Below are 72,089 nucleotides of genomic sequence, written 5' to 3'. Positions count from 1 at the left end.
ACAGATGCACCACTGACTGAACACAACCTAGACAGACATCAACTAGTCAGACGCTCATTGGTATCTTGGCAGCGGAACACACAGGTGCACCACTGACTGAACACAACCTATACCGACAACAACCAGTCAGACGTTCATTGCTATTTTGGCAGCAGAAAACACAGGTGCACCACTGACTGAACACAACCTAGACAGACATCAACTAGTCAGACGTTCATTGCTATCTTGGCAGCGGAACACACAGGTGCACTACTGACTGAACACAATCTAGACAGACGTCAACTAGTCAGACGTTCATTGCTATCTTGGCAGCGGAAAACACAGGTGCACTACTGACTGAACACAACCTAGACAGACGTCAACTAGTCAGACGTTCATTGCTATCTTGGCAGCGGAAAACACAGGTGCACCACTGACTGAACACAACCTATACCGACAACAACCAGTCAGACGTTCATTGCTATCTTGGCAGCAGAAAACACAGGTGCACCACTGACTGAACACAACCAAGACAGACATCAACTAGTCAGACGCTCATTGGTATCTTGGCAGCGGAACACACAGGTGCACCACTGACTGAACACAACCTATACCGACAACAACCAGTCAGACGTTCATTGCTATCTTGGCAGCGGAAAACACAGGTGCACCACTGACTGAACACAACCTAGACAGACATCAACTAGTCAGACGCTCATTGGTATCTTGGCAGCGGAACACACAGGTGCACCACTGACTGAACACAATCAATACCGACAACAACTAGTCAGACGTTCATTGCTATCTTGGCAGCAGAAAACACAGGTGCACCACTGACTGAACACAACCTATACCGACATCAACTAGTCAGACGTTCATTGCTATCTTGGCAGCGGAACACACAGGTGCACTACTGACTGAACACAATCTAGACAGACGTCAACTAGTCAGACGTTCATTGCTATCTTGGCAGCGGAAAACACAGGTGCACCACTGACTGAACACAACCTAGATAAAATGATGTTATTATACATCAACGCAAAATATAAGTCATTGACATATTACTTTTGTTAGTGTTAAATGACCTGCTCATGAATCTGCTGAGAAGTATTGGACATATTCAGGTAGCTGCACTGTTAAAATAGGAATACGCCAAAGTTAGAGAGTACACCTGGCTCTTTAAAAAGTTACATGTTATTAAAAAAAATAGAATGTCTTTTGAACGTTTTGAGCCATGTAAGGTGTACTTTTCCCGTTATTAAGATAGCAAAGACACACTGAACTGTCTCAAATCAAGCTGCACGGTGCACAGTTGATGGCTCTCCTATAAATCTATAAAAAGTATATAAAATATAAAAAGTAATAATTAATGAATACATGTTTGTTTTTAAATCTTTGCATGCGTCTTTTCAGTTTGTAAAACTGGATGCAGTGTGAAATGGCCAGAGGTGGAAAAAGTACAGAAAAATTGTAATTAAGTAAAAATACCTTTACTTTGCTAAAATTCTACTCGAGTAAAAGTAAAAAAGTACTCAATTTAAAATGTCCTTTGAGTAAAAGTTACATAGTTACTTTTAATTATTTGATGTAAAAAAAGTAAAAACAAATCATAAATTAAATTGCATTTAATGAACTATTAATCCACATAATAATTTGGAACTTTCAGGCAGTATTTGTTGTTTAGACCAAACCATAAAACATGTTCAAGAACAAGTGGTATAGGTTTCTATGATCCATTTTTTTCTTTACTGTTAAAAAGTTATGGTCATATATGTGACTATAAACTGTATTTTTATAGTTGTACAGTTCATTATTATTTTTGAACTTGCCATTGCTGTGATTTAACTGCTATTTACAGGTTTTTTTAACATTTAAGCAGATTGTTTAATGATAAAAGTACTAACACCACATGCTTTCTCAGGTTTGATGTGGAAGTTTTGAAAGTTGACAGCTCTGTCCGGCGGGGCTCATTTTGTATTGCATGAGGACATTATGGCCTCCTTATTCCACGTGCGAGCATCCGTGCGCCGGTGCATCCTCGCCAATAATTATTATTTTTATTTTTAATTCAGACAATTGTTTTTTTTCCCAGCATTTTATTTTTTACTCAGTAATGAGGAGTTTTCCAATGTAGTGAAGTAAATTACTTGCATCAAAATGTACTTGAGTAAAAGTAAAATTACCTATTTTAAAAACTACTTTAAAAATTACTCATATATTACTCATAAAATCTACTCAATTACAGTAACTTTAGTAAATGTAATTCATTACTTTCCACTTCTGAAAATGGCCTACATCCTGCTTTGTGCAAATGCTCTGTATGTTAAAGATTGATAAATTTGCGCTGGATGGAGAGAAATCTCAGCTCATCCGTTCAGAGAAGAGATGAGGACGTAAGACTGGAGCAGTTTACTCTGCCCTGACTTCAGCCGAGCCGTAATGAATTTCACTCTGCAGCGAGTTTCCCAGTCCTCCTCCAAGCCAACATACATTATGAAAGACCCTTAATTGCAAACATAGTCTTTTGGCCCACACTGATACACTCAAAGCACACTAGCCCACACTGCCAGCTTCCCAGCCTACAAACAGGCTCTTCCCATAAACCAAGCTTATGAAATATAAATGCTCCGTCCCTAAAGATTTAAACGAGTGAGCCAAGCTATTAAACAATCATTAACTATTCAGCACAAGCAGCAGCAGCAGCGTCAGTATCACCAACACCGGAAGCCATAACACCTACTGTACACTTCCTGCACCTCCCCTCAGCAGCTACAATTACAAAATACAGTATAAAAATATACAACCTGGTCTGGAGCTGTTATACTGTTTAAAAATGTGAGTGATGCTTTTAATCTGTGGTTTGCTTTTAAACTGTGAAACAAACAAGAAAAAATGCACTGTAAAATGTGTTGCTGTTAATTTTACAGTAAATGTACTTGTTGGATTGTAAAAAAAAAAAAGACATTAATTCACAGTGGAGAAAAAAATACATCCATGTAGCTTTTGTGTAGGATGCTAAGAAATGCCAGATTTTTAGTGGGTCTTAGCTGTTCAATTAAGGTTATATTCACTAAGAGGTATCTCACTTCTGTCAACAACTGGCAAAGTCCTCGTCCGTATTCTCGCAAACCGACTGTTACAACTGTCTGAGGAAATACTCCCAGAGTCTCAGTGTGGTTTTCGTCCATCCAGAGGCACAGTTGACATGATTTTTGCAGCACGGCAACTGCAAGAAAAATGTAAAGAGCAAGGGAAACCATTATATACGGCTTTCATAGATCTGACAAAGGCCTTTGATTCTGTAAACCGCCAGGCTCTGTGGAGTATATTATCAAGGTATGGATGCCATGACAAATTCATCAGAATCCTTAGGCTTCTACATGACGGAATGTCTGCCACAGTGATCAGCAACAGCGACACCAAATCTGAGCCCTTCACTGTGGAAATGGGGGTTCAACAGGGATGCATTATTGCACCTACCCTGTTTGCCATATTCATTGCTGCCATACTCCACCTTATTGGCAAAGAACTGCCACAGGGGATTCAAATTATGTGTAGGACTGATGGTGGGCTCTTCAACCTCAACAAGGTTGAGGCCAAAAGCAAGGTTGGTAACACTTCCATCATTGAACTTCAGTATGCTGATGACAACGCCATTCTGCACACACTGCTGAGGACCTCCAGGGCATCTTGAATGCCTTTGTTGAGGCATACAGAGCCCTAGGTTTGGCTTTAAATATCAAGAAGACCCAGGTCCTTTATTAGCCCTCACCTAACCAGTTCTCCATCCGGCCAGTCATTAAAGTGGGAAATACTTCCCTGGAAAACGTGGACCAATTTCCTTACCTTGGCAGTTGTCTCTCCTCCACTGCTGACATTGACTGTGAGGTTAATCATTGCCTGAGCTGTGCAAGTGGAGGATATGCCAAACTTGCCAAACAAGGAAAAGAGTTTTTGAAGATCATGATTTAAAGGCCCAAACCAAGCTCCATGCCTACAGAGCCATTGTCCTCCCCACCCTGCTTTATGGTGCAGAGTCATGGACCATCTACAGCAGACACCTGCGAGTCCTGGAACGATACGACCAAAGATCCCTACGGAAGATACTGAGAATCAATTAGAAGGAGAGACGCACAAACATCAGTGTTCTGGAGGAGGCCAAAAGTAACAGCATCAGCACTTTAATAAGGCAGCACCAACTCAGATGGACTGGCCACGTCATCCGTATGCCCAGTACACGTCTGCCCAAGCAGATCCTCTACTCCCAGCTGAAGGAAGGTCATCGAGCCCCTGGTGGGCAAAAGAAACGTTACAAAGCAACATCAAGACCAACCTAAAAAAGTTCCACATACCACTGGATAACTGGGAGCATAAAGGCTCCTCTACCATGTAATACCTCCACCAACTTCCCCTGTCCACACTGCACTAAAATATGTGGGTCCCGGATTGGCCTCTACAGCCACTTTAGGATCCACAAATAAAAATAAATAAAAGCCCTATGGAGGACCGTCATACTCGTATCGAGTGACTGCCGAAGAAGGAGAAGATTTACTAAGAATATGGAGTAGACTGCACTCAAATAAAGGGAGAGCACACTGAAGAAAAAGATGAGTAAAATTTACTTATTTACTTACTTACTTATTTTAAGAGTAAATAAATGAACTGAACTTTAGTCAATCCTTTCTTTTATTAAACTTTACTTCATTTATTTTACTGAATCAATCCTTTCTTTTATTAAACTTTACTTCATTTATTTTACTGAATCAATCCTTTCTTTTATTAAACGTTACTTCATTTATTTTTACTGATTCAATCCTTTCTTTTATTAAACTTTACTTCATTTATTTTACTGAATCAATCCTTTCTTTTATTAAACTTTACTTCATTTATTTTTACTGAATCAATCCTTTCTATTATTAAACTTTACTTCATTTATTTTACTGAATCAATCCTTTCTTTTATTAAACGTTACTTCATTTATTTTTACTGATTCAATCCTTTCTTTTATTAAACTTTACTTCATTTATTTTTACTGAATCAATCCTTTCTTTTAGTAAACTTTACTTAATTTCTGCATAAAATATTTCCCAATTACAATCACTTAATTTATACAATATTATTATATATATTTTTAGTTAAAAATATTTACATAATCTCAAAGATTTATTTTGTAAGCACACAACACATGGATGGCATTTAACACATGCTGTATTTTCTCAGGATGCTAAGTTGAAAGACATTTTCTTATTAGAATTGGGTATTTATTTCATAATTACAACGCAACATCTCGTAATAATGACACACAAAAATGCAATGCTAAAATACTGCAAATAATAATGCTGCACTAATGCTGCCAAACAGTAATACTTTATTTATTGATGCACTAATAACATTTTTTGGAACTACTTTAAAATAAGACTACCTTTATAAAGGGTTTTTAAATGGTTTACAATTAGATTATTAAATCAGTTATAACACATACGTAGAAAGGGCAACAATATAGATGGCTGTGGGTTCACTATTTGGTAAACAACAGGTCATTGTTGTCCTTTCTATGTATGTGCTATAACTGATTATTAATGATTTATAAGACATTTACAACCTAACTAGTAACCATTAATACTGTAAAACTGTAAACCATTTATAAACCCTTTATAAAGGTAGTCTTATTTTAAAGTGGTCCCCATTTTTTTGTATTCTAAAATGTCTAGACAGAGAAAGGGTTAAAAATGGGTTGGGAAATCAGGTTAAATGTATCATTAGTAATGGAAGGAGAGAGCCAATCATTTTAGTGATTTTTTTTGTCCTTTTTAAAAGAACTTCTGTTTAATGTAGAGTTATAGTTTGAATACTCAGATTTAAAAGGCAACACTGACTCCCAGTGATCAATCTCAGTAGTGCCAGCATTCATACAGTACCAGTCAAAAGTTTGCACACACCTCTTCTTCTCATTCAATGTGTTTTATTTCTTGTTATGATTTTTTTTTTACATTTTACATTTAATATTAAAGACTTTATTGCAGCTATACAGAAACACATCCAGAATTATTTAAGAAATTAAAATATGTTTTATACTTTAGATTCTTCTAAATAAGTATCATATTTATCTTTGAGGACAGATCTGCAGACTCTCTGTATTTTGGTATTTTAATATCAGTGTCTTCATTAAAAGAGAGTCTCCTGGAATAGTTTTCTCAGCGTCTTCAAGGAAGGAGTTTCTGTAGGTGCTGAACAATAGCTGCTGCTTTTCCTTCATGCTGTGAAGCTCCAGCTCATCCCAATTAAATCACCTCAAATCACCATCTCAGTTCATCAGCTTTAGATCAGGGGATTCATGTGGAGGATAAAAATGTTATTACTGTTTACTACATGCAGTAATTCCGTATGTGTCCCTTAAAGCAGCACTAGGTAGGATTTTCTTGATTTTTGATCTTTTTAAAAAAGTGAAATAACAGCTTGAAACTTGCATTGAGGTGTAATAGGAGGAATAGCGGAGCTCTCGTGTCTGTGCCGGAGCTCCTCTGAGCTCAAACCAGACTCTGTAGGTTTTCCGAGGCGGCCGCGACCAACGCTCGCGAGAACTGCGACCTGCTTTCCGACCTTTAGTTCTAACAGTTCTACAAGGACTACTGGTTCATTCTTTACAAACTAACATACAGACACTCTGGCAGAAGCTGGAAAGAGACGGAATATGTCTGTGAAAGCCAGAAAACGAGAAAGAGAGAAACTAATCCGCCTGAAACATTTATTACACTCTACAACTGTAGGGGGAGCCCACGAGCACAAAATGTCAATCCTACCTAGTGGAGCTTTAAGTGTTTTGATGTATTTAATACTAATCTACAATGTAAAAAATACATTAAATAAAGAAAATAAATTAAATGAAAAGGTGTGTCCAAGATTGCAACATTATGAAACTAATTATACTATAGTAAATCCATTATTATAAACACAAGAAGTTGAATGTGTTTATATTCAGCTAATTAGAGCTTGCACCAATACTTCCTTAATTATTTTTAATCAATCAACCTTTATTTCCACTCTGTAAATACATTGAGGGTAACCCTCTTTTTCAGTAAAGCCGAGCTTACACAAAAATAAAAGGATTGAAAATTAAGTTTTAATTATAAAAACAAGCAAACAATGTAAGATTTAATTAAGAAAAAATAAAAGAATTCAAAATAAAAGGATATGCAAACAGGCTAAAATGTAGAGCAATAAACCAAAGAGATAAATATGCAGAATAATAAAATATAAACATAGTTAAATAAATAAAGGACTAAAATAACCACAGTAAAAAAGTAAATGATGGAACTAAAATAAATAAATAATAATACAAATAGTAATAATGATAATTTAAACATTTATTTTACTTATAATAATAATTTATATATATATATATATATATATATATATATATATATATATATATATAGTAATGGTGTTATATATATTTAAAGGAAGAAATTAATAAAAAGTATTAAATAAGTAAAATAAATAAAATAAAAGATGCTAAAAGGTTAAACATAAAATTAGATAAATAAAAAGACAAAATAATTAAAATAAATAACAAGGTAAAAGAAAAACTCGACTAAAACAGTGTCAATTTAAAATAATTGAGTGACACCAGTGATCTGAGCTGTAGAGTTTCCTGTAGTGAACTGCAGCTCGCTTCTGCTCTGTAGCTAAAAGCTGATTTTCTCAGTTCAGTAAAAACTATAGCTACAAATAATGACATGCACGTGGTGTCTGCACCCGTCCCTCTTTATCAGTAGATGTAAATATCTATACCAGAGCTTCATTCAAAGCACACCAGTCAAATCTCATCACATTTGCACGTTTGCACACAGATTTCCATATTAAAATGTGTATTAAACACAACACTGCCCATTCGCTTCACACATTAAATAAACTTTAGGAAGCAAATCTGATCTTCAGGATCTTCCTTCCCACCCAGAGCAGCTCCAAACACTGTCTGCTGCTGTTCTGTGAGCAATGAACCAATCAATAAATCACATTTTCTTTCATAAAGAACCAGATTTGTAATAGAAACGTGTGAATATGAAGGAATTCTGGTTTTACTGAAGTTAATAATATGCTCACACATCTCTATTAAAAACATTATGGATGCAAAAGTGATTCTTGGTTCAGATAATTCAGATGAATAGACCCTTATAACTTGCCCAAAAATAATATTATAGGTGTTTTTAAATATTCTATCTATTTATCATATTTATAAGACTTTAGAATAAACAGAAAGAAGTAGTCTATTTGTTTTAAAAAGAAAGAAAGAATATCTCATGTCTCAGAAACAACAGATTGGAAGAGCTTAAATAAACACCAACAGTATTTTAACACCAATCTCCAACTTAATGTTGGTAAATTAAACTCTGATTCTAGTAAATCAACAATTTACTAGAACAATTTACTGATTTTTGGGTGAAAAGCAGTGTTGATTTAACCGGATTAAAGCTGGAGATTGGTGTAAACATAATGGTGCTGGTGTCTACTGTCACGTCCTGGTCCTGTTTCCTGTTTGTTCTCATGTCTCTGTGTTGTTATCCCCACGTGACTCGTGCTCCTCCGTGTCTCTTCCCCATTAATTTTCCATCATGTGTGTCCCATTTGTTCTCACATTTATAGCCTTAGTTTATTTCTCCTAGTTTTTCTCTGTTTAGTTCTTGTTTGTCTTTTGTTATTTCTAGTTTCTGGTTTATTATCTAGCTTTAGTTATTCGTTTGTTGCCTAGTTCATAACTCAGTGTTCTTTTTCTTGTTTATCCTAGTTTATTTTCCCTTGTTTGTATCTTGTTTATTCCTTTGTTTTCCTTTGTTTTCCTTGTTTCCTTGTTCAGTTTAGTTTATTTTAGTCTTGTTTCAGTTACTCGTTTGTTTCTTTGTTTAGCCTCCCTGTTGTATTTTATCGTTACCCCCTTGTTTGTTTTTGGTTGTTCTTTGTTTCCTGTTTACTTGTCTCTTTTGTTTATTTGTTATTTATTTATTAAATCTCCCTTACCTGCTTTTACGCAGTCTCCTCGTCTTCCTGCCTGGCTATCCTTGACATCTACATTGGTGAAATCCACTGTACCAGGCATTATTACTGAACATTTAAACATCAACACTTTAGACCAACTGAGCACCACATTCATCATATTCATTATATTAATTCACTGTGCACTGCCACTTTGTTTATACTCTGTAAGATCGGACATTTATTAAGCTATAAATACTCTATTTTGTTCAGATTGCAGATTATTAATAATACTATACTTCTACATAACATATATATATATATATATATATATTTATAAACATATTGCTACTCTACTGTTCTTTAGAGTATTTTGTTGTTCTTTATTGTGATTAGGTGCTGCAAAGTCTATCTGTCTGTCTATCTATTTGCCTGACAAAAAAGCAAACACAAAATAAATCGTTTTTATGTCACCCTAGTTCTGTATTGAGGATATAAGTACATATTGCTCCATATGAACCCCTTCATTTTGTTCTCACTTTCTACTCACTCTCTAGTGATTATCTAGCACGGCACTGCTAGTTCTTGTGTGTTTAGTTCTGGTGAATTCTCCTGATAAAACTTGTTTTTGGAGAGCAGCCTGGTGAGTCAGAGATTCCCATAGTGAAATCTTTTTTGACCCGTGTCGCCAACAGTGTTGGGAGTAACGGCGTTAAAACTATTACTTTTTTTCAGTAACGAGTAATCTAACTAATTACTCTGACTGTAACTATAACTCCGTTACCATTTCCCCATTACACCCCGTTACTGCACCTTACTTTAGCCGCTCAATGAACTTTTTTTTTGTTTTAACTTCGCTTTGCCCTGGTTAACCCCTCCTCTTTCCGGTGAACTTGAGTTTCTGGCCGCTGTGCCTGTAGGTTTACGTGGTTTGGCATGATGAAGTGAGGTAAAGCGGTGAAGTGAGGCACAATTGTGACGATTTGCTGCTCTAATCAATTCAGTGATTGCCGTGGACAGGCCAAGTTCCGATTAAGGACGTTAAGCTCTTTTTAGCTGCTGCGGTTTTTGTGGTGCTGCTGCTGCTTTCTCTTTTGGTGAAGCTGTTATATTAATACCATTTTAACGAACATTAGATTGTTGTTTTTGGCCATTATTTTGTTTTGTTTATATATACATATTTCCTTTGAGTGTGGCTTGGTTTGTTTAATTTCATCCCCAGATGCTTTTTTCCGTTTTTTTCAGTATTACAAGTTTTAGTAATTTTCTTTGGTTGTGTGGAGAATTTCGTTTTTTTTTTTTTTTAATTCGTTAGATTATATTTTTGTCAACATTTTAGGCTTATTTTCATTTGTTATTTTTCTAATAATAATAGTAATTACATCATTTATTTTCTTTTGTATTTTTTTTTTTACGGGGCAAGTAACACCATAGTTACTTTTACTGGTAACTAGTTACTTTTATAGTGGAGTAACTCCGTTAGTAACTCAGTTACTTTTTTGGAGAAGTAACTAGTAACTATAACTAATTACTTTTTCAAAGTAACGTGCCCAATACTGGTCGCCAATCAGTAATATAATGTAAAATCCAAAACAACTGAAGGACTTGTGATTACAGCACATCTAGTCGTGCAGTGTGAACAGCACAATGACCTGGACACTCACAAAGTTGTGTAAAAGCAGTGTGAACCTGTCATAACAGATTAAAGAGAAAAAGAAGAGATACATTTTAGCACTGTCCTCTCTGTCCTTTGGTGGCGTCATAAAGTGGCTCCATCAGACATCAGGTGGAAGTGAGTTCAAGGACTCTTCATCAGTCTTCAGTGCAGCTGTTCCAGCAGAGTCTCTGTCCTGTTCACACCTCTAACCTCCAGAACCATTCCCTGATACTCAGGGTTCCACCTAAGAAAGCCATAGGAGATCACTCAAACAAATGCCCTGCAGATCAGTGCAGGAGAGTATCAGACAAAGATAGCCTGAATAAATATCAAAAAAATGTTTTCATTTATTAAGGAGAAACTCCATTCAAACCATTCTAGCCCTGTGTAAAAAGGTGTTTTCCCCTAAATCTAATAACTTGGCTATGCCACCCTCAAGCTTTACTGATAACTGGTAATAAGTCTTTAACATCTCTGTGGATGAATTTTATTTTAATAAAAAAATATATATATTTTAATTCAGACACATTGGAGGATTTTCCAGCATGAACATCCTGTTTAAGATCATCCACATCATCTCAATCAGACTTTAACTAGACCCTCTAAATCCTTCATTTAGTTTTTTTTTTTCTTTATTTAAGTCATTCAGAGGTGAACTTGTTTGTGTGATTTGGGTCATTGTCCTGCTGCAGAACCCAAGTACACCTGAGCTTGAGGTCATGAACAGATGGACGGACATTCTCCTTCAGGATTTGCTGGTAAAGATCGGAATTCCTGCTTCCATCTATTACAGCAATTTATCCAGCAGCACCAGACCATCACACTAATAACACTACCACCACCATGTTTTACTACGTTCAGTATGATGATTATGTGTTTTAGTTTTACACCAGAGGTAATGTAGCACACCCCTTCCAAAAAGTTCCACGTTTGTCTAGTCAGTCTAAGGAATATTTACTCAAAGTCCTGAACATCATTAAGATGTTTGTCGGTTAATGTGCTCTCCCATGGAGCTCTCCCATGAAGAACATTTTCACCCAGTCTCTCTTTCTTATTATTGAATCATTAACACTGATCTTAACTGAGGCGAGTGAGATCCTGCAGTTCTTTAAATGTTGTTCTGGGGTCTTTTGGGACCTCCTGGATGAGTTGTTCATGCCCTTTTGGAGTAATTGTGGTCGGCCGGCCAATCCTGGGAAGGTTCACCAGTGTTCCATGTTTTCTCCATTAGTGAATAATTGTGAATCACTGTGGTTTACTGGAGTCTCAAAGCTTTAGAAATGACTTTATAATTTTGGCTAATAGATAATCAAAGATTTTGTTTTCTCATCTGTTCTTGAATTTATTCATATTGGGGTATAATAATAATGTGTTGCGTTTTTGAGATCTTTTATCTGCTTCATGTTGTCAGACAGGTTCTATTATATAAGTGTTTTCTTGATTCTACAGGTCTGGCAGTAATAAGGCCTGATTGTGGATTTGTGATTGAGTGAGAAGTAAAAACATAGCCTAAACCATTCCAACACCCTATGGTTTTAGCACAAACTTCGAGTCTATTATTGCGATTATACCACAGTATCATTATCACTGTTTATTAAAAGATTGCTTTACCTGCACTTTAAGCTCTGCATTATCGGCCATTTCAGTAAAAATTGTGGAAATCTAATCTTACTGTTAATAATCAGAAGTTCTTACTTAAATAAACATTTTTCAGGAGAGAAATCTGTGTAGATTAAACTCCAGTGCTTGTTTGACTTTAAAATATATATATATTTTTTTTAAGAATTAAAGTTTTGTTTATTCGGCGCCCCTCAGCGGCAAGACCTGCTGAATTACAAGCGTCACCTATTTTACATTCAGCTTAAAATACTCTATATTAACTTGAAAAATACATAAACTTAAGCTTTTATTTTAATAATAACAACTCTGATAATGTGTGTAATAATGTGTATTTTTGAATCGCTGGGCTTATTTATTTGTGGGACCACATCATGCCTCCCCTATTGGAGCAGTTGCCAGTGGGGTATAATGACATCGCATTTCGTTTGTATTTGGTTTGTAAGTGCTGCATCGTTGCTGTGGCGGAGTAATACATGGAGAGCTTTGCTTACAGTGCATTACCGGCTATATGATAATGTCACTCATGAAACGCTTCTCGGCCAATCACATTGCAGGGTCGAAACTAACTGTGGTATAATTATACTTTTATACTAGTTTTGAAAGCAGCATTTTTACACTTTTATCACTGTTAGCTTTATGCCATTAACATATTGTTCCAATATTTGACTAGGGTTCTCAAGGGGTCTCCCTGCATCTGTTTTTTTTAGCTCTCTGTTTTGGTCACCTTTTCCTGCGATCCCAGGTGGAGACACTGGGCTGGAATGGTCACGCTGGTTTAAATCAATAGAGTAGTATAGGAATAGGAGAGCAGGCTGTATCCAGGGCAGCAGGATGAAAGCTTTCTCACACAGTGAAAGGTTGCACCACGGTGGTGCAGTTCTCCAGCCTGTCACTGTGCAGATCCTCCAGCCTCCGTAAGTCAAAGGGCAAGAGAAAGAGGAGGATGAACAGAGCAGGTACAGAGGAGAGGTGGTTCAGGGTCTGTACTAGTTGAAGGTCCAGGGTTCCCGGGGTGGATGTTGAGCAGATGTCAGGGCTCTGGCTGAAGGCATTTCTCACCATCAAGCATTAAGGGCAGCGACTGGGGAGAGAAGCAGGGAGTAAAGAGCACAGAGCAGAACTGACCTACTGATATCTCTGAGTGGTTTCCAATTCCAACCTCTAGCCCGAGAGCATCAGGTGCAGCAGATCCACGAGCAGAACCAGCAGCATGACCAGTATTCATTTTATTTACCCATCTTCAGACACTTTCATATGTGAGACTACAGTTTTTCTACAAACAGCAAATTATTTAATAAAACTGCCTGTTGTTTCCCAAATTATCAATCGCTTCTGTGCTGCAGATCAAAATATACAGCTCTGGAAAAAAAACAAGAGATTGAAAAACCTCTGGAATATAATCAAGAGGAAGATGGATGATCACAAGCCATCAAACCACAAAACCACTGAACTGCTTGAATTTTTGCACCAGGAGTAAAGCAGCATAAAGTTATCCAAAAGCAGTGTGTAAGACTGGTGGAGGAGAACATGATGCCAAGATTCATGAAAACTGTGATTAAAAACCAGGATTATTCCACCAAATATTGATTTCTGAACTCTTGAAACTTTATGAATATCAACTTGTTTTCTTTCAATTATTAATTTTTGTTATTTCAGCCATTTCTCATTTTCTGCAAATAAATGCTCTAAATGACAATATTTTTATTCAAAATTTGGAATAAATACTGTCCGTAGTTTATAGAAATAAAACAAAAATGTATTTTGCTGAACTGGCTTACCCACCAGAACAGCTATAGACATTAGTTCACTGCATTTGTCCTTACATTCAAATTATTTGTCAATTTGAGTATAAGTTGTTAAGCCAGTTGTCAGAGCCTGTAAAGCAGATTTTATACATTTCTATTAGCTTTTTTCTGTTAAATATCTCCTGATTTCAAAATCCTGCTGTGATTTTAGAAGCATACATCTAATATGTATACAAAGCTGTATTTTGTCCAGAATTATAATGAATTATAATGTAACATAAAGAAACTGGAATAAAGTAAAAGATACACCTGGATGAGTCTTGCTTTAACCTGATAAAACACAATGTACTAACAGTTCTGTCTGTTTTGTTCTGTGGAACAACAAAATGGTGGTCAATAAATTACTATATAAATTATAAAATATATTATTATGTGCAGGGATTGGTTTTAGAGCACAATAATTGATTGTGGTGACGGACAGTTCTTGTGGAAACAGGAGAGTTGAGGTGCACATTGAATTCTGCGTGATTTGATCAGCCGTGGTTTTATGTTTTTTTGGATACAATCCGGGTTAGCACCCGAACATCTCTTTCAGACAGCTTCCTCTTACAGCGTCCACAGTTAATCCTTTAGGATGTGGTTGGTTCTTCTTGGTGGTATGCTGACATTACCCTGGATACCGTGGCTCTTGATGCATCACAAAGACTTGCTGTCTTGGTCACAGATGCTCCAGCAAGACGTGCACCAACAATTTGTCCTCTTTTGAACTCTGGTATGTCTCACATAATGTTGTGTGCATTGCAATATTTAGAGCAGAACTGTGCTCTTACCCTGATAATTGAACCTTCACACTCTGCTCTTACTGGTGCAATGTGCAATTAATGAAGATTGAACACCAGGCTGCTCCAATTTAGCCATGAAACCTCCCACACTAAAATGACAGGTGTTTCAGTTTCATTGTCCAACCCCTGTATATTACTACATAAACAGTAAATTCATAAAGGTAAATTCTGTCCAATTACTTGTATTTGTTTCTTGTAATGTGTAATTTTGTACAGCTGAAACTGATGAACTTATGATCACATGACTGATCATTTTGACTGTCTTGTTTGTAATTGATGACTAAAGAACTTTTCATACTGATGACTCTGGCAGGTTTAATTACTTACCTTTGGGGAAGGGAGAAAGGATTTAGCTGCTTATTTACTATATTTTAAAACTGGATTTTTGCTTCTACAGATCTATTCCAACAATTCAAAGGATTTAATTAAAGTTACGTTTCATATAACTAGTTCTGACCTGATTTATTTAACAGTTTTAATGTTAAAATTCAGGTTATACAATTGTTCTTGCCTATTCTGTTACATTAGGATTTTAACCTTATCATATTTACAGTAAGAAAAAATGTGAATGAGCTGCTCAGTGAATTTATCAGATTTATTTTGAATTTTGTGTCAATATTTAGAAGTGCTTCTGGGCTCTTATGGATTAGGTACTTCTCTGTATATTTTCTATTTGGTTGTGTTATACAGGTTCATCTCATAAGATTAGAATATCATTATCAGTAATTCAGTTTAAAATGTGAAACTCATATATTATAAAGATGTATTAAACACAGAGTGATCTATTTTAAGTGTTTATTTCTCTTATTGTTGATGATTATAGTTTACAGCCAATGAAAACCCAATAATCAGTGTCTCAGAAAATTAGAATATTATATAAGACCAATTGGTACTTTTGGCAGTGTGGGCAGTGTGCCAAGTCCTGCTGGAAAATGAAATCCACATCTCTATAAAAGTTGTCAGCAGAGGGAAGCATGAAGTTTCACATTTTGAACAGAATAACTTAAATAAAGTAACTTTTCAATAATATTCTATTTTTTAGTTGCACACGTATGTGACTTGTTGAGGAAAAATATCAAATTGAATAGAACAATGCTGCCATCTAGTGGATAATGTTAATAGTCTCTGTTTTTACTGTAACCAAACAGGCTTATCCTGCTTGACAAATAATGAATTATTACAGCACTGCGAATACTGTTACAACAGCAAATTCATTTTCATGCCTGCGAGCAAAAAATACAGACTTATTCAAAAATTTAAAAGTCCATCAGTAGTCAATTTTATTTTTCACATAACAAAAAGTAACTTTGCACTTTTTACACCACAGCATGTTTAATTGAAATTTACTCGAATTTACAGATTCAGACATTAATCAAAAATATATTATACAAGGCAAAAGCTTTGAAACTGATTTTACTTCAGTTTGTTTTATTTTAGACTGTTCTGTATACATCAACTAAGACCACATGATCATAAACACCTAATTCCTACAGTTATTTATCAATTTAAAAGTCACAAAATCAGTCACTAGACGCTTATTTCATTCATATTCAATAACAGACATTCTACATATCTGTATAAATAAAATCTGTATTTGTGTTCTTCATCAGGAACTTGAGGGAAGATCTGTGGATCTGTTAGAAAATAAAGAAGAGCATGATAAATCTGTGATACAGGATCATACACAGTCTTTAACATTTATTGGTAACACATAATACAATACCACTTCAGTTTCTGAATCAGTGTCTCTGATTTTGCTATTTATAGGTTTATGTTTGAGTAAAATGAACGTTGTTGTTTTATTCTATAAACTACAGACAACATTTCACCCAAATTTCAAATAAAAATATTGTCATTTAGAGCATTTATTTACATAAAATGAGAAAAGAGTTTTCAGACCTCAAATAACGCAAAGAAAACAAGTTCATATTCATAAAGTTTTAAGAGTTCAGAAATCAATATTTGGTGGAATAACCCTGGTTTTTAATCACAGTTTTCATGCATCTTGGCATCATGCTCTCCTCCACCAGTCTTACACACTGCTTTTGGATAACTTTATGCTGCTTTACTCCTGGTGCAAAAATTAAAGCAGTTCAGTTTGGTGGTTTGATGGCTTGTGATCATCCATCTTCCTCTTAATTCTATATATTTTAGAGTTTTTTTATTTGGTAAATCCATTTTTAAGTTCTATCTTATTTTACAACTGATGCTCTCAAACACTTTATTAAGAGACAAGAAATTCAAGTAATTAACTCTTGATGAGTTCGGCACAGCTGTTAACTGAAAGGCTGAATTCCAGGTGACTCTACCTCATAAAACTGACTGAGAAAATCCAGCCAAGGTGTGCAAAACTGTCTCTATCTAAGCAAGAGATGCTGCTATGAATAATCTGAAATATAACACTTAACTTAACAATTAACACTTTTTCATTTACTAAAAACTTTAGTCTTTGTATGTCTTGTGTTTTTCCTTTTTTGTCATTTCTGTGCTTCGTAACTCATGGCTCTGTTCTGTTTTTGTCTTGTCTTCTCCTTAGCCCCACTCATTAATGTTCCCGCCTGTCCTGTTTGTTACTCCGCCCCCTCGTTTCCCTCCCCAGGTGTTTCTAGTCTCCCAGTTTGCAGTGTTGGGAGTATTGGCCTTGAAATAAACAGTGTTACTAGCAGTGTTACTTTTTTCAGTAAGGAGTAATCTAACTAATTACTCTGACTGTAACTATAACACCGTTACCATTTCTGACACCCCGTTACTGCACGTTACTTTACCTCTCAATTAACTTTTTTTTTATTTTACTTCGCTTTGCCCTGGTTAACCCCTCCTCTTTTCGGTGAACTTCAGCTTCTGGCTGCTGTGCCTGTAGGTTTACGTGGTTTGGTGTGGTGAAGTGAGGCACAATTGTGACGATTTGCGTGCTCTAATCAATTCAGTGATTGTCGTGGTCAGTGTTGTGCCTGTTCACAGCTTTTTTGAACTCGTTCAAGTTCAGTTCATACATGCTCAAAGTGAACAGTTCACATTCAAATTTCACAATTTTAATTCTGAACTAGTTCACAGTTCAGTTCATTTTACTTTTTTCGTGAGATATTCAAATAAATTCTTTTTTTCACACTAAAAGCTAGAAATCACTATACGTTCTTTAAAACTCATTGTAGACATTTGCTCATGACTCTGCAATTGTGGGGTTTTTTACCAGGTGATTAAAATGTTCATAAGGAGAATCGGTGTCTGTCTCCGTGCATCACTTCCACTAGACATTTTTTTTTAAATTGCAGCACTTTCTCGCACACTTCTCTCTCTCTCTCTTTCTCTCCCTTTCTCTCTCTCTTTCTCTCTCTCTCTCTCTCTCTCAACGGCCCTGAGGTTCCCTATCATATTGTTTTGAGTGTCTGTCACGTACCTTCAGTAGCAGAGGAAATTGAGTTTCTCCTCACAGTCTCTGTTCTCCCAGAGCAGAGGGTCTGTCAGGGTGTTGAGAGCTCCACAGCGGTTTGGTGGAGACGGGCATGAGGGCAGTGAGACCTCGATCCCCAAGGGTTTCCCGTTCACCCAGAGCCAATGTCCAGCCAGGAAGCGCAGACCCGTCCACACGCTCACCGTCTGCCTACCTTGAGTTTCCTCTTTAGCCAAATCCATGTTATCAGAGCTCAGGTAGGCCAGGCCAGTGTAGTGAGAGCGACAGTGCTCATAAGCTTCTACCCACGTCTTATTCTCCTTCACCAAGACCAAGATCTTCTCACAGAAGAAAGGACGCTTTTCCCAGCAGAAGTTATCGTTCCAGCCTCCGTCCTCCATCACGACACAATTCTGAATGTTAAGTTTGTTAGGCTGGTCGCTTTTCCACCAAGAGAAGAAATATGCCTGGCTATCAGACCACAGCCACTGGTCTGAGCTTCTGTACAGTCCAATCCAACTCGCTGGAGGTTTATCTCCTGCGATCTGTCGAATGATATCGTTCTCCTCTGAGGTGGAGACGGTGGCAAGGTCTCTGTAGTTGTTCCTGCAGTGCTGCTGAGCGCTGGTCCAGTTTATTTGGACGTCTACGAAGAAATACTGCCTGACCAGGCCTGCAGAAAAGCTGCAGAGAACGCTAAACAGAAAAATCACGTACATTTTCATCTGTGCTTTGATGTGCCTGAGCTCTGCAGATCTTTGCATAGGTCTCCCACTAAACCAGCTAGCAACTTTTGTACTCCAACAACTGTGAACTTATTTAAAACGCATGCAAACGCAAGACAAACACTCAAGCTCTCAAAGAAAACACAATGCATCCTGCTAAAAAAGCCAAAGCAACGATGATGTTACGAGGGGTGGGTCGGGTTTGAATCCAACACGCCTTGTCCGGAAAAGAACAAGGAGATGTTATTATATAACTGTTGGTTTATTCACACACTCTCATAAACATGCCATAATCTATCAGACATAAACCTGTGTGTGGTTTCTATAAACAGAAATAAACAGGACATACACACTCATCAAACAAGTGCAAAAACATACAGTGTGAAAAAGTATTGGGAGATTTCTTTTGTTTTTTGATTTTTTGTCGTTGAGCAATTTTTCTGATTATCAAACAAACTTTAATATCAGACAAAGATAACCTGAGTAAATATAAAAAGCACTTTTTAAATGATAATTTTATTTAATAAAGGAAAAAATATTCAAACCAGTCTAACCCTGTGTGGAAAAGCGTTTGCTCACCCTTGGCAGCAACGACTGGAATCAAGCTTTACCAATAACTCGCAATAAATTATTTTAATTCAGTCACATTGGAGGATTTTCCAGCATAAACATCCTGTTTAAGATCATCTACATCATCTCAATCAGACTTTACAGTTTTTCCACATCGTTTACACACAAAATGTGGAACTGTGCACACAAATCCAAAAACATGAAGCTCATGTGTCACATTGTGACTCTAAACTGCTAAACTCTAAACACAGTTCCACATGTTCTCACTCAAATATCATTCTAAATCACAGCTTTACAAATCACTAAACACAAACTGCATCATTTAGTTCAGCTTGATCACCTGAGAATCACTGACCTTCAAATACAAAACCTTAATTACCAAGGAGTCTCACACAAGCTGCACCTGTGTAAACGGCTCAATCATTTGTCAGAATATAAAAGATGCCTCACGTGACTGATACAGGTGTAAGTCGAGATGATGGAGCAACAGGAGCACAGAGGAAGAGTCAGAGTAAGAGGAGGCCTAGCAGGCCAAAGAGGACGAGGAAGAGGAAGGCAAAGACAAGGCAGTCTTTCAAATGAAATACGGGCAACATTGGCGGACCATGTAATAAATCATGGCCTAACAAATGGCTGAAGCTGGGCGTCGAGTCTAGCCAAATTTGAGCCGCTTTACAGTAGCCTCAGTTATCCGGGCTTTTAGAGAAGAGAATAGGTAAGTAACCACTTTATGGTTTTACTGTAGTATTCACAGAAATGTGCACTATAGTACAATGTTTGTCTTTACAAGAGGCGGCAGACACCAGAAATTCACACTTGAACAAGAGACCACCATAGTAAACATGGTTTTGGAAAACAATGCAATTACCCTGAGGGAAATCAGGGACAGAGTCCTGGAAGACAATGTTCATTTTACAAACATTGACCAGGTCGACCGTGTTTTACAGTTTTTCTCAATTGCTAAAACACTAAACCCGGTTGTCTGAACCAAATGCTCAGTGCCCTGAACCCATTTATTGAAATGGTCAATCTTTTGGCAGAACCTTAAGCACTTTTCACCTAGTTAGACACTTGCAACAACAACTTGCAAACATATTTTCACCCACTAAAACACATTTGGCACTCTGATGCACTTGGGCTGCATAATGTTAAGCACAGCTGGCAAAAGGGAAATTCAATGAAAGCACAGGTGTTTCAACTTAAACACTGCAACTCAAAATTGATAACACATGTGACTAATGAGGTGAAGACACCAATATAAGCCAGTCCATGGGGCCCTGTTTGTTGAAGTCTCACTATGGACAGAAACAATCAGAGAGGCAGAGTAAGAGTAAGAGGTGGAAGAGGTGGAAGAGGAGGAAGGGGAGGTATGAGACGAAGAACAAATATTTCAGATGAAATACGGGCAACTGTCATAGACCATGTTCTTGTCCACGGGTTGACAATGAGGGAAGCGGGACTTCGAGTTCAGCCCAACCTAAGCAGATTCACTGTGTCCACCATAGTCCGAAGATTCAGAGAAGAGAACAGGTAATTGCTTTTTTTCATTTTGTACATTTGTGCAGTATGACTCAATAAAAAGGTGTTTCATTACACTCATTTTCCAATATACTTGTAGGCCTCGTACTACATGTATTTTTTTGTAATTGCATGTTCTTTTTGTAGAATTACCAGATTGCCACATCAGGGAGGGAGGCCATCTATGTTGTCCCCACGCCAAGAGACCCTCATTGTTGACATGGTCCGTCAGAACAATTCAGTCAAACTCTGTGAAATACAGCAGAAGATCGTTGACGACCATGTTGATTTTGAAGGCATCACCAGTATCAGCATTTCCACCATTGATCGTGTCCTAAAACGCAACAGGATGCGGATGAAGCAACTGTACAGAGTACCCTTTGAGCGCAACTCAGAAAGGGTCAAGGAGCAAAGATTCCACTATGTACAGGTAGGTGTTCAATACTGCTGTCTACTCTACAGCATAAGGTTGTCTTATGCTGTACAGCTTACAAAGCTATATGTATTTTCCCATAGAGAGTGTTTCAACTGGATTCCTCAGAACAACCACATGAATATATTTATATGGATGAAGCTGGGTTCAATCTGACCAAAAGGAGGAGGAGAGGCCGGAATGTGATTGGCCAACGAGCCATTGTTACAGTTCCTGGCCAGCGTGGTGGCAATGTCACTTTATGTGCTGCAATCAGCAATCATGGTGTTCTCCACCATCATGCCACATTGGGGCCATACAACACTCAACACCTCCTGACATTTTTAAGTGATCTTCGGGATATTGTGTTAGGGTTTCAGCAGCAGGATCATGAACAGACAGAGCATCCTGTCTATGTCATTGTGTGGGATAATGTGAGTTTTCACCATGCCGTGCAGGTCAGAGAGTGGTTCACTAGAAACCAAGAATTCCTGAATGTTTTCCTACCACCATACTCCCCTTTCCTCAATCCAACAGAGGAGTTCTTCTCTGCATGGCGCTGGAAGGTTTATGACCGACAACCCTACACCAGGGAAAATCTCTTGCAGGCCATGGAACTGGCCTGTAATGATATAGGTGTGGATGCATGCCAAGCGTGGATCCGGCACACTAGAAGTTATTACCCACGCTGCCTGGCAAGGGAGAATGTGGCCTGTGATGTAGATGAAGTCCTGTGGCCTGACCCAGCACATCGACATGATGTTATGTCGATGTGCTGTTATGAACCACCGCGATTACTCAGATCTCAGGGTGCTGGTTTATTAGTAGTTCCTAAAATTCAGAGGAGCTCTGCAGGAGGAAGAGCTTTCTCTTATAAAGCGCCTCAACTCTGGAATAATCTCCCCGAATATGTTCGGGACTCAGACACAGTCTCAATCTTTAAGTCTAGACTGAAAACTTACTTGTTTAGTTTAGCTTTTGGTAATTAATGTTTTTCCCTTTAGATAAGGCTGCAGATTCAGGGGTTCATGGACAGAGGAAATTGTGGTAAACTGAGATGCTGGTGCTGTTGTTCTCCCACTGCACACGGTCACTCAGGTTTGTGGACGGTGGAGTGGGTGGATGCTGGTGTTTCAGGGTGCCTCCATGTCTATGTTACCTTCTGGCTCTCTGCCTTTAGTTAGGCTGTTTTATTCAGTTCTGCCGGAGTCATTTGCCACACTCTGATAATGTTTTAATATTCTCAGTTTTGCATAAATCCAGTAAAACTAATTCCATCTCTCTGCTTTCCTCCGAGTTACTGACTGCCCACCTGTCTGACCCGATACCGATGTTGGACCCTCAGGCTCTCGCGTCTCCTGTCCAGCCAGACTGATGGAAGTTTCTGAAGTCAGCTCTTCTCCACCACCACCACAGATCAGCTGCTCATCGACCATCTTACTCTCCACTACAGATTACATCCAAGCCATTAGTGGCGCTATTACACTCCTGAGTACATAAAACCTATATGGATGTATAAAAGACTTTTTAAATTTCTATTTAAAAGCCGTTTGACCAGTGGTAGGATGGTCCCCCCTTTAATGTGAGTCTTGGTCCTCCCAAGGTTTCTTCCTCCTCCTGCAGCTCTGAGGGAGTTTTTCCTTGCCTCCGCGCTCACTGGGGGTTCTGTATTATGTATATTCTATGTTTAATGTTTTGCCTGATTCTTTGTCCTGTAATCATGTTTCTGTAAAGCTGCTTTGTGCCAACACCTGTTGTAAAAAGCGCTATACAAATAAATTTGATTTGATTTGATTTGATATTGTATGCACTTTTGTTGTAAAGTTTATATATATATATATATATATATATATATATATATATATATATATATATATATATATATATAAACTTTACAACAAAAGTATATATTATTTTAGGACTACACAGGCTAAACAAGAATTTTGTTTTGAAAATGCATTTTTGTGAACAATAAAGGTTATTTCTAAACACTTAATGATCTGATCGTTTTGTTTTCCTTTTTTCTATGTTGTGTGTAATGACTGCTCAGTAGTGTTTTCATTTTGATTGACTCGGGGTCTGATCTGACAGCATTGTTTGCTTTTGAGCGCTGTTTGAACTGTTTTGAGGTGATAGTTTGGTTTTGCAGGAAGAGTCAGATGTTTTGTGAATGTAGTTTGAAAATTGAGTTTTGAATTTACAGTTTAGCGACATGGAGGGACAATTTCAAGAAATGTGTCTTAGCAATTGAGAAAAACTGTAAAACATCACCAGCTGAGTATGCAAGTATATCATGTTCCATTCGAGCGCAACTCTGACTATGTGAAGGAGCAACGTTGCCAATATGTGCAGGTGAGTACAGCACCCTCTCTGTACCCTTTTTGGACAGGTCACTGTTTACCTCAGTGTGTCTAGGTTGGCCTTTTTTCTAATATGGTCATTTTCCTTTTTTCCAGAGAGTGCTTGAACTAGATGCCAGTGCTGTTCCTTATGAATATATATTCATTGACGAGGCAGGGTTCAGGTTGACCTGCATAGGATCAGGCAGCAAGGGGAGGAACATCATTGGCAACCGTGCCATTGTCAACATCCCTGGGCAGCGTGGTGGAAACATCACCATGTGTGCTGCCATTGGTCACCGTGGGGTCCTACATCACCATGCACAACTTGGTCCTCATAAAACTCCTCGTTTGGTATCATTTCTTGATGAACTCAAAAATCTTCTCAACCTCCCACAGGACGAAGAACTAGAGCAGCCCTCCTATGTTGTGATCTGGGATAATGTAAGTTTCCACCGGGCAGCTCTGGTCAATGACTGGTTCACTAACAATCCCCAATTTGTTGTGCTGCTCCTTCCACCATATTCCCCATCTCTCAATCCAATAGAGTGATTCTTTTCTGCATGGAGGTGGAAAGTGCAGAAATGCAGACCCCACGAGCGTGTGGAGATACTTCATGTAATGGGGGAGGCATGTGATGACATCCACGCAGATGATTGCCAAGAATGGATTCACCATGCGAGGCGTTTTCCCTCGCTGTTTGGTGAGAGAGAATTTTACAGCTGAGGTAGATGAGGTCTTCTGGCCTGACTGAGGTCAGGGGTCTGATGAACAGTGATCTGTTTCTTTGCATTTTGCAATAAATACATTTTTGCTATCTCTTTGTATGTGAACTGATTTTCCTCATCATGTTTCTCATATGGGGAAATGACATACCATAATTAATTTTTTCAAATGTTTTGTTGCACAGAATTTATTTTGTCCAGTGCAGTGGGTGGGGCTAAGCTTCATTGTTATTGGCTGCTTTATGGTTTATTCTGATGGAAAACAGAGACCTGTTGTCCATCAGAATAGATAATAAATCAGCCAATAAAACAATAGCTTAGCCCCGCCCACTGCACTGAAAAAAAACAAATCAGCAACTCAGACATTAGGGCATGTCAGCACTATAGAACAAATAAGGCAAATTAATACAAGCTCATTTTTACTACTAATGTGTGATTTAAAACAATTTTTAAGGTATAAAACATTTAGTTAATTTGATTTATTTTAATATAGATTTTATATTAGGATAGTAGTGTATTATTTTGTGTGCGTCACAGACAGAAAACAGCATTCTTATATGTTTCCTCAACTGGATCCTCCTATTATGAGGTACTATCTAGTGTTGTACAGTTCTGAGTGTTATTGGTAATTGAATATCGTGTTATTATGGGGTGTTTTGTATTGTATTGTGTGCTGTGTGTTGTATAATGTTTAACATGTTGTGTATTTTGTATAATATGTACTGTGTATTATGTTGTGTGTTGTTTATCTTGTGATTAAGTATGTGTGGTTATTATGTGTTATGTGGTGTATTTCACTTTATATATTGTGTGCTTATTAGAGCTGTTGTAAGTAACTCTTCTCATATCCAGCAGGGGTCAGTACACACCACCACATTCTCTCTCTCTCTCTCTCTCTCTCTATTGAGAGACGAGAGTAACAGTTTTTACTTTGCAAATATGCTTTAAATGATTGTGTTGGGTATTTTCTTCTTTATTGTGTTATTTATTGTGTTATATTGTGTGTTAATAATTGAATGTTTAAATGTTGTTTTATATGTTGTGTATTTTGTGTTTGGTATTGTCTTCTTTATTGTGTTATTTATTGTGTTTATTATGGTATACTGTGTGTGGTAATAATTGTGTTGTGTTGGGTATTGTCTTCTTTATTGTGTTATTTATTGTGTTTATTATGGTATACTGTGTGTGGTAATAATTGTGTTGTGTTGGGTATTGTCTTTTTTATTGTGTTATTTATTGTGTTTATTATGGTGTATTGTGTGTTAATAATTGTGTGTTGTGTTTAAATGTTTTATATGTCGTGTTTTGTGTCGCGTGTTGTGTTGGGTATTGTGTTATTTATTGTGTTATATTGTGTGTTAATAATTGAATGTTTAAATGTTGTTTTATATGTTGTGTATTTTGTGTTTGGTATTGTCTTCTTTATTGTGTTATTTATTGTGTTTATTATGGTATACTGTGTGTGGTAATAATTGTGTTGTGTTGGGTATTGTCTTCTTTATTGTGTTATTTATTGTGTTTATTATGGTGTATTGTGTGTTAATAATTGTGTGTTGTGTTTAAATGTTGTTTTATATGTCGTGTTTTGTGTCGCGTGTTGTGTTGGGTATTGTGTTATTTTTTGTGTTTTTATGGAATATTGTGTGTTAATAATTGTGTGTTGTGTTTAAATGTTTTATATGTTGTGTATTGTGTGTTGTGTTGGGTATTGTCTACTTTATTGTGTGTTTTATATTGTGTGTTGTGTTGGGTATTGTTTATATACTGAGCTGTATTGTGTTTTATGCTGGATTATTATTATGTGTGATATATATTGTGCACTGCATTGTATGGTAAACTGAGAGCACATAACAAATTAATGAATTGAGAAGCCGAATGAATAAATTAATGAATAAATAAGTGAATGAATGAATTAATGGACAAAAAACAACAAACGAAAGAATAAATTAATTTGATGAATTAATAATTGAATGGATGAATAATACGTTGGAGTGGATGAAGGAATGGAAGAAAGAATGAAAGGATAACAAATTAGTAAAAAAAAAATGGATGGATGATTGGGAGGATGGATGCATACATAAATTAAATGGCTAAAATAATAAATAAATGAATACATTAGAAAATGATGGCATGCATGATTGAAAGAATGAATAAGTTGGTAAACAGATGAATGAATGAGTGGGGGCATGAACATATAATGGAATGAATGAGTAAGTGGATGAACAGATAGATGAATGAATGAGTGGGTAGGATAACAGACGGATGAAAGAATGAATTAACAAGTTGGTGAACAGATGAATAAATGAATAAGTTGGTGAACAGATAAATGAATAAATGAGTGGGTGAACAGATGAATGAATAAATGAATGAATGAGTGGGTGAACAGCTGAATAAAAGAATTAATTTACAAGTGGGTGAACAGATGAATGAATGAATGAGTGGGTGAACAGCTGAATAAAAGAATTAATTTACAAGTGGGTGAACGAATGAATGAATGAATGAGTGGGTGGGTGGGTGGGTGAACAGATGAATGAATGAATGAATGAGTGGGTGGGTGGGTGGGTGAACAGATGAATGAATGAATGAGTGGGTGGGTGAACAGGTGAATGAATAAATGAATGAATGAGTGGGTGGGTGGGTGGGTGAACAGATGAATGAATGAATGAATGAGTGGGTGGGTGAACAGATGAATAAATGGATGAATGAGTGGGTGAACAGATGAATGAATAAATGAATGAGTGGGTGAACAGGTGAATGAATAAATGAATGAATGAGTGGGTGAACAGCTGAATAAAAGAATTAATTTACAAGTGGGTGAACAAATGAATGAATGAACGAATGAATGAGTGGGTGAACAGATGAATAAATGAATGAATGAATGAGTGGGTGGGTGAACAGATGAATAAATGAATGAATGAGTGGGTGGGTGAATAGATGAATAAATGAATGGTTGAACAGATGAATGAACAAGTGGGTGAACATGTGACTAAATAAATCATTGAGTGGTTGAACAGATGAATGAATGACTGGGTGAACAGAAAAATTAAAAGAATGAATGAATGAGTGGATGATCAGATTCATTGAAAGAATGAATGAATGAGTGCACAAACAGTGTAATGAATGAATAAATTAATGGGTGAACAGATGAATGAATGAATAAATGAATTACAGTTTTTCTGGATTGTTTACACACATTTCTGAAAACATGCCTCGTATTCTCAGAACTCTACACACAAATCCTACAAACACACACACAATGGGCAAAACCCTTAAATTCTCCTGCTAAATGAAACTTTACATTCAAAACAGTTTTATCTCTTCACAAAAGGCCATTTTGTGTTCAGATGACACACACAAACTATCATATGAACAGACAATTAAAAAAAGCATTTAAACACTGATGTGCTCAGTGTAAAACACCATTCTCCATTCATCATAATGACTTTTTGTTCAGTGTTACACTTACTACAGACATTAAATACATAAGTGCGTTGTAAAATATTTTAGAATATTGTTTTTATACTCAGAACACACAAATATACTGTAACAAACATGTTTTATTTTTCCCACAAAACAATGTACACAGTGTACATCCCAACCGACACAAAGTTGCACATACAGTGCAGAAGATTTTACTGTATACAGTTAATAATAAAAAAACAAAACAAAATAAACTATGCTGCATCCTCTCTTCTGTTTCGGTCTGGCCACAGCACCTCATCTACATCACAAGCAATGTTTTCCCTGGCCAAGCAGCGGGGGAAATATCACCTAGCATGGCGAATCCAGCCATGAAAAGCATCAACTGCTATATCTCCACATGCGTCTTCCATAGCTTGGAAAAGGGGTATACGCGTTTCTGAATTTAGGTCGTACACTTTCCATCTCCAGGCAGAAAAAAATTCCTCAATAGGATTGAGGAATGGAGAATATGGAGGGAGATAAACAACTGAAAAGCGTGGGTGGTCAGTGAACCAGTTATGAACCAGAGCAGCCCGGTGGAAGCTTACGTTGTCCCAAATGACAACGTACCTGAGCTGCTCTGGGCCGTCCATCTGATCTGGTGGAACGAGTGTGTTGTGTAGGGTGTCCAGGAATGTGATCAGATGGGCAGTGTTGTAGGGGCCAAGGGTAGCATGGTGATGGATGATGCCATGGTGGGTCATCACTGCACACATTGTGATGTTCCCTCCGCGCTGGCCAGGGACTTCAACAATGGCACGCTGGCCGATTATATTCCTTCCCCTCCTTCGTCTTTTTGTGAGGTTGAATCCAACCTCATCAATGAAGATGAACTGGTGCTCCACTGCATCCACCTCCAGCTCAAGGACTCTCTGAAACACACATGACAATATCAGAAGTAGACATGGAGCGGTCACTATTGTGAAGCACAATCATTATGATTACAATATAATAGAAAGAAATATGTATGATTTATACAATGTTGACAGTATGCATCAAGGGTGGGAATGTATAGGACGTACTTGCACATAGTTATATCGCAATTCTTTGACTCTTTCTGAATTGCGCTCAAATGGCACCCTGTAGACCTGCTTCATCCTCAGTTTATTTCTGTGCAAGACACGGTCCAGCGTTGATAAACTTACCCTATCAATATTTTGAAATATCTCATTGTTTTCTATTATTTTTCTTTGTATTTGCCGTAAGGTAATGGCGTTATTTTCAAGAACCATGTTCATGATCTCTGTTTCCTGTTCAGGAGACAGAAGACGGCCCCGTCCACCTCTTGTTGGTAATCTTTCAGTTCTGCAATACAAAGAGTGCAATAGTGTAAATACTGTGTAGGAATACATTTCCCAAATACTCGAAACACAATGTCCTACAGAACAGTCCACAGGTAATACTGTACTACTGTACTCATTGAGTACTGTATTGATATGCAGTACTGCAGTTTTGTAGTGAGAGTAGATTTCTTACCTATTCTCATTGCGGAAAGTCCGGATGATGGATGCTACAGTGTACCTGCTCAAATTTGGCTGTACTCTTTGCCCAGCCTCCCTCATTGTTAGGCCATGGTTGACCACATGGTCAACCAAAGTGGCTCGGATCTCATCAGAAATGATTGTCCTTGGCTTTCCGCGTCCTCGTCCTCCCCATCGTCCTCCTCTTACTCTCACTCCTCTGGCTCTGGCTCTGTTTACAACATTGGCCTCCATTGCTCCAAAACAGAAGAGCTCACCTGTTGCCCTTTTATGCTAAAGCTCTGATTGCTGAGTGGAAACATGTGTGTTAGGTGTTTGCCCATGTGAGGAGTCAGTGTGCATAGTAGGGCAATTAACTTTAGAGTTTTGAATAACAGTGTGTTCCTTGTGAAAACAAGAGATTTTCTTCATGACAATTGTGTGTAGAGTTTTGGAAAAAGTGTGTTTTAGAACTGCAATTTGAGTGTAAAGCAGGAATTGTGCTTGTGGTTTAGCAGAATTGGTTCAGGGGGTTGGTGCATGAGTTACATTTTGTGGTCATTGTGTTTCAAGTACCAATATTTGTGTGTAAACAATCGAGAAAAACTGTAAGACACAAGACTCAGTTCTTTATGGCTTTATTAGGTTTGACCAAGTGTCACAACAGGGAGAAGAAAACCATGTGTAACTGTTAAACTGCGGAGAGACAACAACACAAACCTGACTGAGGAATCGTGTGTGTGTGTGTGTGTGAGTGTGTGTGTGTGTGTGTGTGTATGTGTGTGTGTGTGTGTGTGTGTGTGTGTGTGTGTGTGTGTGTGTGTGTGTGAGTGTGTGAAATAATGTACTGTTAAACAGTTGAGTTTTCTTTACAGTAGAATTGAAAATTTCTCTCTCAAGTTGAACTATTTTGAACTGCATCAGTCAAAACTGTCTGTCTCTCAGCCTGTCTCTCTCTCTGTATCTCTGTCTCCTTGCTTTTCTTTGGTCAGCTTTAGAGTCAATAAGCGGATCAATAAAGACGGATAAAACGAAGCCAAAATTACAGTTCAGCTCAATAAAATTACTGGAAACAATAAAAACAACACAAATAAACATCAGAAACAGCAATAAACAACAATTCACTGATAATAACATACATTAATAAACACGACACAAGGTGAATCCTGCACCTTCAAACACACACACACACACACCTGACAGGTCATTAGAATGAAAGGAGGAATAAAACACACATTTTCAAACCATATATTCTGATTATTTACAGGTGAGTCAGAGTATCGGGATGCTGCTGGAGGAGCAGAACAGTTTTATCATAAAGGGAAATTTGTCTCTTCAGACGTTTTTTCAGGATTTTCTCCTCCTTCTCAATAAACTCCAGCTCTTCTCTTCTCCAGCAGGGGTCAGTCCACACCTCCACATTAACATTATTCCACCATTCCCTCTTTCCAGTGGAGTTTAAATGATTGTCTCTAATTTTGCTTTTTGAGGAAATAATACTGTCTCTTTTTCTCTCTCTCTCTCTCTCTCTCTGTTTCCTCGATTCTGTCCATAACACTGATCACATTCCACATTCACATCAAAATAACACACGTAACATCGGCAACGGCTGAAAACAAGCGAGAAGAAGAAAGATCAAAAATCCAGAGAAGCTCTTTTTACACGGCCCGCGCTTCACTGTAAACACTGAGCTTTTTACGAGAGGAATGATCTGGCGAGGTTCTTTCAGACTGGAGAAGTTGCACTGATTTGGCACACCGTTGCAAACATCAGCAAATAAGTAAAAGAAAACACAGTAATCTACACTTATCTTCACAGCGTCCTGTGAGTTCAGTACGGTAGCATCAGCTGTGTGTGGGTTTGTGTAAGTGTGTGAAGTCAAAAATGAAAAAAATAATAGTTATAAACATGCAACTCTGTAAAATAAGTAAAATACACTCATTCACGTGTGTAACCCACATTCGCCCTCAGCTTTAGTTCGCTCTATCCAATCAGTGATAAGCTGTTTATTGAGGAGTCTTAACATTTATAACATGCTGCTATAAATCTTAAAAATAATTGCTGTGGGGGCTCCCAAGTGGTCCAGCAGTCTAAAGTGCTGCCATTATGATCGGGAGATTGCTAATTCGAATCCCGATCATGCAGCTTGCCATCAGCTGCCAGAGCCATGAGAGAGCACAACTGGTCGTGCTCTCTCTGGGTGGGTACAGTAGATGAACCTCTTTCCCCTCATCACTCCTAGGGTGATTTGGATCAGCATAAGGCTGCATCTGTGAGCTGATGTATCAGAACCGAGTCGCTGCGCTTTCCTCCGAGCGTTAGCGCTGTGACGCTACTCGGTAATGCTACAGCATCAGCAGCAATTTGAAAAAACGGGGAGTCTGACTTTACATGTATCAGAGGAGGCATGTGCTAGTCTTCATCGTCCTGGTGTGTTGGGGGATCACAAGTGATAGGGGGAGTCTTAATGAGTGGGTTGGGTAATTGGCCGTGCTAAATTGGGAAGAAAATGGGATAAAGAAGAAAGAATAATTGCTGTGTCTATAGTTTATTTCTCAGTCTAAAATGAGAGCACCGGTAATGTTGCTAGCTCGGTAGCCTTTAGCTACACTATGTAGCTACACTGATGTGCCAAATGTCCTGGGACAGGAACTTTCTGATAACTCATTGTGTTTCATAACCTTTTGCCATGGCGTGTCCATCTGGCACCGACTATCAGGCCACACTTATTCGTTCATTCTGATAGCTCACGCCTCGCCTCGCCACAAGATAACAACTCACAACGTATACAGGTTTCCAAAAATCTTCCCTGAGGTAATAATTAATTAATGACCAGTGACCAATACTGCTGTCCCATCTTTTAGCATATCAGTGCAATTGTAAACTAGTTGTTCAGTAATAAATAATAAATAATGAACAATGAATCGAGTGACTGTTATGAAACTAATATATGACTATAATATATGAAGTATAGAATAAAAATGAAGAATTAGCTGAATAAAAAATGACAGATTTTTTAGACGTTTTTAGAGTTTACTCAGCAAAAATGTGCCAAATCAATTATATAGTAAAACGATTTTATAGTAAAATTTATTGAACATTTTGACCCCTGGAAAGGATTTTAGATTCATTTTAAATGTGTTTACTAAGGTGAAGAAGACTCTACTACTCAGGTCATAAAAAAACAAGAGAAATAAATACAGAACCATGATTTTTAGTATGAGTGTGTGTGTGTGTGTAGAGTAACATTTAGACTAGAAGAAGGGAACCTGTGAGAAGTGATGTTGTTTTTTTAAGGCGCTTTCACACCTGTAGTTGGTTTCTATGATCTGGATCAGTTTGTGATTTTTTTTATTTGGAGAGTTTCTCCATCTGTTGGTTTGGTTTCACACAGGTATAAAAACCCTAAACGCACCAAAATGCGCACCAATAAAGCACACAAGCACAAGTCCTTTTTAACTGGATCAAACAGTGCTGGTGTGAAAACGCCCTTAGATAAACAGGTATAGTTGATGCATTGGAGTTTTTGTATGTAGCAGCAGGTGCAGGTGAGTGAGCACTGGGGCTGGGCAGTGTAATAAACAAAAACCGCATGCATAAAAATTCTAAATCTATATTTTCCTCGACTGCTGTTAGAGTCACATTTACATTGAGAGAACCATCATCTAAACAGCCTTTAATTCAATAGGATACACAAATGTGGACTTCAGTAATAAATAATAAACAAAACCAAAATAATCTAGGGTCTGATTTTTTTCCACCTGAGGTTAAACACTGTGTTTAGACAGTAGAGCATGTTCATTCAATATTTGGGAAAAAAATTGAGGAATCTGCCTGTGATAATGTTCTCTAACACTGAGAGGATCCTAATAGGCAGGAAAATCAGTGATAGTGCTTTTTCACCAATGTGTAACAGGCTCTGTTTCAGTTTTCAGAAAGGTTTGTTCCCAGCTGGAACCAACGAATAGTAGGTTTTCTGTACAAACAAAGATCCATGCAACTCCCTCGGTGGATGGTGTACTCTTTAATGTATCCCTGGTTCCATTAAAACTGGGGCAATTGCAGGTCTACAAGGTTCTTATAACCTTTGTCCAAAAAGTCATTAAACCCATGAATAACTCTGAAAGGGCGTGGTCAGTGGAAGAGAAAACAATAAATGCTCAAGGCAGTGCAGCTCAAGGACCAGGATCAAAGCTGTCAAGAGTATTCCTATTAATTACTCTGTAGATAGAAATATAGATACTAGAGTTGAACAGAAGTTGAACAGAAGTCAAGCTTTTTACTAAGTAAAAGTGTAAAAGTACTTTTAAAACTACATGCACACATCATGATGATGATGCTCAAACGATATATCATGCAGTCCTAATCCAGACTGACATTCGAATCATTAGATAGAAAAATATAGTGTAAAAAGCTGCTTTTACACTGAATGTATTTTCAATGGGATGTCTGAGAAAAATACAGATTTAAAAAAACAGCTTAAGGATTCTTGGCCAAAATTAGTGTACAGATGTACTCAGACTTTAACATGAAGCTTATGCCAATTGTGCCAATTTGGGAAGTGAAAGCTTCTAGTAGAAGCCCCCGAGAACAGTTACGGTTATGTTTAAAACACAGCCACATGTCCAAATAGCATGTCCAAAGACCTCCCACTGCACTACACCAATTGGAGCTTATTTGCTTAGGCTAAATCCGATCCACCCAAATTTGCAGCAGAAAAAACAAGCTTAAAAGGGTGCGTTGTATGGTAAATATAGTCAGGGGTGAATTTAGGGGTTTGGGGTTCCATAGATACATTTATTTTAAATTTATTCAAGCAGCCCCTCTCTTACTTAATGGCATAAACCTAGCGTCGATGGTTTGTAACATTAACTAGGTCTTGACCTCGAGAACCGCTATTAGTTTGTGCACTGCTGTGTGTTCATGTGTGCATAAGAAGCTGAGGTGTACACATGTTGGTGATGCACCTGTATTCTGTGTTCACAATTCACTGCCAATATCGCAATGAACTAGGTTGTATTCAGTCAGTGGAGCACCTGTGTTTTCTGTTGCCAAGATAGCAATACCAGAAATTTACTTGAACGCACTTCAGACTACTCGAGACTACCACGCATGGAAATAGACTGTTGGTATGGCGTAAGATAGGACTATTAAACTGCATAAATTATAAATCACTTTTTACTCCTGTCTATTCTCTGTGTGATCTGATGTGTCTAGACATCTTTGGGGGTACTGATCGCAATAAAAGTCTTCCAAAGCTGGCAAAATCCTACCGGCTATGGCAGACAAAGATAGTCAAGATAGTAAATTCTTCAGAAAATCAACAATTTTAGAGAGGATTTAAAAAAAAAACAAGAATTCTGTACATTGCCCAGCCCTAGATGACTAGATTTTTTTTATTTTATTATTAAATATTAAAAGAAGCTTCTACTGTAATCAGTTAAACGCTTTTTTGCATCGAGTACAGCTCTTTTGAGTGGGTCTTTTGTACCTTGAGTTTCAGTTTCACTTATTTTCTAGACGAGCCTGTAGCTCAGTGCCCGGCTGACCTGCTCTACAAATCTCAGGTCACTTCACGATCTGCCTGAACACTGAACCAGCCAGTATCTAACCCCAGATACCAGACGAGGATATTGATTGCCCTGCAAATAGTGATTTGAAATAGTCAACAGATATGAGAAGGAAATCTTGAAGGACCTCAGAATCAATGAAGGTTTTGTAAAGGTCTATGCTTGTTTTCTTAACACACGTTCTCACTGTATGTCTGTAAACACCTCCGTTCTGTGAGAGACGGGTGTGTTTTAGTGTTTTTTTGCAGGCTTGCTCTACTCCTTGTTGAGGACGGTTGTTGCGGGGAGGTTCCGGTGTAAATTGGGGTTCTGGCTGTGTCGGTTCCGGCTCCTGACGGAGGAGAAGGTGGTGTCGCAGCCCGGTACCTTGCACTTGTGAAGCAGCCGAAGGTGTACGGTTTTGTAGTGCGCCCTGAACGTGCCCTTGTTGCTGTAAACCTTCTGGCAGACGTGGCAGGTAATGGGAGAGGAGCTGTGGAGCTGCTGAGCGGCTGGAGATGCAGGCAGACCGCTGTTCAGCCCGTCGCAGCTTTCATCGCTTTCCTCCTCTAGGGGGAGTCCTTCCTCACTGCCCACATCAGAGTCCCTGGACGAGGAGTGCCCACTTCCTCTGGTGCTCAGGTCCAGCACGGCCTCGTCCTCCAGCATGCCCTCTGGTGGACCCTCCATGTTCTCTACCACCTTGCTCATGGGGAACACCAGGCCCATGCGGTTGTTCCCCTTGAAGATCACAGAGGTCTGACTCAGAGGCTCTTTATGAGGGTAATCGGAGGTAAAGTCACTGGAAAGGTCTCTGCATGACTGGGTGAACGTTGCTCCTGATGTGCTGTAATGATCTTTGGTCAGTAGCTTGTGATGTAGATTTAAATTTGCACTGTGTCTGGAAGAAAAAAAGAAAAATGCACAATTAGTAAATCAATGATATTAATACATATTCTAATGTTCCTCTAAAGACACCACTCAAGTCTTAAGAATTTATAGTACATTCCCTGTATTTTTAACCATAAAAATACAAGAATATATATATATTTTTTGTACTTTATTTTAAGCTTTTTGTGGTTTGAGTATTAGCTTGTTTTGGTTTTACACAAGGGCTTTTTTTATCTAACAGTACAGTACCATATTAGCCACGGTGAGAGGCTAATATATAGCAGCTGATGCTGATGCTGCTCCAGCAGTGCTAGCCGGGGTTAGCAGCAGGCTACAGGCCGATTATACTCACCTCTGAATGGTGAAAGAGCTATCGCTTAGCACAGTTAGCGGCGGTGCTAGCAGGGATTATATATATAGCAGGGGTTTTCACCTTATAGTAAGCAAAAATATGGTACTTTTAGTTTTTTTTGATGCATAAAAAAAAACATTTATGGCAACAATGGCAAACTGCAATTTTTTATTAAAATCAATATGTTTGTTATGGAAAACAAATTACTTTTTAAATATGTTTATTTTTAACACCCCTACTGCTAGACCCGCTGATGTTAATACACAAATAAAATGTACTTTATTTTTATTTTATTTTTTTGATGAAAAAAAAAAATTTAATCATTTTGTTTCATATGAAAAACTACAAACGTTTAAAACCTGTAGGACAGTGATGCTGATGTTGTTACACAGTGAGTATTATTGATAGTGATACTGATAGTGATAGTGATATTAGCAGCTCACCGGTCTCTGCTCCTGCGGGAAGGGAAGGCAGCGTTGCAGCCGGCGACAGTGCACATGTGCATCTCCTTCAGGTGCACGCTGCGGTAATGCATCTTCACGCTGTAGGGATTTTTGAAGGATTTATCGCAGCTCTCGCAGTGATGGAGAAGCTCGTCTTCCTCGTCGTCTTCACAGGTCACTATCTGCAGGTCTTCTCCGCTGTCAGCACAGGCGGCTCTCAGATCGTCCTCGCAGATCTCTGCGTCCTCGTCTGTGTGGCAGGGAGTTTTTCTCGGCACGTTGTCCTCGCAGCAGGTTGGGTCCTCTGGTTGCTGGGAGTCCCAGTTGCTGGGGCAGTGGGGGTCTCTTTGGCTGCTACTGAAGGGAGATGGACAGGCGGTGATGCAGCTCTCGTGCTGGAAGTGCCTGGCCTCTGACTGTGCTCCATCTGTGTGGGACAGCTGTGTTTGGAGGGTCTGAGGGACGATGCCGTGCTCATCACAGTCGGTGTGCGCTACTGCATGCTCCGTCCCGGCCTCCGCGCTGGCGGGGACGCTCTCGTCTTCATCAGATCCGCTGCCCTCAGCCAGCTCGTCCTTCTCTATCTTTATGGGCATGCTGGACTTGCGGGACTTCTTCTTGGGCACGGGTTCAGAGCTGTTCGCCATCTCTCTGACGCTGACGGAGACGGAGGAGGAGAGCAGTGGGAGGGAGGGCAGGTTTCCAGGTGTGTTTGCCAACTCTGCTGGAGTCACCAGGCTGCGATAAAAGGGAAGCACGGGCTGCACGGTTTTCAGGTTGGGGAAGAGGATGCCGCTGTGGCTGACGCTTGGGAAGGAGCTGTGCATTTTGGGCTCGGCGCTGATGTAGCCCGGGACAGACCTGCTGCTGTCTGATGAACCCGTTCCTGCTCCATACTCACGCTTCTCCGCCTGAGGGCTGCTGCCGTCCTTATCCCGGTTGTTGCGGTTCATGGGCATGTGCAGCCGGGGGTTGGGGTTGGCGCTGTGCCGGTTGCGGCTCCGCAGAGAGCTGAAGACCATGTTGCATCCCTCAATCGTGCACTTGTGCTTAATCTTGAGGTGCACTGCGTTGTAGTGGATCTTGAGCGTGCCCTTGTCGTAGAAGGTCTTCTCACAGGCGCTGCAGAACACACGGCCTTTCTTCATCAGCGCACTTTTCTCTCCCGAGCGGATCTTTGATTCCGGGGACATCTGCGTGATGTCTGAGCTGATGGAGGGCGTGCAGGGCGTCGAGGGGGACGAGTAGTTATCACTGATTGTGAAATCCTCACATTCTAACTTGGTGTTCACTCTCTCTACGTGGATGTCTTCCCTCTCGGGGTCAGACATGAATTGATTAGAGTTGTCAGGGCTGAGGTCCAGAGCGTCACGCATAACCGGCGCCTCCTGCTGGCTCGGGTCCGCTCTGGAGCTCAGCAGCGGAGCAGGGACTGAGTTGATCAGCTGCAGAGGCAGCATGAAAGCCATGTTGTTGTTCACCAGACTCTCAAAAGGGTGGCCGTTGCTTCTGCTTAGCGGCTCTGATTTAGGCAGAGGGACGGCGGGACGCTGCATGCTGCTCTCGATGAAGCTGCGGATGTCGGAGTTGGCCCTGACTGTCGGCACGACGACCGCCTGCCCTTCCTTGTCCTGCAGGGCCATCAGCTCCACGATGGACTTGGTCTCTCCGAAGCGAAGGAACTGCTGCAACGTTGCAATCTCCTCCTCAAAGGTCATGATGGCCCAGCGGTCCAGCACTTTACCCGCCACGTCCTGCACAACATGCACAGAATTTAATTTGCATTATGTATCAAAGCTTAAGCACATGGGACCTCAAATAACTCTGACAGCCTGACAATGCTGTTAAATAAAGAGTTGTCAACGTCTCTAATCTATCCGGACATGAAAGCTCTAATTACTGCAGCATATCTGTAGCATCATTTTTCTTCATTTGGATGATCTGGGCTGCCCTGTTGGGGGGATGTCGGTGGGGGGGATTCAGACAGGCGAACCCTGAACCTGCTTGTAATTACACATGAGTGTTAGCAGTCTTTCAAAGTCATACAGCCGCATCGGGCTGTAGCCAAGATAAATATTTCATCATACAGCATTCATTTATGCGCCTGTGGAGGATTTGACTTACTTTACGCTCACCGTTACACGAGCTCTAACGAGAATTAAACACAACCACCTGAATACTTAATGAGCAGCAAATTGAACTGAGACCTCCTGCGATCGCGTTTTACCAAAATGTAAAAAAAAAATCAAAACTGCCATAATTTGTATTTTTACTGTAATCACTTTAAAAAACGGGAGCTGGGATGTAATGGAAATAAAGAAAATGTGTATGCAATGTGTGTGTGTGTGTGTGTGTGTGTGTGTGTTTGTGTGTTTATGTCAGTGGTGTAGAGTCTGGAATACTAAAGAAGTAGAAGAATCTGACCTTCACTTTGTTCTCTGTTTATTTAAGTTGATTTAAGCTCCTCCCCCAACATTTTAACTGCAATTAGGTTCTAGGTTCAGTGTAAACAAAAACTGGAATAAAAATACAGATGATTAGAAGAATTGTCAAAAAGTAGCAGATACACTCCCATTTAAAGGTTTAATAAATACCCAATTTTGTTTCCTTTAATTTTTTGCCATTTAAGCTCTTCAGGTCAGTCAATAATAGGAAATGGTAGAAACTGACAGTAAACTGACAGGGCCTTTAAGTGAAAAAAACTGAAAAAAGTAGTATATTGTGAAAGTATATTAGAATAAAATCCTAAATCATATAATCATATATTGTTTAAAAAAGGGGAGGTGTTTTTTTAGCAAACAATTTATTGGGTAAACAGCTGATAAATAGCAATTGAAATACTTATTTTAATTGTTCCCAAAAAGTTTTTTGTAAATTTACAACAGGAATAAAATTATACAGCCATGGCGGAAATTGTTGGCACCTTTCCAGAAATCTTTCCAGAAGGATTATGCCCAGAAAAATATTGCAATTTTGCATGTTTTGTCTGTATGTTTATTTCATTTGTGTGTATTGGAACAACATAAATAAAATGTTATAATAAAAATCAATCATCTAAATTCATTTAAAAGTCCAAAAAAGGTCTGGACAAAATTATTAGTAAAATTATGTGCTTTACTAAAAAGCAAAAAATATAAATGTGTATATCTTATATCTGTCTACCTGTATATCTATCTATCTATCTATCTATCTATCTATCTATCTATCTATCTATCTATCTATCTATCTATCTATCTATCTATCTATCTATCTATCTATCTATCTATCTATCTATCTATCTATTCTAGCATTAGAATCTGCTGAATTATCTCCCATACTGAACACTTGTTCTGATTAAACTGTAATTCTGCTCAGTTCTCCCCTGTTTCTGTAGTTTAATGATGTCTTATTCTCACACTCTACATCTTTCATGTCTGTTCTGTGTTTTTTTTTTCTCTTTTCTCTTGTTTTATTTATATGTAAAGCTGAATTTCCCCTGATAAGTCAGTGAAGGTTGAATGTTGGTGTATAACCCTGCGTTCACACTGGAAAGCGACAAAGCGACAGGCGACCATTCATTTCCTATGGCAGGGCGCGATTTGTCGCTGCGACACGCGAGAGGCGACAAGCGACAAAGCGACAGAGCGACAAGCGACACGGAGATGAATTTTTCTCAACTTTATGCAAATGAGTTATGACGCGGTGAAGCGACATTCTAACCCGATTGGCTCCTAGCTTTTCTTTGGACCAATCACAAACAAGGCGGTTCGACGTCCTCAAGCTCCTGCTCTCTGAATTTCTAGTTTCTTTCCCGGTTCTTTCTGTTGAACGGGGTGGACCCGCATCAGTCTGTGGGAACGGCTGCGTTTCCAGCGCAGTTAAATCACAGAAACGCACAAGAGTCCAGCAAGTTTGGGAGTTATAGCTGGAAAATAAAGTGGCCAAGTGATTCCTTTTTTGTGCTTTTTTTCTTGTCGGAGGCTGGACCATGATAAACGCGGGCGTTGAGCTTGACACGCCCACAAGCGACAAACGCTGGGTGACACAAGCGACTCGTCGCGTTCCAGTGTGAACGCAGGGTTAGAGCTGGATTAGCTTTCTCTGAGGGGTTTTCTGTAATTAAAATTATTAGGATTGAGATCTATTAGCGCACTTTCCCATTTTTACAACAATAACTGTGGAGATGTTTCTGTTGAGTGGGGTTTAACACTGATGTAAACGTCTGGGCTGAGTTGGAGAGAATTCAAATCTCACAATTCTACACAAATCCCACCAACAACTTAAAATAAAATGTCCTGTAAAATTACAGTAATTAGCTGGCAGCAGTTTGGCCAGTATTCCACTGGTCTTTTACAGTGCCTCTACTGTTATATACTAGAATGGCTAAAAACACACAAAAAACACATTTCAGCTGAAAAAACAGTATGTGAGTTCACCCCTTATTGTAAGCAAAAATGTCTATTACATTAGAAAATTGCTTTTTTGCTGTTTTCAGCAACTAAGCAGTAACTTGCTTTTATGGCCTACAACACTGTGGCCAGGCAGTCAACCTTTATATCTATATATAACAGTAGTGAATACACAGGGGAGGGAATCCCTGGTGGGAAAAAAACTATACACTGAAGGTGAGTGAGGTTTGGGGCACACAACTATTGTGCAAATAAAGGATGACAGGAGATAAAAGTAAAGATGGACCTTGTCTACCAAAAAAAAAAACATATATATATATGTATATATATATATATATATATATATATATATATATATATATATATATATATATATATATATATATGTTTTTTTTTTTTTTTGATAAAAGAAACTCTTATCAATATATATTTCAAATTGAATCTCATCACACTCTTCAGAGCAGCAGTTCCCAGCATTAAATGCTATTTGCAGGTAAATACTGTACTTTACTGTTAGAATGTCTCTCTTTCAATATAGGCAGTTCTAGAAAAATATGCCAGATATGTTGACGACGCCAATGCCCAAAGCTACCTTATCCTAGGCATGTATTTGTGTAATATATTTGTTGACTGCCAGGCCTTGGTGTTTTAGGCTGTAAGAGCAAGTTAACAAGCTAAATTCCTTAAGGCCAGAATACTTGAAAAAAAAAAAGACTCAAGTCATCATCTAGCTTTGACTTAGTTAATTGGATAAACATTTGTCTATATTTACAACTTAACTGAGTCAAAGCTAAATGATGACTTGACTGAGTTAAATTGAATGAGCTTAAAATGTTGTATATTTACAACTTAACCGAGTCAAAGCAAAATGATGACTTGAATCAGTAAAGTATATTTATATACTTAACTGAGTTTTGTCCACACAACAATAGTTTAATTCAATTTTTTTTCAAGTATTCTGGCCTTAAGGAATTTAGTTTATTAACTTGCTCTCACAGCCTAAAACACCAAGGCCTGGCAGTCAACACATATATTACACTAATACATGCCTAGGATAAGGTAGCTTTGGGCATTGGTGCTCATGCTTCATTTCATCATATATATATATATATATATATATATATATATATGTGTGTGTGAGTGTTTATTGAAATTCAACTTACATGTAGAAATTGTAAATATAAACCATGATTAACTAATGCTTTTTTTCAGCATTATTAACATCTGTTAAACATTACTAAGCACTTATACAGCTCTATGTATTTTCAATAGAAGTAAAAATGTAAAATATATAATATTTATTATATACTGACATATATATATATATATATATAAAATATATAAAACAAGTAACTGTCATTGCGTAAGTGTTATCAGAGACAAATATATTTATAACTAATATTTAATTAACAAATATTTAACAGTTACTGTATGCATAGCTGCAGCATATAAGCAAATGACAAGAAGAGCCATTGTTACTTGTTTACCGAACATTAGTTAACAGTATTAATTAAGTGTACGGTTTATTGTTCATCTTAATAAATGCTTTACTTCTTTTTTTTTTTTTTTGGCCCAACCACCACCACCCCTCTTCGGAGGACAATTAATACTTTATTTTTATTTATTTATTTATTTATTTATTTTATTATTATTATTATTATTATTATTATTATTATTATTATTATTATATATATATATATATTTTGTGTGGATATAGTTGTGGGAGTTCAGGGTTGGAGGGATCGGAGTGTGAGGTACAGGAGGGGGTACAAGAAGAAGAAAAAAAAAAAGAAAAAAAAAGAACTAAACAAAAAACAAACAAACAAACAAAAAAATAATAATAATAAAATAAAATAAAATAAACATAAAATAAACAAACATACATACATACATAAATGCTTTACTTCTAACGTTAGTTAATGTGAAAAATAACAGCATTAATTAATGTTGTAGTTCCGCATTGTTAATGTATAACCTCGTGTCTTATTCATGGTAACTAATGCATTAATTCATGTTAGTTAGTCAACACTTAATGCAAAGTGTTACCAGAAATTCTGTCAGTAAAGTTTAGTTCCCATCAAATACAGAATATGGCTTAAAATGAGTTAAATTCAGCCAATGAATATTTTTGTCAGTGCACTTAGCAGAGGATCCCAGCATAAATTGCTATTTGCATGTAAATACTGTAATTAGTAAACTCTGTATTTACAGCAATATTCTGTATTTGATGGGAACCAAACTTTACTGTTAGATTTTCTCTGTAAATGTACTTTTTTTCACATTTATTTGTACAGTTTGTGTGTGTGTGTTTGTTTGTGTGAGTTACCTGTAGCACGTATCCTCGGATGTAGTCCTGCAGAGTCCAGTCCAGTGCGCTGAGGATCTGGATGACCTCGTCCTGCTTCAGGACGCTGAAGAGTCGGTCCAGCAGGATCTTCAGGCGGACGGGGACGGCCTGCGTACCGTACAGCATCAGACTGCAGATATCAAACACCACGTCCGAGTGCACGATCTCCACCTGACTGCCCTGATACATGTGATGCACCTTCAGCTTACTCAGAGCTGCACACACACACACACACACACACACACACACACACACACACACACAGTGCACAAGTCAGAATCAGCATCCATACAGTCATTTCAACACAAATAATAAAAAATAGAATGCAGTATATTTTTAAATTGTTATATAGAAAAAATAGAAGGGGGTTAATTATGAGAATTATTAAAGATATTTGTGCAAATATTTAGTAACTAAAATTTCAGTGTAAAATGTTTTAAAATGTAAAAATAATATAATACCACTAATAACAGGTCTTATCAAGCAATCGTTATATAGTAAATTATTAATAATTAATTCATTCATTTCTTTAGTCCTACAGTTGTAGCATATACATATCCACCTAAATTAATAACCATTTTTAGTGACAATTATTCTAAAGAAATAAAGAAATCATCATTAATATTATATTAATAATTATTTAGGGATTTGATTTATTATATTGTATTATATTTTATACTTATAACAGATATTTCCTTTTGTTGTGATTAAACAAATATTTGTAATTTCTGAAATCTGAACTCCTTAAATTATTAACAAATTATAAATCAAAATAAATCATAATGCAATGTTAAAAAGTAGTTGGAGATATGTGTAATTAATAATCAATTACATAACATAAAAAATCCTTACACAAATAATTAGGAACAACTAAGTGTTTTAATATTGTTAAAGGGGAATTCTATATATTTTTGGTTATATTCTATTTACAAAATTATAAAAGTTATGTCAAAAAATGTTAGTTAATGCAAATGTCAATTTAATTAAATTCAATTACATAAATATTAAGAGTCATCAAAAATTATATAAACATTTTATCTGATTTATTGTTATCTGATTAAGTAAAATAAAATATTATTTATTTGAATTATTTAAATTAATTTGATTAATCAAAATATTGTTTTAATGCAATTTTTAAAATGGGATAATTGAGATTGGTCATCTTTAGATATAGAAGCTGAAATCAGAAGCTGATTTTACACTTTTCTGTAAGTGAAATGTAAGCAGGTTATGTTGTGTTTACGGCGTGTTTTTTTTTATAAGGTTAAAAAGGAGCTGCTTCCTTTCTGCAAACAAAATATATAAATTAAATTAAATATAAAGTTATAAAGTTAAATATCCTAAACCAACAAAAGCTTGTGCATCACTTTTAATTGTGCTGTCTGTTTACAAATAATAAAACAAATCAGAATCAAGAATCACTTATATATTTTGAAGAATATTGAGATTTTATAATATCACCCAAGCCCTAATGCAGTCTATTATAATGCAGTGTATTATAATATAATAAGTATTATTATGTTCAGAGGGGTGATGGAATTTAAACCACTAAAGAATAAAAAGCCTTTAGATCTTTTTTATTTTATTGTGATTAAACTGAAATGTATCTTTTTTTTACTCCTTAAATGTAGGGGTTTTTATGTTTTAATTATATTGAACTTTATTACCTGTAAAAAAATATTATAGTGAGGGTCAGCAGTGAGACTGTGGTGTATTTCTGGGGTTTTTAGTAAAATTCACAGTAAAAATCTTTCCATCCATTTCTACTGAACAGATATAAATGTCTACATTTAACTCAGAGATACATTTAATTGAATGGGTTTTGATTAATGAAATGAGTTTAAAGTTCTGGAGCTGTTTGTTTTTGTTAAACAGATTTGTCACTAAGAGCTGAATGGGAAAGAGTACAGAAGTAGAGCTTGATTAGAGCTGGGTAATACAAAACATCAGTATTTTATTTTATTGGGATAAGTTTTCATCAATATGATCTAATATACATTTCAAGAATATTTTTAGTGCTTAAAGAACACAAACCCAATGAGTAATGAAAAAAAAATTAGCAATCACATTATAATGTTCTGTGCATAAAAGAGTATTGGAATAACTCTTTTGTCTGCATGTCTGGCATGTAGTAAACGATGAGAATCAGTAATCAGTCTGTACAAATGAGTACAATTTACCTGTATTTACACTGTTATTATATGAATTGTTGATGTGTGTATTGCGATAAACTGTGTAGCATACAAAATGCCCTTAAATACGGTGATATAATCTTTTTTTCCATTTTGCCCAGCTCCGTCAGTGCCTGATGACATACACCACAGGTGATGTTTTTTTTTTATACTGTTCATATCAAATTTATATCTGAAATATATATATTTTTAATCCAAATGAAGGAGTACAATGTAATATAAATCTATTCATTCATCTGAACTGAATAGGTTCTCTGAATGGGATTTACTGATTGTAGTATTTTACTGCCATCTTCTGGCACAGAGCATTCAAACTATTAATAAAAACTGTGATCTAAAACATCATCAGATTACCTAAAAGTCTTAAATATAGATACAAAAAATCCAGTTAAACCAAAGAGACAAAACTATTATACTTGCTCATTTATTTATTAGAGACGATTATCCAATATTGCAAATTTGTGAGAAGCAAAAGTATGTGGTCCTCTATGATAAACAATCAGTTTTAATGTGAAATTGTAGTCAGGTATGTATCATTTAAAAAAAAAAAAACATTATCTATTATAGTCTGAATGAACAGGAGATTTTTTCTGGAGTTTTTTAAGGACCAAAGATTTGCTTATGCTCATTAATTGTTAAGACTGTAAAAGGTTACAAACCATCCCTAAAGGGTTTGGACCCTTTACAGTCAGACAGATTACAGTGTAAAAAGTGAGGAAACTATTGTTAAGATCACTCCTAGAGCAAGGCATGTAATAAGTCAAGTCTCAAAAGACCCCAGGGTAACTTCTAAGCAACTGAAGGCCTCTCTCACATTGGACAGTGTCTATGTTCATGAGTTCACCATGGTGTTCATGGTAGGGTCACAAGACGACAGCCACTGCTCTCCAAAAAGAAAATTGATGCTCGTCTGCAGTTTGTTAAAGATAACATGGACAAGCCACGAGGCCTATTGGAAGAATGTTTTGTTGACAGAAATGTTTGGTTTAAATGAAAAGTGTTATGTTTGGGGAAAGGAAAACACTGTACACCAGCTTTAGAACCTTATCCCATCCGTGAAACATGGTGGCGGGAGTATCATGGTTTAGGCCTGTTTTGCTGTATCTGGACTAGATCAAGGTTTGCCTTCTTTGATGGAACATTTAATTCTGGATCATATCAGGGAATTCTAAAGGGAAATGTCAGGATATCTGTCCATGAACTGAACCTCAAGAGAACGTGGATCATGCAGCAAGACAATGACCCTAAGCATACAATTTGTTCTACCAAAGAATGATTGAAAAGAAATAAATAAAGGTAATGTTTTGGAATGGGGCCAAGTCAAAGTCCTGCCTGACTTTAATCCAATGGAAATGTTAAGGAAGAACATGAAGCGAGATGTTAATGTGAGGAAACCCACCAACATCTCAGAGTTGAAGCTGTTCTGTACGGAGGAATGAGCTAAAACAGGACTGATCAACAGTTATTGGAAACGTTTAGTTGCAGTTTTTGCTGCAAAAGGGGGGAAAATCACAGCAGATGCTGAAAGCAAAAGTTCACATACTTTTGCTACTCACAGATATGTAATATTGGACCATTTTTCTCAATAAATAAATTACCACATATAATATTTTTGTTTAATGCGTTTAACTGGGTTTCTTTACCTAGTTTTATAGGACTTTTAGGAAATCTGATTTTAGGTCATATTCACACAGAAATATATAGAAAATATATATATAAATATATAAACCTAAAGGGTTCACAAGCCCATCTCTAGTTCTGCACATGCACACACTCACCAGGTAATACAATGTGTGTGTGTGTGTGTGTGTGTGTGTGTGTGTGTGTGTGTGTGTATGTGTGTGTGTGTGTGTGTTTTACCATGGGCCACCCAGCCGTGTCTGCAGTTTTCACACTGTCGTCGTCTCAGTTTCCCCGGACTAAAACTGTCACAGGAACAGTTTACCATCGTACAGCAGATAGCCTACAACACACACACACACACATGCAGGTTATTCAGGTGTTACAGTATATCTGAGTGTGTGTGCTGATTCTATACTGTATGTTTGGGTGTTTAGATTCAGCCTCGCTCTTTATTCCTCTTGTGCTGTCTTTTTTTTTTGTACTAAAGCTGTTTTAAACCACATACTGACAGTACAGCTTTGATTTAAACCCAAAGTGCTTGTTTGTCGTGCACTGTGTGCAGTTTAGGACACATTTAGCCTTTGTTTTATTCAATTTATAAAATTTCAAAAGTTATAACACATTTCTCAACAAAAGTATTTTTGTTGGATAAAATGAAAATGTTGCTGTGTTGTTATGGCTGGTGCTTCCGTCTGTAATGATGGCCTCTTTGCTAGATGACAAGTATATGTATGTGATGGATAAATAACATAACACTAAAAACACTGAGACCCCCATACAGTCTCTAAGCCAATCGTATTGCAGGGTCAGGGTCATAATAATAAAAATAATCACAAACAAAAAGCTCTGTTTAATATTTAAATTCATTTTAAAATGTAACAAAAGCCATAACATTTAGGAACCCACAGAACTTTACAAACAGAAACAGAACTTTATAACATTGAATTTTATATTAATTATTATTGTTTATTATGAGTATTGTTTATAATTAAAGACCACATAAGAAAAAGCTGAAGACCAGATAAAGAACAGTTAAATACCAGATAGAGAACAGTTAAGGACCAAATAAAGACCAGATAAGAAACAGTTAAAGACCAGATTAAGACATGAAAAATAACGGTTTAACACCAGATAGAGAACAGTTAAGGACCAAATATAGATCAAATAAAGACCAGAAAAGAAACAGTCAAAGACCAGATAAAGACCAGATAAAAAAGCAGATAAAGACCAGTTAACAACTAGATAAAGACCAGATAAAGACCAATTAAAGAACAGATAAAGAACAGTCAAAAACCAGATAAAGATCAGTTTAAAAAGAAGATAAAGACCAGTTAACGACTATATTAAAAACCAGATAAAGACCAGATAAGAAACAGTCAAAGACCAGATAAAGACAAGAAAAAGAACGGTTTAACACCAGATAGAGAACAGTTAAGGACCAAATATAGATCAGATAAAGACCAGATAAAAAAGCAGATAAAGACCAGTTAACAACTAGATAAACACCAGATAAAACCAATTAAAGACCAGATAAGGAACAGTCAAAGGCCAGATAAAGACCAGATAAAAAAGCAAATAAAGACCAGTTAACGACTAGATAAAGACCAATTAAAGACCAGATAAAGAACAGTCAAAGACCAGATAAAGACCAGATAAGGAACAGTCAAAGGCCAGATAAAGACCAGATAAAGACCAGATAAAGAACAGTCAAAGACCAGATAAAGACCAGATAAAGAACAGTCAAAGACCAGATAAAGACCAGATAAAAAAGCAGATAAATACCAGTTACAGTTTTTTCCCAAATGTTTAAACGCATTTCTAGAAACTTGGCTTAGTTTTTCAAAACTCTAAACACAAACTGAAAATTATTAACTGCTTGGTTGAAACTCCACAAATCTCTAGCAAAACTGATTCTTTCCACCAAAACATCACACAGCTATTTATATACTATATATCTCCTGCAGAGCATCAAATAAACACTGATAAGATAAATTCAGAGCTCTGTTATCAGAAGTATTAGGTTCTGTTTTTGACTTGAGGCCACCGTACAAATTCAAATGCAGACAACTCCATGGAAATATGTTGTGTTTCTGTTCTTTATATTTATTTGGTGCGGTGTAGTTCACATACAAAAAGGTAACAAAAATGTATTTATTGCAAAATACAAAGAAACAGATCACTGTTCATCAGGCCCCTGATATCGATCAGGACAGAGGACCTCAGTTCAGTGATTCTTAGGTGATGAAGCTGTACTAAATGATGCAGTTTGTGTTTAGTGATTTGTAAAGCTGTGATTTAGAATGATATTTGAGTGAGAACATGTGGAATTGTGTTTAGAGTTTAGCAGTTTGGAGTCACAATGTGACACACGAGCTTCATGTCTTTAGATTTGTGAGCAGAGTTCCACATTTTGTGAGTAAACAATGTGGAAAAACTGTAAAGACCAGTGAAAGACCAGATAGGGAACAGTTAAGAACCAAATAGAGACCAGATAAAGACCAGATAAAAAAACTGTTAAAGACCAGATAAAGACCTGATAAGAATCAGTTAAAGACCAGATGAAAAAGCAGCTAAAGACCAATTAGAGAACAGTTAAGGACCAAATATAGACCAGATAAAGACCTGATAAGAAACAGTTAAAGACCAGAAAAAGACCAGATGAAAAAGCAAATTAAGACCAGATAATGATTAGCTAAAGACCAGTTAAAGACCAGATAAGAAAAGATAAAAAGAAGAAAAGATAAAAAAGCAGATAAAGACCAGTTAACGGCTAGATAAAGACCAAATAAAGACCAGGTAAAAAAAAAGCAGATAAAGAACTGTTAACCTGGTAAAGAACAGATAAAGAAATAGCAAAAAACAAATTCACAAACTGAGGAGCAGATAAACAAAAAATATCCCAACAACACACTCCATTATAAAGTAGTCTAGCTCAACACACTCCACTGAAGCACACTCAGCAATAAACACCACAACTCACTTTATAACACAGCACACATACTCACTCTCCACAAACACACTCTGCCACAACACACTGTACAGCACCACACTCTACACCACACTCTGCCACAACACACTCTACAACACCAAACTCTACACCACACTCTGCCACAACACACTCTACAGCACCACACTCTACACCACACTCTGCCACAACACACTCTACAGCAACACACTCTACACCACACTCTGCCACAACACACTCTACAGCACCACACTCTACACCACACTCTGCCACAACACACTCTAGCACCACACTCTACACCACACTCTGCCACAACACACTCTACAACACCAAACTCTGCCACAACACACTCTACAGCACCACACTCTACACCACACTCTACAACACCACACTCTGCCACATCACACTCTACAGCACCACACTCTACAACACCACACTCTGCCACAACACACTCTACAACACCACACTCTGCCACAACACACTCTACAACACCAAACTCTGCCACAACACACTCTACAGCACCACACTCTACACCACACTCTGCCACAACACACTCTACAACACCAAACTCTGCCACAACACACTCTACAACACCAAACTCTGCCACAACACACTCTACAGCACCACACTCTACACCACACTCTACAACACCACACTCTGCCACATCACACTCTACAGCACCACACTCTACAGCACCACACACTGTTGTGGCAGAGTGTGGTGTTGTAGAGTGTGGTGTGGCAGAGTGTGGTGTAGAGTGTGGTGTTGTAGAGTGTGGTGTGGCAGAGTGTGGTGTTGTAGAGTGTGGTGTGGCAGAGTGTGGTGTTGTAGAGTGTGGTGTGGCACCACAGTCTGCCACACCACAATCTACAACACCACACTCTGCCACAACACACTCTACAACACCACACTCTACACCACACTCTGCCGCATCACACTTTACAACACCACACTCTACACCACACTCTGCCACAACACACTATACACATTACCACACTCTGCCACAACCCCTCCTACACCATAGTCTGCCACAACACACTCTACAACACCACACTCTGCCACACCACACTGTACAACACCACACTCTACACCACACTCTGCCACAACGCACTCTACACATTACCACACTCTGCCACAACCCCTCCTACACCATAGTCTGCCACACCACACTCGACAACACCACACTCTACACCACACTCTGCCACACCACACTCTACAACACCACACTCTGCCACAACACACTCTACAACACCACACTCTACACCACACTCTGCCACAACACACTCTACAACACCACACTCTACACCACACTCTGCCACAACACACTCTACACATTACCACACTCTGCCACAACCCCTCCTACACCATAGTCTGCCACAACACACTCTACAACACCACACTCTACACCACAGTCTGCCACACCACACTCTACAACACCACACTCTGCCGCATCACACTTTACAACACCACACTCTACACCACACTCTGCCACAACACACTCTACACATTACCACACTCTGCCACAACCCCTCCTACACCATAGTCTGCCACAACACACTCTACAACACCACACTCTACACCACACTCTGCCACACCACACTGTACAACACCACACTCTACACCACACTCTACCACAACACACTCTACACATTACCACACTCTGCCACAACCCCTCCTACACCTCAGTCTGCCACAACACACTCTACAACACCACACTCTGCCACACCACACTGTACAACACCACACTCTACACCACACTCTGCCACAACACACTCTACACATTACCACACTCTGCCACAACCCCTCCTACACCATAGTCTGCCACAACACACTCTACAACACCACACTCTACAACACCACACTTTGCCACACCACACTCTACAACACCACACTCTGCCACAACACACTCTACACATTACGACACTCTGCCACAACACACTCTACACGACAGTCTGCCACACCACACTCTACACCACACTCTGCCACAACACACTCTACAACACCACACTCTGCCACAACATACTCTACAACACCACACTCTACACCACACTCTGCCACAACACACTCTACACATTACCACACTCTGCCAAAACCCCTCCTACACCATAGTCTGCCACAACACACTCTACAACACCACACTCTGCCACACCACACTGTACAACACCACACTCTACACCACACTCTGCCACAACACACTCTACACATTACCACACTCTGCCACAACCCCTCCTACACCATAGTCTGCCACAACACACTCTACAACACCACACTCTACACCACACTCTGCCACACCACACTGTACAACACCACACTCTACACCACACTCTGCCACAACACACTCTACACATTACCACACTCTGCCACAACCCCTCCTACACCACAGTCTGCCACAACACACTCTACAACACCACACTCTACACCACACTCTGCCACACCACACTCTACAACACCACACTCTGCCACAACACACTCTACACATTACCACACTCTCCCACAACACACTCTACACCACAGTCTGCCACACCACACTCTACACCACACTCTGCCACAACACACTCTACAACACCACACTCTGCCACAACACACTCTACAACACCACACTCTACACCACACTCTGCCACAACACACTCTACACATTACCACACTCTGACATATCCCCTCCTACACCACAGTCGGCCACTACAACAACAACACACTCTACACAACACTCTGCCACACCACACTCTACACCACACTCTGCCACATCACACTCTACACCACACTCTGCCACATCACACTCTACACATTACCACAGTCTGCCACAACACACTCTACAACACCAAACTCTGCCACAATACACTCTAAAACACCACACTCTGCCATAACACACTCTACCACACCACACTCTACACCACACTCTGCCACAACACACTATACAACACCACACTCTACACCACCACACTACACCACAGCACACGTCACCAAATCACACTCACACATATCACCTTAAATACTGTACAATACACTTCATCACGACACACTCTGCCATAAACACACTCTACAACACCACACTCTGCCACAGCACACTCTGCCACAACACACTCAGCCACAACCCACTCCACCATAACACACTCTGCCATAGCACACTCTGCCACAGCACACTCCGCCACAACACACTCCGCCACAACACAATCTACACCACCATATGCCACAACACACTCTGCCACAACACACTCTGCCACAACACACTCTGCCACAACACACTCTGCCACAATAATCTCTACAACACATCACCAAATCACACTCACACAATTTACCTTAAATACTTTACAATACACTCCACCACAACACACTCTGCAATAAACACACCCTGCCACAACACACTCTGCCATAAACACACTCTGCCACAACACACTTTACCACAGCAAACCAATATGATCACACTCCACACACACTCTGCCATAACACACTCCACCATACCCCACTTTACCACAGCAAGCCAATATAATCACACTCCACAAACACACTCTGCCACTACACACTCTGCCACAACACACTCTGCCATAACACACTCTGCCACAACAAATTCTGTGATAACACACTCTGCCACAACACACTCGACTACATACCCTATTTTACCACAACAAACCAACATAATCACAATCTGCCACAACACACTCCACCATATCATACTCACACAATTCACATTAAATACTTTACAATACACTTCACCACAACCCAATCTGCCACAACACATTCTGCCTCAACACACTCCACCATACTCCACTTTACCACAACAAACCAACATAATCACACTTTACCGCAGCACACTCTGCAATAAACACACTCTGTCACAACACACTCTGCCACAACACACTCTTCCACAACACACTCCACCAAACACACTCTGCCACAACACACTCCACCAAACACACTTCATCACAACACACTCTGCCACAACACACTCCACCACACCACACTCTACCACAACACACTCTGCCATAGCACACTCTGCCACAGCACCCTCTGCCACAACACAGTCTGCCACAACACACTCTGCCACAGCACACTTCACCACATCACACTCCGCCACAACCCATTCCACCATAACACACTTCATCACAACACACTCTGCCATAGCCCACTCTGCCACAGCACCCTCTGCCACAACACACTCTGCCACAACACACTTCACCACATCACACTCCGCCACAACCCACTCCACCATAAGACACTTCATCACAACACACTCTGCCACAGCACATGCTGCCACAACAAACTCTGCCACAACACACTCCACCACAACAAACTCTGCCACAACACACTCCACCACAACACACTCTGCCACAACACAATTCGTCACAACCCACTACACCATAACACACTTCATCACAACACACTCCGCCACAACACACTCCACCACAACCCACTCCACCACAACACACTCCACCATAACACACTTCATCACAACACACTCTGCCACAACACACTCCGCCACAACACAATCCGCCACAACCCACTCCACCATAACACACTTCATCACAAGACACTCTGCCACAACCCACTCCACCATAACAGACTTCATCACAACACACTCCACCATAACACACTTTATCACAACACACTCTGCCACAGCACACTCCGCCACAACACACTCCACCATAACACACTTTATCACAACACACTCTGCCACAGCACACTCCGCCACAACACACTCCACCATAACAGACTTCATCACAACACACTTCATCACAACACACTCTGCCACAACACACTCTGCCACAGCACACTCTGCCACAACACACTTCGCCACAACACACTCTGCAACAACACACTCTGCCACAGCACACTCTGTCACAACACACTCTGCCACAACACACTTTGCCACAACACACTCTGCCACAGCACACTCTGCCACAACACACTCTGCCACAACACACTCCACCACAACCCACTCCACCTTAACACACTTCATCACAACACACTCTGCCACAGCACACTCCGTCACAACACAGTCCGCCACAGCACACTCTGCCACAGCACACTCCACCATAACACACTTCATCACAACACACTCTACCACAACACTCTGCCATAAACACCCTACCACAACACTGTGCCCTAAACACTTTACCAAATTACTCTGCCATAAACACTCTACCACAAAACACTGCCATTAACACTCTACCAAAATACTCTGCCATAAACACTCTACCACAACACTCTGCCATAAACACTTTACCAAATAACTCTGCCATAAACACTCTACCAAAATACTCTGCCATAAACCCTCTACCATAAACACTCTACCACAACACACTCTGCCAGAACATACTCTGCCACAACACACTCCACCATAACACACTCTGCTGCAATACACTCTGCCACAGCACACTCCACCACAACCCACTCTGCCATGGCACACTCTGCCACAACACACTCTGCCACACACTATGCCACAACACACTCTGCCACACACTATGCCACAACCCACTCCACCAAAACACACTTCATCATAACACACTCTGCCACAACACACTCTGCCACAGCACACTTCATCACAACACACTTCATCTTAACACACTTCATCTTAACACACTCTGCCACAGCACACTCTGCCATTACACACTTTACGACAGCAAACATATTACACTCCACACACACACACTGCCATAAACACTCTACCACAACACTCTGCCACAACATTCTGCCATAAACACTCTACCACAAAACACTGCCATGAACACTCTACCACAACACACTGCCACAACATTCTGCCATAAACACTACACCACAGAACACTGCCATGAACACTCTCCCACAACACACTGCCATAAACCCACTAGCACAACACTTTGCCATAAACACTCTACCACAATACACTGCCATAAACACTCTACCACAACACACTGCCTTTAACACTTTACCACAACACTCTGCTATAAACACTCTACCACAACACTTTACCACAACACACTGCCATAAACCCACTAGCACAACACTTTGCCATAAACACTCTACCACAACACTGCCAAAACACCCTGTCATAAACACTCTGCCAAAACACCCTGTCATAAACACTCTGCCAGAACACTCTGCCATAAATACTCTACTACAACAAGCTGCACTAAACACACTACCACAACACTTTGCCATAAACACTCTGCCACAATAATAAACACACTTTTCAACAACAACTCTGCCGTAAACACTACCACAACACTCTACCATACACATGCTAGCACACCAGTCTGCCATAAACACTCCAACACAACACTCTTTGTCACTAACTCTCAAATATACACCACAACACACACACTCTGCTTTAACACACTCTGCCATAAACACTCCACCACAACAATCTACCATACACACTCTACCACAACACTCTGCCATAAACACTCTACCACAACACACTGCCATAACACTCTTCTACAACACTTTGCCATAAACACTCTGCCACAACACTTTGCCATAAACACTCTACCACAACACTCTGCAATAAACGCTCTACCACAACAGTATGCCATAAACACTCTACCACAACACGCTGCCATAAACACTCTACCACAACACACTGCCATAAACACTCTACCACAACACACTTCCATAGACACTCTACCACAATACTCTACCACAATACTCTGCTATAAACACACTTTTTAACAACAACTCTGCCATAAACACTACCACAACTACCATACACATGCTAGCACACCACTCTGCCATAAACACTCCACCACAACACTCTTTCACTCTCAAATATGCACCACAACAAACACACTCTGCTTTAACACACTCTGCCATAAACACTCCACCACAACAATCTACCATACACACTCTACCACAACACTCTGCCATAAACACTCTACCACAACATACTGCCATAAACACTCTTCTACAACACTCTGCCATAAACACTCTATGACAACACTTTGCCATAAACACTCTGCCATAAACACTCTACCACAACACTTTGCCATAAACACTCACAATGCAATTAACTCTCTACCACAACACACTGGTATTAACACTCTACCACAAGACTCTGTCATAAATACTCTACCACAACACTCTACCACAGCACTCTGCAATAAACACTCTACCCCTACACACTGCCATAAACACTCTACCACAAAACTCTGCCATAAACAATCTACCACAACACAATGCAATTAACTCTCTACCACAACACTCTGCCATAAACACTCTACCACAACACTCTGCCATAAACACTACCACAACACTCTGCCATAAACAATCTACCACAATACACTGCAATTAACACTCTACCACAACACTCTGCCATAAACACTCTAACACAACACTCTGCCATAAACACATTACCACAACACATTGCCTTAAACACTACCACAATACACTGCCATAAAAACTCTACCACAATACTCTACCAGTCTTCCACCACACTGATCCATAAACACTTTATCACAACATACTGCCATAAACACTCAACTACACTCTACCACAACATGCACCACAAAAAACACATTCTTTGCCATAAACACTTTGCCATGACACTGTGCCATAATCATTTTACCACAACACTTTAACACAACACTTTGCCATAAATACTCTACCACAGCACTCTGCCATAAACACTTTACCATAACTCTTTGCCTTAAACACTCTACCACAACACTCTGCCATACACACTTTACCACAACACTTTGCCATGAGTAGGGTTGCAGCGGTAACCGGTTTCACGGTATACCATGGTATTAAAATGCACGGTTATCATACCGTGTGTGTTTGCTTATTACCGGTAAAAGGCAAGCCAGCGGAGAAACTCACCCGCGCATGCGCAACTCTGCTCCGCTTCAGCTGCTCAGCACACAGCGGTGAGAACGGCAGAAAGTGCATCAGACTAAACAAATCTCCGTCCGCCTAAAAAAAGGCTAAACTAAAATCAGCAGTGTGGGATTATTTCAGATACCCGCCGAACGCACCCGAGGATGGTTATCCGATTTATAATCAATGTGGCCTTAAAGTCACAGCTAAAGGAGGACATACGTCAAACCTGTTCTCCCATCTCCGAGAACACCACCCCGCTGTGCAGCGCAAAGTATGTGTTTAGTTTATAATTTTAATCTGAACATAAATAAAATCTCTTTGTAGTCGTGCACAACCCATTCGGTAAGCGCCCGCAAAAGCGCTGAGTTATCCGAAATTTGGGCACGCAGGTACAGGCGTGAAGTGCGTGCTACGACGGATTCACGTGTCCGTGTAAAGGTCCGGCCGGACTGGATGTGAAAGACGCCATTCATTTACATGCGTTCATTTTCAAATTCTGACGTGCCTGTTTTTCATATGTTAAAACCAGACTCGGTGTGAAAGCCTTAAAATAGAAATCTCTATTGTGAGGATCATGTCAGAAATAAATCCCCTCTTTCTGCAGTATCTGGTTATATACCAACTTGGCAGTAAAACGGACGTTTACAACAGTCGTTGATCAGACACTGACCCAGGCTCAGTTTATCAGATATTAAATGATTTAAACTTAAATAATTGTACTGAATAGTTTAAATACAGAATCTTTACTTCTTAGAGGACATGTAATGTGTGTAACTTGTGTGTGTGTGTATATATATATATATATATATTTATATTTATATACACTCTTAATGCCCTTAAGAGTAGTGGAAAAACCTGGTTTCCTTCACCTGATGGTGTACAGCTTATTTTTTTTAAGGAGACATTAAAATTATAATTGTTCCAGGTTTCTACAATAAATAGTTAATTGAACAAAAAACCTTTGTTGTAATTTCTTTAAGGGTCACTTTAATAATATATGTAACAAACTGTGATACCGTGATAACCGTGATACCGCGGTATTTTCTGAGACGGTTATCATACCGTGAAAATCTCATACCGTTGCAACCCTAGCCATGAGCACTCTACCACAACTCTCTTCCATAAACACCATTGTCCACAGTTAACACATGCTACCATATCTCACTTCACAAAACACACTTCATTATAACTCACTTTAGATAACAAACTCTACCATAACTACACAAAACACAATCCACCATATCTCACTCCACAAAACACTATCATATCCCTCTCCACAAATCACTGTCATATCTCGCTTCACAAATCACTCTACCATAACCCACTCCACCATATTTCACTCCAAAAGACACTCTATCATATCTCCCTTCACAAATCACTCTACTATATCCCACTTTATAAAACCCACTCCACCATATTTCACTCCACAAATCACTTTACCATATCCAACTTTACAAAGCACTATATCATTTCTCACTTCACAAAACACATCCTACCATAGCTCACTCCACCCAACACACTTCACCATATATTACTCCACAAAATATACTCCACCCTATCTATCTTCCCAAAGCACTCCATCATATCCCACTCCACCAAACACACTCCACCATATTTCACTCCACCAAACACACTCCTCCATATTTCACTCCACAAAACACTTCACCATATCTCATTCCACAAAACCCACTCCACCATATTGCACGCCACAAAACACACTCCACCATATTTCACTCTACAAAACACACTCCATCATATTTCACTCTACAAAACACACTCCACCATATTTCACTCCACAAAACCCACTCCACCATATTTCACTCTACAAAACACACTCCACCATATTTCACTCCACAAAACACTTCACCATATCTCATTCCACAAAACCCACTCCACCATATCGCACGCCACAAAACACACTCCACCATATTTCACGCCACAAATCACACTCCACCATATTTCACTCTACAAAACACACTCCACCATATTTCACTCTACAAAACACACTCCACCATATTTCACGCCACAAAACACACTCCACCATATTTCACTCTACAAAACACACTCCACCATATTTCACTCTACAAAACACACTCCACCATATTTCACTCTACAAAACACACTCCACCATATTTCACTCTACAAAACACACTCCACCATATTTCACTCTACAAAACACACTCCACCATATTTCACTCTACAAAACACACTCCACCATATTTCAATCTACAAAACACACTCCACCATATTTCACTCTACAATACACACTATCGTATCTCACTCCACAATAACACTCTTGCTTTTGGATGTACTAAATGTTAAAAATCTGCTGTGTTTGCGTTTATCTCTCTGTGTTTATTAATCCTGCACCTGAGATCCCCTGGACTATATATTTGTTTGTAGATGTGTGTGTGTGTGTATGTAGATGTGTGTGTATGTAGATGTGTGTGGTTGTTTGTAGATTTGTGTAGGTATGTGTAGATGTGTATGTAGATGAGTGGGTTTGTGTGTGTGTGTATGTGTGAATATGTTTGTGAATATGTGTTGTGTAAATGTGTGTGTAGTTATGTGTGAATATGTGTGTATGTATGTATGTGAATGTGTGTGTATATATATTAACATTAAGAGTTATGTAGATGTGCGGCATGTATATGTGATGTGTGTGTGTGTGTGTAAATGTGTGTGGGTAAATCTATATATGTTTGTGTGTGTAAATATAGGTGTATATGTAAGTGTGTGGATGTGTGTAAATGTGTGTGAGTAAATCTGTATTTGTTTGTGTGTGTAAATATAGGTGTATATGTATGTGTGTTTGTGTGTGGATGTGTGTAAATGTGTGTGTGTGTAAATCTGTATATGTTTGTGTGTGAATATGTGGATAGATGTGAGTAAGTGTGTGTGTGTGTGTATAAGTGGTGTGTAGATGTAGTGTGTGTGTGTGTTGATGTGTGTGTGTGTATATATATATATGTGTCTGTGTATGTATGTGTGTGTATGTATGTGTGTGTATGTGTGTGTATGTGTTTGTGTATATATATTTATGTGTGGGTATACATGTGTGTGTATGTATGTGTGTGTTGATGTGTGTGTGTGTGTATATATATATGTGTCTGTGTATGTATGTGTGTATGTATATGTGTATGTGTGTAAATGTGTGTGTGTAAATCTGTATATGTTTTTGTGTGTGAATATGTGGATAGATGTGAGTAGGTGTGTGTGTGTGTATATGTGGTGTGTAGATGTGTGTGTGTGTGTATATATGTGTCTGTGTATGTATGTGTGTGTGTGTGTGTGTATATGTGTCTGTTTATGTATGTGTGTGTGTATATGTGTGTGTGTATATATGTGTGTGTGTATGTGTGTGTGTGTGTAGATGTAGTGTGTGTGTGTGTTTGTGTGAGTGTGTAGATGTAGTGTGTGTGTTGATGTGTGTGTGTGTCTGTGTATGTATGTGTGTGTATGTGTGTGTGTATATGTGTCTGTTTATGTATGTGTATATATGTGTGTGTGTATATATGTGTGTATGTAGTGTGTGTGTGTTGATGTGTGTGTGTGTGTGTATATGTGTGTGTATGTAGTGTGTGTGTGTTGATGTGTGTGTGTGTGTGTGTGTATATGTGTGTGTGTATATCTTTTATGATGTCGGCGGCGCGAGCAGTCGCAGCGGCCACTCCGGAAGCAAAACACGGTGCTTTTGTTTGTTTTTCTGTGTAAATAATCCGATCTGAACTCGCAATCATGCAAAAGTTCGCTATGGGAACAACTTACGACCGACAGACCCTGCTAGACCTGCAAAATCAACAAAAATCTGTACTTACAGACGGTCTACGAGCGGAGCTACGCGCGCTAGGCCTGCTAAGATCCGCGGCGTTTCCTGAGCCTGCTAGCCGGAAGAGGTCTCTCCGCAAGCGTTGTGCGAGGAGCCGAAAGTGCGGTAAGAGAGCCGGAGTCCGCGCTAAGCTAATGGCTAACTCCAGCCGGCCAGGGGTTCCATCTCTCCTTCTCTCCAACGTTTGCTCCCTGCCGAACAAGATTGACTATCTCCGGCTCCAGCGGACATCCCAGCGCGAGTTCAGAGACTGCTGTGTGTTCGTTTTCACGGAGACGTGGTTAACGGACTCCATCCCGGACTCCGCGATTGAGGTGAGCGGCATGCTATGCTACCGCGCGGACCGCGACGCCGGCCTCTCGGGCAAAGTACGTGGAGGTGGGGTGTGTGTTTACATCAACACAGCATAGTGCAACAACGCTGCGCTGATCTCCAGCTACTGCTCGCCGCTGTGGAGTTTGCTGTAGTCAGAGCCAGGCCATTGTACCTGCCCAGAGAGCTTAGCAGCGTGTACATAATAGCAGTGTATGTATCACCCAGTGCTAATGCTAATGCTAACGGTGCTAATGCTAACGCTCTGCAAGAACTGTACACTGTTATCTCCAAACTCCAGAACTCACACCCCGACGGACTGTTTATTGTTGCTGGTGATTTCAATCACAGTAGTCTGAAGGCTCTGCTGCCCAGCTTTCACCAACATGTGGATTTTCCAACCCGTGGAGCTAACCTGCTCGATTGTGTGTATACTAACATTCCCGGTTCGTACAGAGCAGAGCCCCGCCCCCACTACGGCTACTCTGATCATATCACTGTCATGCTCATCCCAGCATACAGACAGCTCATCAGACGTGCCAAATCAGAGAAGAAGCAAGTTACAACCTGGCCTCCAGGAGCCATCTCTGCTCTTCAGGACTGTTTTGAGCACACTGACTGGGACATGTTCAGAGAAGCTGCTACCTCTGATGACTCCATCAACCTGGAGGAGTACACAGACTCAGTGACTGGCTACATCAGCAAGTGCATTGAGGATGTTACTGTCTCCAAAACCATCACATCCCGCCCCAACCAGAAGCCGTGGATGACTGCAGAGGTGCGTGTGCTGCTGAGATCCCGAGACAAGGCCTTTAAGTCAGGGGACAGGGCTGGCCTCCGAACAGCTAGAGCCAAGCTCTCCCGGGGATCAGAGAGGCAAAGCGCACCTACGCAAAGAAAATCCACGCCCACTTCCAGGACACTACTGACACTCGGCGCATGTGGCAGGGCATCCAGACCATCAAAAGTCACCCTCCCCTGCTTGTAACAGTGATGCCTCCCTTCCAGATGCACTGAACTCCTTCTACGCAAGGTTTGAAGCACAGAACTACACGACAGCAAGGAAGACTACACCTCCTCCAAACGACCAGGTACTGTGCCTGTCCTCAGCTGATGTGCGGAAAACTCTACTCAGAGTCAACCCACGGAAAGCGCCAGGACCAGACAGCATTCCTGGCAGAGTGCTCAGAGGATGTGCAGAACAACTCACGGATGTTCTCACGGACATCTTCAACATCTCTCTGAGTACTGCAATCGTGCCGACGTGCTTCAAGATGACCACCATCGTCCCTGTGCCGAAGAAGTCTCAAGTGTCCTGCCTTAATGACTACCGTCCCATTGAACTTACTCCCATCATCATGAAGTACTTTGAGAAGCTGGTCATGAGGCACATCAAAAACCAGCTCCCGTCCTCACTGGACCCTCTGCAGTTTGCGTATCATCCAAACAGATCAACAGACGATGCCATCTCTACTGCGCTCCACCTGGCTCTCACCCACCTGGACAACAAAGACTGCTATGTTCGAATGCTGTTCATCGACTTCAGTTCAGCATTCAACACCATCATCCCTCAGCATCTGATCGGAAAACTGAGCTTGCTGGGCCTGAACTCCTCCCTCTGCAACTGGGTTTTAGACTTCCTGACTGAGAGACCACAATCACTCAGGATTGGAAACAACACCTCCAGCACCACCATACTGAGCACCGGCGCCCCCCAGGGCTGTGTGCTCAGCCCACTGCTGTTCCCTCTGCTGACTCATGACTGTACTGCAAAGTACAGCTCAAACCACATCATCAAGTTCGCTGATGACACAACTGTAGTTGGCCTCATCAGCAAGAACGACGAGTCAGCATACAGAGAGGAGGTGCAGTGGCTGACGGACTGGTGCAGAACCAACAACCTATCTCTTAACGTGGATAAAACCAAGGAGATGGTTGTTGACTTCAGGAGAGCTCCAGGTGTCCACCACCCGCTGAACATCAACGGCTCTGCTGTGGAAATTGTGGATAACACCAAGTTCCTCGGTGTTCACATTGCAGAGAACCTCACCTGGTCCCTCAACACCAGCTCCATAACCAAGAAAGCCCAGCAGCGCCTCTACTTCCTGCGGAGACTGAGGAAAGCACATCTCCCACCCCCCATCCTCACCATGTTCTACAGAGGGACTGTAGAAAGCATCCTGAGCACCTGCATTACATTTGGGAATTGCAACACCTCAGACCGCAAGACCCTACAGCGGATAGTGCGGACAGCTGAGAAAATCATCGGAGTCTCTCTTCCCTCCATCACCGAGATCTACACCACACGCTGCATCCGCAAAGCCACTAGCATTGTGGACGACCCCACCCATCCCTCACACGGACTCTTCGCTCTGATGCCGTCCGGCAGAAGATACAGGAGCATCCGAGCCTCCACTACTAGACTCTGCAACAGCTTCATCCACCAGGCAGTCAGACTTCTCAACGCACAGAGACAGAACTGAACTCCCACCCCACCCACCACTCACCCAACACACTCGCACAAAACTAACTAAACTAAACTGTACACCCCCCCCCCTTTACACTCACAAAGAACTGAACTTCACCCACACACACACCCAGTCAGCACACAGAGGCTGACATGACTTTATTTGCTGCACTCTTAAAAACTATAAACTCTACCTCAGTAACTGCTGTGATTATATATGTTCTATATGTTACAGTATGTCACACATCTCTGCACCTTATCCCCACTATACACTTTATTATACCGTATCGGTACTGCACTGTCCTGTCTTTAAATTGTCTCGTCTTTTGTATTTATTGTATTTATTGTTATTTAGTGTTATAATTTTATGTTGCACTGTCATCACTCCTGCACTTTATGTTGTCTATTGCTTGTGGTTCTATGTTGCACCATGGTTCCGGAGGAACGTAATTTCATCACACTGTGTACCTGTACTCAGATGTAATGACAATAAAAGCCTCTTGACTTGACTTGACTTGATATGTGTGTGTATGTAGTGTGTGTGTGTGTGTGTTTGTGTGAGTGTGTGTATATGTGGTGTGTAGATGTAGTGTGTGTGTGTGTGTTTGTGTGAGTGTGTGTATATGTGGTGTGTAGATGTAGTGTGTGTGTGTGTTTGTGTGAGTGTGTGTTTATGTGTTAAAGATACAGAATATTGTTTACTTTTTCGTTCTCCCAGCGTCTCTCTCTCTCTTTGTGTTACCTGCAACTTTATAACACATTACACAGAAGAGAGTCTAGCATCAGACACACACACACACACACACATATACACACACACACACATATACACACACACATACTTTACTGATCACCATCACACCCCCTGACCTCTCACACTCCACCCCTGACTGAGAAACAGTGTACAGGTACAAGCAACAGCAGCCTCCAGAGAAAGAGAGAGAGAGAGATAAATAGAGAAAAAGAAAAAGAAAGACAGAAAGAAAGAGAAAATACCAAATATGTACATAACATAGAAACAGTAATTACAGTTTGCACAACTGTGCTTAAAACCTACTTAATAATAATCTGAATATGTGCAATAAATAAACTTTTTATTTTAATTTTTCATATTTGTTAAAATAATTAATTGCAGTATGACTTTTGCATTAAAGCAATGTATATATAATTAATATATAGATAAAAAAATAATAATGAATATTGAGTGTAAACAATAAAATTGAAAAAAGTAAAACATTTTTTTAATATTATAATAATCTGTTAATAAACATTTGCTATAAAAATGACACAAAAAAGTTTTATTAGTTACATTAAACTATAAAAAAAATAATTTAGTTTGAATTCATTTTTTTTTATTGTACAGCCTGAGTAGTAATAAATGTAAATTTTACAGTCTGAACATTTACGTTAAAATAATCACTCCATGACCTGATTTATGCTTAAATAAAAATAACCGGTAACTGTACTTATTTACGCTATTTATTAAAAAAAGAATGTGTATATTATTACATCCTGACCATTTATGTTAAAACAACTGAACTAAACTAAAATTTAAATTCTGATTTTTTTTTTTTATTATTATTAAAATGATAAACTATCTTAAACCTGTGTACAATCTGACCATTTCTGTAAAAGTACAAACGATTAACGGGGCAGCTTTTCTGTTTTTGGATAAAACCTTTTTTTTACAGTTTAAACACAATTTTATCACATTCTGATCATTTTCCGAAAAATAATTTAAATATATAAAAAATATAAATATAGTTAAATATACAATTATTAATTTGTAATAAATAACAATTATAAAAGCCTGTCAGTTTCTACAGCGACTATCTCTCTTTCTCTTTCTCTCTCTCACACACACACACACACACACACACACACCTTGTCCTTGCACTTCAAACAAATATAACAGTTTTTTTAACATGTTCACCTTCGCTTGTGTGTGTGTGTGTGTGTGTGTGTGTGTGTGTGTGTGTGTGTGCTGCTCAGAGTGTTTCGCTGCCTCTTTATCTATCTGCCTTTCTTACAAACACTCACACACTCACACACACACACACACACACTGAGCTGGGCTAATTGTTGCATTAAGGCTGTGGCACTGCATTACTCTGGGTTTAAATTACATTCCAATAGAGAGTGCACAGCTGAGTGCTGTTTAACACACACACACACACACACTTATATACACACTCATATACATACACACACACTCATACACACACTTTTAGAATCACACTAAGTGACCAGAGGAAAAACTACAAATTTAAACAAACTCCAGACAAGTGAGACCTGAGCAACTTCTGAAGCAGACAGACACCCTGTGTGTGCATGTTTGTGTTTGTGTGTGTGTATGTGTGTGTGTGTATAAGTGTGTGAGTGTGTGTGTGTGTATGAGAGAGAGAGAGTGTGTAAAGTGCTGTGTTGGCACTCACACACTCCGTCCTGCCAGCAGGTCTAGTGAGCTCTTACCTGAGCCATGATCCTACACTGCAGATTCCAGCCGTGCTGAGAACTTCCTGGCCATTTCCTGCTCCTGTCTGTACAAGTTCTGCAGAGAGGGAGAGAGAGAGAGAGCCACCACACACACCTACACACACTCTCTCTCTCTCACACACACACACACACACAACCTTCACCTGAAATTCACACTCCTGTTAAACACACACTCTCACAATCACACACACACTCACACACTGCTGTCCATGCTCCTGAGCTCACACACTAAAACTAAACTACTCAAGATGGGTGAGATTCTCTCTCTCCCTCTCTTTCTCTCTCTCTCTCTCTCTCTCTCTCTCTCTCTCTCTCTCTCTCTCTCTCTCTCTCTCTCTCTCTCTCTCTCTCCCACACACACACACACACTTACACACACCTCCATGGCCCTCCCCCTCCCCCGGCAGGGCAGAGTCGCTCACAGCTGGCTGGACGAGGGCATGACACTCATCTTTCACACAGATTTGATCAAAAGGAATCACAAAGGCTGGAGGCAGTGCTAATGCAGTCAGGAGAGACTCTCTCTCTCTCTTTCTCTCTCTCTTTCTCTATCCCCCTCTCTATCTCTCTCTCTTTCTCTCTGTGTCCAGCAGCTCCAGTAATGCATTAAATCAATGTAGCCCAGCATAAAGCACACTCCACTGTTTGACTGAGAGAGTGTGTGTGTGTGTGTGTGTGTGTGTGTGTGTGTGTGTGTGTGTGTGTGTGAGAGAGAGAGAGAGAGTGTGTAAGAGAGAGAGAGAGAGGAAGAAAGAAAGAGAAAGGTAAAAAAAAAAGATAGAGAAAAGGTGTGTGTGTGTGTGTGTGCATGTGTGTGTGTGTGAGTGTGTGAAGAGTCTCAACAAGTTGTGCCCTGTGTCTGCAGCAATGCTGTGGTTTTCTTTGAACATGGCTGCTTTCAGGAATCCTCTAATTCTGTGTGTTTTTACACCGTGTTACAGTTTCCTCTCCTGATGCTCCGATGCTTTTCTCTCACAGAGTGAAGCTGAAGATGTTGAACGCACTCTTTTTTCACACCTTTAGGACGTAAAAAAGGCTGCAGTTTCACGGCAGTCAGTGGAGATACACTCGTAAAACTCATTCACTACTTGTGTTGCGCTGTATGAAGACGATTCAGCCTAATATGACACTACAGTCCCATTCAGTACTCAGGTGAAAGTATAGACTCTTATGTAGAGTTCTTCAGAAGTATAAAAGAAAAAGAAATATAAACTACCCCCCCCCTTCCCAAAACGCATTTTTTAAAATAAAGTCATACTGACTATAATGTTATATAATTAAAATGTTAATGTTGATAATATCATTTGGGATGCATCAGGCTCCTCCCTTTAAATGATTGTATTTTAGTAGAATGTAAATACAGCTCTGGAAAAAATAGGAGAGCACTTCAGTTTCTGAATCTGTTTCTCTGATTTTGCTATTTATAGGTTTATGTTTGAGTAAAATGAACATTGTTGTTTTATTCTATAAACTACAGACAACATTTCTCCCAAATTACAAATAAAAAATATTGTCATTTAGAGCATTTAATTACAGAAAATAACAAAAAAAGTTTCAGAGCTTTCAGACCTCAAATAATGTAAAGAAATGCAAAGAAAAAAGTTCATATTCATAAAGTTTTAAGAGTTCAGAAATCAATATTTGGTGGAATAAACCTGGTTTTCATGCATCTTGGCATCATGTTCTCCTCCACCAGTCTTACACACTGCTTTTGGATAACGTTATGCTGCTTTACTCCTGGTGAAAAAATTCAAGCAGTTCAGTTTGGTGGTTTGATGGCTTTTGATCATCCATCTTTCTCTTGATTATATTCCAGAGGTTTTTAATTTGGTAAAATCAAAGAAACTCATCACGTGTGCAGGTGTGATGGATCACAGTATAAACCAATAGGGAGTCAGAATGGTATATGTTTATACTTCTCTACATCCAATCACAATCAGATTCACTCTATCTGGATGGAGAGATTTATCTGGATGGGGGTTTTATTGAAGGATGAGAAGCCGGAATGAAAACGAGCTGAAATGAAACAGAAGTAACGAGGCTGTTTTTAAAATGTAAGGAGTAGAAAGTTCAGATCATTGTGAGAAAATGTAAAAAGTAGAAGTAAAAAATAATCTAAAAAATAATATTTACTATAGTGTAGTATAGATAATCAACATTTCTAATTAAGTAAGGTAATTAAGTATTTAGTAATTAGTTGTATGACACCTTTGCTGTTTAAGTACATTTTTGTTCACCCAGTTACAAACAGGATGTCTCTTAAAATTAGAGAATATCTACAAGATTTAGGTCTAAATTACTAAAGTTTTCAGTAAACATTACTTCGAAACCTTGAGTTAATGTGTTTCCTCAAATAATTTAAGTAAATTCAACTAATCCATGTTTATGGTGTACAACAAATACTTTAATTAATAAAATAAATGTTCTCTAAAATTTTGTTTAAGTGTCCATGACCTAGTGTCAATATTACAAAATTACTGTTGGTGATTGTTCTCTGACTTTGAGTACTTAAATATATTAGCAATTTTGGACTATAATACTAATTATTATTATTATTATTATTATTATTATTATTATTATTATTATTATTAATAATAATAATAATAATAATAATAATGGGGTGATTTCACTAATTATCACTGGCACCAATGGCTCCATTAAGATAGATGTCGTCTCATTAACATCAGGATTATGGTTATTATTCAGTTATTAAGAAAATATTATGTTATATTATATATTACTATATAGTAAGTACATTGTTATTATTATTATTATTATTATTATTATTATTAGTGTGTTAATATAAAACTAATATGTGAGATACATAATTGTGGTGTTTTAGTGTGGGTTAATATATAAGCTCATTTAATTTAATAATGTACTGTACAAGCATTCCTGTATTCCATGCCTGTGTTTTTATATCACATTTTGCTATATGAACTGAACTTTCTGTTGTTGTCCATAACATGCTAAACAAATACTTTGTTACTTAAGTAGAAATGTTGGTTATCTATACTTTACTGGAGTAATTATTTATTTTTCAGACAATTTTTTACTTCTACTTCTTACATTTTTACACAGTTATCTGAACTTTCTACTCCTTACATTTTAAAAACAGCCTCGTTACTCCTATTTCATTTCAGCTCGTTTTCATTCCGGCTTCTGATCCTTCAATAAAACCCCCTATCCAGATAAATCTCTCCATCCAGATAGAGTGAATCTGATTGTGATTGGATGTAGAGAAGTATAAACCTATACCATTCCGACACCCTATTGGTTTATACTGTGATACATCCCACCTGCACACGTCACGCCCCTACTTTTATACTTTAAGTAGTTTTCAAACCAGTACTTTTACACTTTTTTAAGTATAAATAAATCGTGCAGCTTGATTTAGGGCGTGTCAGTGTGTCTTTGCTATCGTAACGACTGGAAAAGTACACCTTGTATTTCTTGAATAATATTGACACTATAATTTATTTCAACCCTAGTATCTATACTTCTTCTTACAGAGTAATGAATTGAGATACTGTTCACACCTTTGAATCCAGACCACATGGCACACATTTTTTCCCCAAAATGATTTCCCCAGAATACTGATTTATCTGACCAAAATAATTATTTCCACTGTGTGATGGTTCATCTCAGATTCCTCAGAGCCCAGGGAAGTGCAGGGTTGTGGGTTCAATATCCAAGTTTGGCAAGCTGCCACTGTTGGGCCCTTGAGCAACTACCTTACCCCTCACTGCTGCCCACCCCTCCGGGCACATGTGCTCACTGTATGTCACATTGTGTTTGTTGTTGTTTAGTGTGTGTTTGGGCATGCCCACAGCACGAATAGGTTAAAAGGCAGAGTAGGAGGTCATATTATATCTGTGCTTCCAGCAAAATTGCGGTTAATATGGTTGCATTGTTCTGTTTGTTTGGAATGTTGGCGCTCCATTTACGGTGTATACCTACTGAAAACTTGACTTAATTCAACTAAAAACTTTGAGTTTATTATGCCTGGTTCATTATTTTTATTAGATACATTCATTACTTTGCATAGTAATTCTACTTTGAATGTTATGGTCAGTGTAAATAAAATAGATTTGTATTTGTATTTTCTCTTTGAATGAATTAAAGTAAAATACAGATTTGGAATACATGAAGAAAGAAATTGCGATGAGGAGAACAGAATAGAACACAGCCAACACCGTGTCACTGTAGTAGCTCGGTAAATGATAGAATATAGAATTATATATTTTATAACTACTGGTTTGTAGAATGTTAGTAATGAGTTCGGCTTTGCCAGGTGTTGTGTTAAATTCTTGCTCTCTGAAGCCATCAACTGTGCATCGTGCAGCTTGATTTAGGGAGTTCCAGTGTGTCTTTGCTATCGTAGCGACGGGAAAAGTGGGAAAAGTACACCTTGTGTGTCTCGAAACACGTGAAAGGCATGTACTAATTCTCTGAAGTAGTGTTTGGCGCTCCTCCGTTGCCAAGATTGCAGTAAACATCTGAATGTTGACTGTTGTCAGGGTTCTAATCGGTAAGTGGCGCACCTGTGTTTTTCGTCGCAAAGCAATAATCCAGAAATGTACCTGAACACAACTCACTTCCAGACCAGAGCACACCCATCAGCGTAGATATATGCATAAGCACCATTGCTACTGTATTTAAGATAGCAGTGAGCATCGCAACGCACCGTGCACAGGGTGAAAGATAGGGCCCTCAGGCTGTTTTCCAGTGCTTAGATTGTCGGGGAATAATGTCCAGGCCAGTCCAGTACTGAGGAGCTCCTCGTCTCCTCACACTCACCTAAATAATGATAAACTGTGCCGCATATCAGTGAATTCAGTATCTAAACTCAGTATTTACACTCAATAAATAGCTTTAGAGTTTCTAAGGTAGCCTCATTATCAGAGGTGGAAAGTAATTAGACTTTATGAGTAATTTGTAATTTTTTAAGTATTTTTTAAAATAGGTAATTTTACTTTTACTCAAGTACATTTTAACACAAATAATTTACTTTGCTACATTGGAAAAC

The 72,089-nt window shown here is 39.0% G+C and overlaps 4 protein-coding genes across 4 annotated transcripts; 1 reads left to right on the top strand and 3 right to left on the bottom strand.

Annotated features, from left to right (window-relative positions):
- Positions 1–18,350: 18,350 nt before the first annotated feature.
- Positions 18,351–19,073, bottom strand: LOC111190657 (CD209 antigen-like protein E; the record flags this gene model as incomplete). Its single annotated transcript, XM_022664382.2, has 1 exon — positions 18,351–19,073. A coding segment is annotated over exon 1 (618 nt), but the record flags the coding sequence as incomplete, so codon positions are not given.
- A 1,369-nt stretch (positions 19,074–20,442) lies between these two features.
- Positions 20,443–24,180, top strand: LOC125804552 (uncharacterized). The gene is made up of 4 exons (XM_049483419.1): positions 20,443–21,029; positions 21,165–21,447; positions 21,534–22,201; positions 24,168–24,180. Exons 1-4 carry the CDS (start codon positions 20,797–20,799, stop codon positions 24,178–24,180), a joined length of 1,197 nt encoding a protein of 398 aa, XP_049339376.1. The 5' UTR covers positions 20,443–20,796.
- A 3,597-nt stretch (positions 24,181–27,777) lies between these two features.
- LOC111193285 (uncharacterized) lies at positions 27,778–29,971 on the bottom strand. The gene is made up of 3 exons (XM_049483491.1): positions 29,432–29,971; positions 28,978–29,260; positions 27,778–28,827 (listed from the first exon to the last, which is right to left on the bottom strand). The coding sequence occupies exons 1-3, from the start codon at positions 29,668–29,670 to the stop codon at positions 28,261–28,263; spliced, it is 1,089 nt and encodes a 362-aa protein (XP_049339448.1). The 5' UTR covers positions 29,671–29,971; the 3' UTR covers positions 27,778–28,260.
- A 66-nt stretch (positions 29,972–30,037) lies between these two features.
- Positions 30,038–67,680, bottom strand: bnc1 (basonuclin 1). Its single transcript, XM_022664381.2, has 5 exons — positions 67,037–67,680; positions 47,438–47,540; positions 43,365–43,600; positions 36,651–38,404; positions 30,038–35,865 (listed from the first exon to the last, which is right to left on the bottom strand). Exons 1-5 carry the CDS (start codon positions 67,043–67,045, stop codon positions 35,241–35,243), a joined length of 2,727 nt encoding a protein of 908 aa, XP_022520102.2. The 5' UTR covers positions 67,046–67,680; the 3' UTR covers positions 30,038–35,240.
- Positions 67,681–72,089: the final 4,409 nt, after the last annotated feature.

The sequence above is a fragment of the Astyanax mexicanus genome, chromosome 9 (assembly GCF_023375975.1).
Source record: "Astyanax mexicanus isolate ESR-SI-001 chromosome 9, AstMex3_surface, whole genome shotgun sequence".
Classification (NCBI taxonomy): Eukaryota; Metazoa; Chordata; class Actinopteri; order Characiformes; family Acestrorhamphidae; genus Astyanax; species Astyanax mexicanus.
This window is presented reverse-complemented; position numbering and strand designations above follow the sequence as displayed.

Bases quoted from the DNA above. Each gene is read 5' to 3' on its own strand.
- LOC111193285 (XM_049483491.1), bottom strand. From the start codon at position 29,670: ATGGAGGCCAATGTTGTAAACAGAGCCAGAGCCAGAGGAGTGAGAGTA. The intron at 29,261-29,431 runs GTAAGAAATCTA...TTTGTATTGCAG, and splicing joins ACTTTCCGCAATGAGAATAG to AACTGAAAGATTACCAACAA. The intron at 28,828-28,977 runs GTACGTCCTATA...TGTGTGTTTCAG, and splicing joins TGCGATATAACTATGTGCAA to AGAGTCCTTGAGCTGGAGGT.
- bnc1 (XM_022664381.2), bottom strand. The intron at 43,601-47,437 runs GTAAAACACACA...GTGTGTGTGCAG, and splicing joins ACACGGCTGGGTGGCCCATG to CTCTGAGTAAGCTGAAGGTG. The intron at 38,405-43,364 runs GTAACTCACACA...CATGTTGTGCAG, and splicing joins TCCGAGGATACGTGCTACAG to GACGTGGCGGGTAAAGTGCT.
- LOC125804552 (XM_049483419.1), top strand. From the start codon at position 20,797: ATGGACAGAAACAATCAGAGAGGCAGAGTAAGAGTAAGAGGTGGAAGA. The intron at 21,030-21,164 runs GTAATTGCTTTT...TTCTTTTTGTAG, and splicing joins AGATTCAGAGAAGAGAACAG to AATTACCAGATTGCCACATC. The intron at 21,448-21,533 runs GTAGGTGTTCAA...ATTTTCCCATAG, and splicing joins AAAGATTCCACTATGTACAG to AGAGTGTTTCAACTGGATTC.